Source organism: Stegostoma tigrinum, chromosome 2 (genome assembly GCF_030684315.1).
Source record: "Stegostoma tigrinum isolate sSteTig4 chromosome 2, sSteTig4.hap1, whole genome shotgun sequence".
NCBI lineage: Eukaryota > Metazoa > Chordata > Chondrichthyes > Orectolobiformes > Stegostomatidae > Stegostoma > Stegostoma tigrinum.
The window spans coordinates 28,568,248-28,629,195 of record NC_081355.1 but is presented as its reverse complement, the minus strand read 5'-3'; the positions used below and the strand labels follow the sequence as shown (position 1 = coordinate 28,629,195).

Below are 60,948 nucleotides of genomic sequence, written 5' to 3'. Positions count from 1 at the left end.
TCAGAACATCAGTTCTGAGGAACGGTGACCAGACCCGAAATGTTAACTCTGTTCTCTCCTCCACAGATGCTGCCAGACCTGCTGAGCTTTTCCAGCAACTTTGGTTTTGTTCCATCCTATACACTACTGTGCTTTGCTTTTCTATCACTTTGTATCATTGCACTATTTCAAAACAGAAAACTTGCATTTACTCATGAAAATTTTCTTGAGAAAATAAAACGCATTCTGATTTTCTTTTATAAGATTTCTTTATTCTCAACATTAGTATTAGGAACATATTTAAAAGCAAGGATTGTGTTTTATCAATTACACATTGACATTTAAGAGGACGGTGAGTTCTGCCGTCTTCATAATTTAAGATTACATTTTACATATTGCATCTTGAAGCCTTCTGCACTCTACAAGTGCACAAATGTCAAATTTCTAAGCTCTCTGAACATAGCTATAATGATAAAGAAACAAGACAGCGACCTTAAAAAGCATTCTGTCACAACGTTTTAAAAAGAAACTGCAGGGTAATTAAGTTATACTCAGCAAGGCAAGAGATGTGCTAACGAACGAAACAATTACCACTGAAAGAACTCTGCCTCAGCATTAAGCATACATAGCCTATTAGAATCTCTGCTCCAATAACACAACCTAATGCCTATGTCACCGCAGCTGAAACTTTCCTGTTTCACTAAATCGACTCCTCTGGTTCTTCAGAAGGGGATTGGAAACACAAGCGTGAACTGGCATGATCACTTTAATCAGGAAAACATGATAAGACAGCTGATCACTCAAAGTACTCTGAATAACCAAGTTATTACAGATCACCTTAGTAGAAATTTCATGTGTATTATATTCTGAGTGTTGCCTTCTACTCTACCTACCATAGCTAAGACTCACAATATGACATCAAAGTCACACAGGAGCCCCCAGTGATCACTGCAAAAACGCCCACAATCCAACTTGTCTTGTCCAACAAGGGTCATTTGTTGTGGAACTATCTGACCTTCACTGGCTGCCCTGTAAAACATACGATCAAAGCGGAGTCTGCAAGTGTACTGTGCTTTCAGGTTACTGTTAGTTTTAGTGTCCCAGGTATATCGACAATGTTCAGGTTTGTTTAAGAACTCCCAGACATCCAACACACCTTCTGGCAAACCTCCAACCTTTGTAACCTGTAAATAAAACACATGTTGAGGAAAGATGATAGGTCTCTGCAGTGCTTTAACACAAGTCACACACTGAAATGCACAAACTTTCTCCTTCAACTTCAACATCTTAGAATGAAATTGGATGCAAGCCAAGGGATTTCTAGCATGTAGTGAGGTAACAACTGACAAATTACTTTCAGCAACTCCAGCACAAAGATGCTTGGTATTTCAAAATACTCCCAAGCTAATAATTGCTCATTTTATTTACTTGTGAGTAGACATCAGAATAAAGTTTTTAAAACGTGTGCTTTGGATAGTAGCTAAGGGCTTATGGAAGCAGAGATTGTAAGTGCACTCTGTTACAAAAATTCTGAAGGACTTTTACAAAGAAAACCTAAAGATCATTCCTTGCACTCCAGTATAAAATTAAACCATATTGGTAAAACTGTTCAAAAGAAAACAGCATTATAGAAATCACAAACCGTTTAGATGTAACCGATTATAAAAGGAAAACAAAACAGAATTACACATCCACAATCACCATAGGCAATGTTTGAATTCCTGTGACACGTTTCCCCCCCGCCACCCCAAAAGGCACATTCAGGTCTTGAATTCAGAAGCAAGGAGCACTGGAAGACAGATTAGAAATGAAGATAAAACAAAAGAATGAGGCACCATACTTTGCCAGTATCTGTTAAGTCTGTTAAAAGATCAAATATTTTCATTGAACATCGGCTTTTTGGAGTTGCGATCAGCATTTTCATGATGATCTTAATTAAATGAGATTGTGCACATTGCGTATACCGACGTAATATCACTAACTACTGTCAAAATGGAAATAAATTTTAATCAAAAGGGGAAATGCACACAAATGAATACTCAGCGGATATATCACTGTGTAATGTCATAACAAGACACACACTAGGGCTGTCAGTTAACTCTTCACGTAGTAAAGTATTAAGGAATGTGGAATCTTGGCAAGTTGTTGTAATATGTCTTGTAAATGCAAATTTCTACAATTGGGCACCACTGAGGTAGAAAGTTAACGTTTAAGGTGACAGATGATGTGTAAATCAAATAGATTCTTTTGGTTTGGGTGGTTTCTAATTTAGTTTGCTACCGAAGCTCAACTCCTTCACCTAAGTGCATCATATACTTGTGTCTTGTGGATACCAGGCAAATCAAGTGATGAGACCTTGTTAAGAACTCATAGCCTCAGACCTGCTCTAGCAGAGTGAGGGCAGACAAAGGAGATGCGGAGAGTGACAGCGACAGCTCACGTGAGAGACAGACCAATCTGAATAATCAATGCTAAGCCCTTGGATGTTGATAGTGGAACTCTGAGATGATGATGCTCTGCAGCCATCAGGAGGAGCCGGTAGGCATTCACATTGGAGACCATCATTCCTTGGCACTTGTAAGACCCAAATGTTAGTTAAATTCAAGCCTTGATGCTCTCCAGATCCTGCTGCATTGGAACAGACTATTCCATTATTTGGGGAATTGCAAATTGAACTGGATCTACAATCAAACAGTGCAGAAGAGTGCCCTCAGCCCATCAAGTTTGTACCACCAAAAATATACCACCACCTACCCTGGTCCAACTTTCCCACACTAGGCCCATGGCCACGAATGCACATCAAGCACTTATTCAAGTACTTTTTAAAGGTTGTGAAGTTTCCCACCTCAACTACCCTCCAAACGAGTGCATTCCAGATCCCACCGCTCTCTTAGTTAAAGTTTTTCTTTAAATTCCCCCCCCAAACCTCTTGCATTTCACTTTAAAATGATGCCACCTTGTTACTGACCCTCTGACTAAGGAGTACCACTGCTTTCTATTCATGCTGTCCATGCCCCTCAATCTCATACACTTCTATCAGGTTCTCCCCTCAACCTTCTGTGGGGTCCAAAGAAAACAATCCAAGCTTAATCAGCCGATCTTCATAACTGAAGTGCTCCAACCCAGGCAACATTTCGGTGAACCCCTTCTGCATCACTTCTGATGTGAATAACTTCCTAAAATGTGGTGACTAGCCTCCATACAATACTCTGGCTGTGGTCTAACCAAAGTTTTGTACAGTTTCAACATGACTTCCCTGCGCTTATAATTTATGCCACAACTGATAAAAGCTAGCGTCCTGTATGTGTTATTTTTTAAAAGTCAACCCTAATAATCTGTCCTGTCAACTTCAGGGATCTGTGGACACGCACCCCTCTGAAATCTAGTGGCCTTTCATTCATCCAACACTCCCTTTACATGCTCCTTCTTCCAGCTAGGAGGGTTAAATTCCACTTGCTACTGATCTGCCCATTTTATTATACGGATACTGCAATTATCAGTGAACATGTACATTTTTGACCCCATGAAGGGCAAATGTACATGGAATTGGTTGGCTGTAGGACAACCAGAGGAATACCTTCAGTGATGTTCAAGGGCTGAGATGATCAGCCTTCAATAACCATTAGTATCTTTTTTGTGCACATGTACATCTGCAGCAAATGGAGAGGTTTAGCCAATTCCTGGTGGCATCAATTTTCTGAAGGCTCCTTGATGCAATGTTTGATCAAATGTTGCCCTAATGACAAGGACAGTTACCTCATATCTAGAATTCAGCTCTTTTATCCATTTTTGGAACAAGACTGTAATAGGGCTTGGGGCCAGGTAGCCTTGGCAAAATCCATGCTAAGTGCCAGTGAACAAGTTATCTCTCTTGAAGAGCCATTTAAGAGCACTGCTGAGGATATCTTCCATCATTTTGCTGATAATTAAGAGTGGGCTGTCAAAGTGGTAAATGACTGGATTGGACAACGGTTCTGCTTTTTGTGGACAGGATATACCTGATCATTTTTGACTTTGTCAGATAAATGCCAGTATTATAGCTGTAATGGAAAAGCCCTGCCAACAGCATGGTTAGTTATACAGCAAATATCTTCAGCACCAGAGCTAGGATATCATCAAGTACCATCTTCTCATATCATGTGGAATGAATCAAATTGGCTGAAAACTGGTATTAGGAGGTGGAAGACTTGGAACATCTCTGTGCTGTTGGCTGAAAATGACAGCAAATTCTTAGCCTATTCTTCTTCAGTAAGGTTTTGGAGTAGATTCGTACCTCGGGTTATGGGTGTCGTGGTTGGTCAGAAGATGCCTACACAAAAGCCAGGAAGATACTTCACGCCCCGACACACTCATCACGCTACCTGACATCAGGAACACATTGGAACTAATCATAAGATTCCTACAACTGCTGGGCATCAGAGTGGCACACAAACCCTCATTATTCCTACAAGAACTACTCATCCGAACCAAAGACACAGTACCAACTATGGACTGGGCCAATGTCATATATATGATTCCCTGCAGAGACTGTGACAAACAGTACATCGGACAAACAGGAAGGAAATTAACTACAAGGGCACACGAACACCAACTGGCTACAAAAAGACACGACCAATACTCACTCATCTCTATCCACATGAATAAGGAGAACCACCAATTCAACTGGGATAATGCCCAGATCCTTGGACAAGCAAAGCAGAAACAGGCACGCGAGGTTGTACAAACCTGGTACTACATGAAGAAAGCCATCAAACACATAGAACTCAAATCCATATACACTCCACTGCGAAGGAAAACCAGAAGCAAGGTAATCCAGCTCAGTGGACTTCAGAGTTTAAAAACCAGGCAGAAAAACACAGAGTTTCATCGGAGGCGGTACTGATGATGTTACCCAGCACAGTAGTGAAACAGCTGCAGAATAACAATGAACCAGCTTGGCGAGCCAACCAACCACAACACTATGCTTCTTCATTCAGATGATGGAGTCCCACATCATTGACAGAGGAGTTTCTAAAGCCACTTCCTCTCCCTTTTCATTGTTTACTGTCCACCATTGTTTATGGAATGAGGCAGAACTGCAGAGTCCTCTGATCCGAATGGTTACAGAATTGCTTAACTTTATCTATTAACCTGGCACTTTGACACCAGACATTAGTGAGGACTTTGCTAAGATGATGGAGGTGGGTGAGCCTTTATTCCTTTTAGGTCATTAAAACTTGACAGGCATGGTTAATAGATAAAGTTAAGCAATTCTGTAACCATTCGGATCAGAGGACTCTGCAGTTCTGCCTCATTCCATAAACAATGGTGGACAGTAAACAATGAAAAGGGAGAGGAAGTGGCTTTAGAAACTCCTCTGTCAATGATGTGGGACTCCATCATTAATATTACCAATTCTTATTAATATTACCAATCTTCATAGCAATTTTGATAAAGCTGCTTTGTAGTCGACAAGTCAGTTAAGGATGTAGTAACATTGTTGGCAACAATAGCAGTTATTCCCTCCGACCCCACAATTAAAACTAGTTTTATGACAATCCATATGTTCAATTACTGACATGAGTAAGTTATGATTCCAAGTTTAATTAATCACATTTAAATTCCCTCATTACAATGAAGGGATTTAACACTTGCTTCTGGATCAATAGTTTAGGTCTGTGAATAAATGGTCCAATAACATGTGATTAAGTCTGTTTACTCAGGACAAATGGCAGATGTGATGCCAAAGGCAAAAGAAGTATATAGAGAGAGCCTGAAAAAAATTCAAGACGATGAAGAATTCATAAACAAGAAAACTCAACCTTGATACAAGGAAAAAATGCATAAAGTACAACTTTGTATCAACTTCCTACATCTCTTAGAAACATGAACAATTTTTAAAAGAACCTGCTAAAGAAAATAGAGGATTTTAAATGTGGGTTCTTGGACACCTGCGAAAAAAACAACTAGGGCTTCAGAGAGGTCAACCAAGATTGGATAATGGACGTCACACCATGATTGCAAATGAACTACAATGGAGTGTTGGGATGACGCAAGGCAGACAGTGTGATATAGTATAACAGGAAATGTCTTTGTAGAAGTCATTATGAGCAACAGCAATATAATCACAAAACTACTGTATTGATATTTGTATTGTTCATCAACATGCAGCTATGAAACCATGAGAGAAAGTGATAATCAGTTGTTTATTATATTATTAAATGCAAGCGTTTCGTTCGGAAGGAATTTTACAATTTAAACTAAGTACTTCATTCTGTTTTGAATTGAGAGGGTGGCTTCCAATACGTAAGGAGATAAGAACAAGGCGTCCAAGATACAAGACCACATGTCAGATATTTTGAACAAAGGGCAGTAGGATCTTTCACGAATTGTAAGTTGTCGAATTTCACTTCTAGGATTGGTGATTGAGACAAAATCTGACAAGATGAGATTGGAGAAGTGGATGAAGGAAAAAGAACTGAAGGAAGATTGGAAGAAGCTGAGCAAAAAAGTGTTTAGATACATTTGGCTGCGTGGAAAATATCTATGGACATGGATCAGTCAGACCAATTCATCTGTTTTCATTTTGTAACTCCTTTACATCAGTCCTTCACCTGTCATGCAAATTTAAAATACACATGACGGAAGGATGGTAGGGCAGAGGCAGCAGAATTTTGCTCATGACGACTTCAAAAAGGCAATTTCATTCCACGATTCAGCTCATGGTCAAAGCAATAATGCCAGTATTTTTCTTTTGAATCAAAGTATGGACATTTCTTTTTGGTAACAAACTGAAAAGGTGCGATCCTTTTCCAAGTAGAAAAAATAAAATTCCTTTCTGGATCTTAAACTCCAGGGGAAATAGAGAAGGTTCCTTGAAAGTGGCTACAAAAATAGTGAACACTCAAGAGGCGACAAGGTAAGAGAGAGAGATGAATGAACTCAAGTTGCAGTAAGACAGTTAAGTAACAGAAGAAACCACCTCTTGGGACAAGAGCAGAATCTTTTGTGAACAGAGGTGCATTACTGAAAGGACACTTTATGCTCAGGCAATAGGGGATTAGAAGGTCACATGCTTGCATGGCTACCACGCATCTTTATGGTTTTCCCCTCCCTTTACTGCATTTCCACTCTAGTAAGTGTGGATATGGAATCTTGATTAATAGCAAAAGAGAAGGAAAAAAAAGTCAAACCTGACACAAAATAAATCAATCCAGATATCTGAATCATACAAGGGAGTAGGGAATTTCAGTGATAATGATAGATTTAGATAAACGATGATGGGAAGAGGCTCAAATGAAGCATAAACACAGTACAGGCTGGCTGGCCCCAGTGGCATGTTTCTGTACTACACATCCTATGAAAGCTGGGTATAAACTCACAAAATCCTAATGTACTTTAAGTGACACACTCACCTCTTGATCTCTCAAATTGGTGTCACCACCAAATATTACTGTGATATTTTCTGGTGCTTCTTTGATTTTCTTTAGTACAATCTCCAACTGTTTGACTCGTTCCTGTGAATGTGCTTTAGTACTCTCCAGGTGGGATGTCATTAAACAGAGTTCATTTCCTGCAATATTTACCTGTGATAAGGGGAGGTACAGAAGATATTTGTTTGACATTATCTTTCTCATTATTTCTATGAAATTGCCAGTGCAATGCTGCAATATCTCAATCTGCAATTCTGTCTCTGTCTCTTTCAGATGAAATGCACTTTAAAAGGTATTCAAAAATTATACTCCAGTATGTCGTGTAAAAGGTTCTATTCCCTTGTAACTTAATCAAATTTTTCTTCAGAAGTGGGAGTTAAGAAAGAAGATCAAACCCTCTTCAGCTACAAGGGATAGGAATCATCCATTAGCATCCAACATTATATTTTACTTGAACAACGGATAGGAGTCAGCTATTAAAATTTGCCTGGTATTGGAGTTAAGATGATGCTAGCAAGATTTAGGGAAAACTGAACTTTATCCTTTTCCTTCAAATTTGAGCAGCTGTATCATATCCCAGTGGGCACATGAGGAGTAGAGAGGAGAGGGATACCAACAAAAAAAAACTACATAGCTTTAGGAATTTCCTTTTGTTTTGTTGAAAATGCATTTCAAATTCCTTAGTTAATTGCACTCCCTAAAAAAGGTAGAGAGCGGGTAAGAGCACCCATGAAAATTTGTTCATCCTACTGCCCAGACAGGACGACTCTAAACCTTACAGAATTGTTTCAGAAAAAAAAGTGTTTTGTTTTATTCATTCACTGTATGTGGGTGTCACCAGGCCAGTATGTTGACCATTTCTAAGTAACCTCTGAAGGTGATAATGTGTTGCCTTCTTGAATCACTGAAGCCCATGTCATGTGGGTACACCCAAAATGCCATGACAGACAGATTCAAGATTTTGACCTAAGGACAGTGAAGAATGGTGATACTGCTCTAAGCCAGGATGCTGTGTGGCGTGGAGGCAAAATTGCAGGTGATGGTATACACATACATCGGCTGGCTTGGTCCTTCTAACTTCTGGTGGATTTAGGTTTTGAATGAGCTATCAAAAGGAGGCAACAGAGGGGTAGCAAGGCAGGATTTATGGTAGGGCTCACAGCAGAATCTCTACGAATTTTAGCATAGAGAACTCCTGTTTCAAACTACAGCAGCGTCCTAATAAAACAATTTTTTCTTAGCTATAATGCCATTAATGGAGGATACAAATTTGTTCATGACTGAATCCATGAACACAATGGAACAGACATGGAAATGACCAAACTAGCATCATCCTAATCTGGACTTGTGGCCAAAGGTTGCCTCTCTTAAAAACACCATGCTGTACCAATTCCCATTGACAGATTTAATTTCCCACAATGCAGCCATAGTGCAGTAACTACTTTTGCTGCCATACAGCTTTAAACAAAATCACAGAAGTTACCAAAGGTGGCGGTGAGCTGTATATAACTAGAAAGGTTCTTTTTTTTTTACTTGCCTCAGTACTTCAAAAAGAATTCACATATGCTCCCAACACCAAAGGAAAATACACATAACACAGAAGGTGATAAAGAGGCAGGTGAGCTCAGGGTCAAGAACTGCAGAGTCAAAAATGACAGTAAGTAGATGGAAATCAAAACCAGAAAAACAAAGTTTCTGGCAAACTACAAAAGAATGCCTTCAATTTTACAATAATTAGGCTGAAGGATGGAATACAATTGTAAAGAATAGAAGCTGCACCAGCTCTGTTGAACAACAATCCAGTTAGCTTCTCATCGCCAATCTTTCCGAAGACACCTACAGTTTAGCCAATACTCTTTTGAACATTACCACTGAATTTTTATCTACCACATTCTCAGGCAATGTATTCTAACTCCTAAGCATGTTTTAGGGTATTAGAGACTTTCTCCTTCATAGATTTCAACTGGCTGTCAGCAGTATACATATGAGAACTCATCTTTCATCCTACTGGATGAACGTAACAAAAGATAACACATCTGTGACTCTATAACCAGAGAAGAGATGGGACCAAAAAAAAATTCATGTTGTACAATTAAGATTACTGTACAGGCTCTGAAGTTAATGAGGTTGCTTTCTACTTTAATCCTCGGTCAGTTAAAACAATTATTGATGTAACTTTTTATTCTGCTGCGTAAATTTTGCTCAAAACATATCCTTTATATAAAAGGAACAGCAACATTCAGCCACACACATTATGCTCACCTGCCAAGAAGCTTGACCTTTAGAAGTTTTACAACATCAAAACTTAAATAGATTTCTAAAAATGTTTGTACTTCAACGTTTTGCACCCCCCAACCCCATTCCCCACACCCTCCCCAAAACAATGTGGAGTTCACATAATTTAACAATCGGTAACTTACTCTTCTGATGAAGAAGCTTTGTATCCTTCCTACCTGAACAGCAAGAAGGTTTCTCTTCATGGAAGTGGTTGGGAAAGGTGTTATTTCTTGTTTCAATAATTTCACTCGAGATTTTTTCAGCATAATGGCTGTGAAGTAGTCATCTTTATCTCCTAGACAGATAAAAATTAATTTCCAAAATTTATTTTAAAAAAAAAACTTTTCCTTCCTCTTTCCCATCCAATGAAAAGTTAATTTCACCCAAGCAATCTCCTTAATTTCAAAGCTTATAGTGATGGACTAATATTGCATCTTTAACCCAGCAAAATATCCCAGCTTCACAGCAGCGTGAAGCAAATGCTGACAATAAGCCACAGAAAAACAGAGAGAGAGATAAAGTACATTTTAAGGATTGGCATATTCAGCAAGAGGAAAATCAGCATAACATTTTAAAAAGGCAATTCCACAGCTTGTGTCATAGATAGCTGAAGGCATGACCAAGAATGGGACAATGGGAGCAGGACACATAAAACTTCAGATTTGCTTTGCTCTAAGAAAACACAAGAAATATTCAATAGTTTAGAAAGCATCTGTGGAGAGAGAAACAGATAATGTTTCAAGTTGATGAACTATGGTCAGAACTCATGGCAAAATTTGGGAACATCAGGTAGAACTTGACCAAAGGTCACATGCCTCAAACAATTTGTTTCTCATTCAACAGATACTAAATGCCCTGAGGAACATTTCCACTTATTTTTTATTAGTTTGTTCATGGAGCTATGGGCATTGCTGGCTGGGCCATCACTTTTTTCCCATCCCAGGCCTGAACAAGGTCATGTTGAGTTGCATTTTTAAACTACTGCAGTCCATGAGGCGCGGGGACATCCAAGTGCTATGAGGAATAGAGCTCCAGGGCCTTGAATGGCAGCAAAACGAGAAGGATATAGCTCCACTTGCAGAGGAACTTGCAAGTGATGTTCCAATGTATCAACTGTCCTGATCCTTCTAGATAGTAGAGGTTGTGTGTTTTGGAAGATGCTGTCAAAGGAGCCTTAATGATTTGCTGTTGAGCATTTTGTAGATGGTACACACTGCTACCTGTTTGCTAGTGATGGAGGGAGATATTTCAGATGGTGGATGGGATGCCAATCAAATTAACTGTTTTATCCTGGATGGTTTATCTTGAGGGTTGTTGGCGAAACACGGACCAAACCAAGTTGACAACATTCCATCACATTCCAACTTGTGCTCTGTAAATGATGGCCCGATTTTGGGAATCAGGAAGTGGGTTACTTACTACAGCATTCTGTCTCAAGCCCAATCCTGCTGCCCCAGCATTTTTGTGGCTAATCCAGTTCAGCATCTGACTGATAACAACCACAGGATTTCGATAGTGGGGGATTCAGTAATAGCAACGAACGCTAAGGAAAAATGATTAGATTCTCTCAGCTGGCATGATCATTGCCTGGCACTTGTTTGCTGCAAACGAGAGTTGCACTTTTCAGTCCAAACCTGAATGTTGTCCAGGTCTTGCTGCGTACCGACAAAAACTGTTTCAGTATCTCAGTCATTGTTAGTGGTGCTAAGTGTTTGCAATCAACAGTGAATGTTCCCTTACCTCTGACATAATGGCAGTGTAAAAGCCATTTATGAAGCAGCTGAAAATGACTGGGTCCAGGATACTAACAGACACTAGGACACCAAGGAGCTTCTGGGTCTGACATGACTGACCTCCAGCCAACATTTTCCTTCGTGCTAGGTATGACTTCAAACGGCGGAAAGTTCGCCTTGCCCGATTCCACTGGATGCAGTTTTGCTCAGGCTGCTTAAGACCACAACTGGTCACATGCAACCTTAAAGTCAAGGATAGTCACTCACCTCCCCTCTTGAATTCAGTTGTTTGCCCATATTTAGTTCAAGACTGTAACAATGTCACGAGTTGAGTTTCTCCGGCAATACTTAATTAAGCATCAGTGAGCAGGCTATTGCTGGGTTACTGCTGCTTAATAGCTGTTTGTTATCACTTCAGATTTCCAGGATCTGCACTTTTATTATTGTCATCCTGCACTTGTGCAGAATGAATCTCAATGGATGGTTCACAAAAACCATATACTGTACCAAGCACATTTTCATGCAATAAAAAGCTACTCAGTATTGAAATGCAGGCAAATGGGACAGTGGCTCAGTGGTTAGCACTGCTGCCTCAAAATGCCAGGGACCTAGGGTCGATTCCACCCTACAGCAACTATCTGCATGGAGTTTGCACATTCTCCCGTGTCTGCATGGGTTTCCTCCGGATGCTCCAGTTTCTTCCCGCAGTCCAAAGATGTGCAGGTTAAGTGAATTCGCCATGCTAAATTGCCCATAGCATTCAGGGATGTGTAGATTATGGGAGATGGGTTTGGGTAGGATCCTGCAAGGGTTGGTGTGGACTTGTTGGGCCAAAGGGCCTGTTTCCACACTGTAGGGATTCTACGATCTATTCTATAACCTATGAAATGTACAGCGCAGGAATAAATATGTTTTTCACTGTCAAATTCAGAGGTCTGAACAAGTATCAAAAAACCAGATTGGAGGACAAATAAAGTCCGCCATAGTCACTTGTGGATTACATTTAATTTGACTGATAAAATAATTAAGAAACGATTTAACAAAATTATCAGTTTTTCCAATGAACCTCAACATTTGTATCACTTGGTGTTGTTGGATCGACATAAAATAATGGCACTCATTCAGATGAAGACATACAAATCAGGGAGTAACCTATCAAGCCCCTCAAGCCTCTTCCACCATTTGATGAGATCATAGCTGATCTAATTATTCTTTATTCCTGCCCACTCTTGATAAGGTTTCACCCCTTGCTCATCAAGAATCCACTTCTGCCTTAAAAATATTCAAAAACTCTGTTTCTAACACCTTTTGAAGAAGAGTTCCAAAAATCCATTAACCTTGAGGGAAAACATTTCTCATGTCTCTTAAATGGGTGACCCTTATTTTTAAATAGTAGCCTCTAGCCCTAGATACTTCCGGAAGAGGAAGCATCCCCTCTGCATGCACCCTGTCAAGATCCCTCATGATCTTAGATATTTCAATGAATTTCAATTTTATTTTATTTCAATCTTACTTTTCCAAATGCCAGTAGACACAAGCCTAGACTGTCCACCACTCCCCATTCCAACTTGTAGTCTAATAAACCTTGTACAAACTACTTCAAATGCATTTCATCACATCTTACACAAGGAGATCAATACCTTACACCATGCTACAGATGCAGTCTCACTAGTGCCCCGTGCAAACAAAACATTAGCTCCGTACTTTTATAATCAATTTCCCTTGCAATAAGTAACAGTGCAATAGCTTTTCTGAAGTATTTGCTATACCTGCATACTAACCATTCACAATTAGTTTACTAAAACACACAAGTCTCTGTGCATTTCAGCTCTGCAATCTCTCATTATTTAGATAACAGGCTTTGTTTTTTCGTTCTCCCTGCCAGCAGTTTATACATATTACAGTAGTAACATGTAAGCTTCTACACCTTTGATTCAGCATAATAATATCATGCTAAAGTTCATCATCAGCAAATGCTGCACCACCAAAGACTTCTGCAGTGAAGCTATAATTTCACACTACTTTCATGCCAATCACTACATAGATTGAGAGACCAAACAGTAACCAAGGCAACAACCATTATCCTCTAATCATTTTGGGGAATAAGTGCATTCTGAAAGCTGAGATGTTTCAAATGATTTTCTATATCCTCAGGGGCACAAATAACAGGACACAACTAGAGGCAAAATGACAGGTGCCACATGAAAATTGATCCAAAAAGGTAATTTCTGAGCGCAGAAACAGCAAGTGGAAAAACGTAATTGCAGCACCTACAGAGAATAGCTCTCCTGTAAATCAACATACGCTCCAGGAAATAGTTCAGCAAGCAGTGGGAAAGTAAGGAATGTGGCTGTCAGGTCCTCAAACCCTTTCTATTATTCAGTTAGATTGTGGCTAATCCATAAGTCAGACCTGGAGAAGCAGGAACTCAGTGACAAAGTTCATAAGATTGTTGAGCTGCAAATGAATGGTTCATTTACAAAAAAATTAAAATGTTGCATTACAGGAAAGCGGATATATAATTACTATGCAAGTATTTCTCTCCTTTCTAAATTAGGTCATGGGTTCTAAACAGAAAACAAGGAATTAAAAAATTCAAATGGGCAAAATCAAATCAACAAGCAGGTTAATAGTTAGGTAAAGCTTATTTGCGCTAAGACTAAGTGCAGATTGCATATGAATGAAAGGGAGTTTGACAAACCCAAAATTGAGTGAGAGGAAGAGTAAGATATCTGATGCAAAATATAAACCAATAGTATTAAACTCTGGCTATGAGCTAAGATACAGTAGAAGCTAAATTATTCACTAAATTAAATAAATTAAACAAAGTTATTAATTAGATTAAAAACTGCATGAAGTCAACTCAGATAAAAATTGAAAACCTAATTAACTAAAGGACATAATGATGGTTACAGAAGTGAGCAAAGATGTGACAAACAAAGTATAATGTGGGGAAGTGTGCAATTGCCCATTTGACAGGATTAATCAAAAGAAGCACATCATCTAAATGGCGAAAGACAGCAGAACTCTGGAATACAGAAAGATCTGATGGCCTTGGGCATGAATCACAAAAAGTTAGAATGCAGGTTCAGCAAGCGTTATCATTTATCACCAAGGGGAACTGAATATAAAAGAAGAGGTTAGACTTCTGTTATACAGGCCAGTGGCGTAAGACCATAAGGTGTACAAGCAGAATTAAGCCCTTTGGCCCAGAGTCAGCTCCATGATAGCCAATATGTTTCTCAACCCCATTCTGCTACCTTTTCCCTGTAATTCTTAATCACCTTACTATTCAAGAACCTATCTCTGTCTTTAAAACACTCAATGACTTGGCCTCCACAGCCTACTGTGGTAATAGTTCCATACATTCACCACCCTCTGTTAAAACATTCCCCCTTCATCTCTCTTCTCACTGAGCCTGTGCCCTCAGGCCCTAGACTGTCCTACAAGCGGCAATATCTTCTCCACAGCCACTACATCCAGGCCTCTCAGTATTCCGTAAGTTTCAATCAGATCATCCCTCAATCATCTAAACTCCACTGAATCCAAATCCAGAATCCTCAACCCCTTTTCCTTTGACAAGTCTTTCAATCCCAGGATCATTCTTGTCAACCTCCTAGGGCTCCCCACCAACATCAGCACATCCTTCCCTAGGAATGGGCCCAAAACTGCTCATAATATTCCAAGTGTGAACTGTCCAGAGTCTTATGCTGTTGAGATAATGTATCTCTGCTCTTGCATTTTAGCCCCTTGAAATGATGGTCAACACTGCATTTTCCTTCCTAGCTGGCATCTGACCCTGCATGTTAACCTTAAGAAAATCCTGACCTGGAACTCCCAATCCCTTCGTGGTCTCACTTTCTCAAGACTATTTTCTAAATGGGGAAAGGCTATATTTTTATTCTTCCTACCTCAAAGTGCATAACCTCAAACTTTCCCACATGGTATTCTATCATGCAACTTTTTTGTCCACTGTCCTAACCTGTTGGAGTCCTTCTGTAGCCTCCTGCTTCCTCAACACTATCTATCCCTCCATCTATCTTTGTGTCATCTGTGAATGTAGCAACAGTCCCCTCAGTTCCTTTATACATTAATGATCTCAACTATGTAAATAGTTAATAGCCCAACTCCTACCAGCAGCACTGCCATCCTGAAAAAGATTCTTTTATCCCCACACACTGCCCACTCCCTGTCAGGAATCTCTGCATTTATTAAATACAAAAGGTGAGTATATTACAAGAAACAAAAGGCACCTGTAATAAACAAGGAAATAAACAGGGAAATTGATAGATCAACTATTCAGAAGACAGGCTTGAATATGTTATTAGCTTAGCACAGGTTAAATACGATGAGACGCCAAACAGCAGTTTTAATCACAAACTTTAATAAGACTTCATGACCCTGCTCTGTCACTATCCACCTTCCCCTCCCTGCTGGCTAAGTTGGATACTTTGGGATCTCGACAACATAAAGCTCATCACTGGGGATAAGTGCGATTTTGAAGTATAGCTGGCCATTCCCACTTGCTGTAGCTAGTGCTACAATGACGACTTTGGACAGTGTAGGCCTTCAGACTGGGTTGAGTAGTTTTTGGAGGCCATCAGTTATCAAGTCTGCTAGTTGTGGTTGGTCACTGGTACAGAACAGGCCTGTGTTGTTAAGTTTCAGGGAGATAGCTGTGCAGATAGTTCTCAGGAGAGTAGATGGCTTGGATCCCTCTTCTGGGTACGGGTCTCTGGGTGCTCTTTGGAATCCTCGTGGTTCTAGTTTCCAAAGCTGCTTGTTGGAGCTGCAGCCAAAGCCTCTGGGGCAGCTGTTTCTGCAGGGGCTTGATATTGAAGAGGCTCTCCCTCTGTCCCAGATCAGGGCTAGCAGTTATACAGACTGGGTGCTCCATTATCTCCTCTCAAATCTATATTTATCCATCATGTTTCTGCCATCCCCTTTTGAGGCAATTAGCTTCCTGATAATTTAGAGTAGATGTAAATGTTGGTGCGTTTGCCGAGCTGGGAGGTTTGATAGCAGACATTTCATCCCCTTACAAGGTGACATCCTCACGCTGTCGAGCCTGTAAAGCGCTGTTGTCTTGGGCCAGTTGGAATTTATATGGGATGGAAATATCTATCAAACCTCCCAGCTCAGCGAACACCCCCAACATCCACAACCAGCACCCGAGGTGTAAATGTATTTTGATTAAGTGGAAAGTCAGGTATTTCTGCAAAAGAATATTAATTGAAATTGAATGTCTTGGTATCTATAAAAGCACCATAATGTCTGAATTAAATTGGCTTCTCAGGTCTGGTTAATTGTCCTTTCAGAGGAGAAGGGTTAATTGGATTTTCAGGCTGAACAACGGTTCCAAGAGGTTACCTCTGTCCACGTAATTTTCCCACAGCATAGGCCAGCTGCCTTTTTTTTTTGAAAAGTTTATTTTCGAAGTCCAGGATTTTGGTCCAGTATTTTAGAATGTGGGGATTTTTGCTCAATCCTACACTCCTCAAAAGAATTCTAACAGATTTGTCAGGCATGACCTGCCCTTGATGAAGTCATGCTAACTCAGCCCTATTTTACCATGCAGTTCCAAGTGCTCCACAGTCTGATCCTTAATAATGGACTCTAAATCTAACCAATGATTGAGGTCAGGATAACTGGCCCATATCTTTGATTTCTGCCTCCCACCACTCCCTTTCATAAATGGGGGTGTTACATTAGCCACGTTCCAGTCCTCTGGGACCCTCCCTGAATCCAGTGATTCCTGAAAAGTCACCCATCCTTCCACAATCTCTTTAGCTATTTCCTTCAAAACAATGGGGAGTAGTCCATCTAGTCCAGATGATTTAGCCACCTTCAGGCCTTTCAGATTCTGCAGCAGTTTCTCCTTAGTGATGGCTGCTACATCACCACTGTCCTCTGACTCACAAAGTTCTGGTATGCTAATGTCTCACCCCATGAAGAGAGATGTAAAGTTACCTTTTCAAACCTCTGCCATTTCTTTGTTCCCCATTACTACTTCCTCAGCTCCATTTCCCAGTAGTTCAAAATACACTCTTGCCTCTCTACTTTTATAGATCTACAAAATTCTTGAAAATGTTATATTACCAGCTAGCTTACCCTCATATTTCATCTTCTTGTCCATTCTTTTTTTAAAATTATTCTCTGCTGGTTTTTAAAAGGCATCACTATCCTCTGTCCTCCCACTAATCTTCACCATATTGCGTGCTGTTTCTTACGCTTTATGCAGTCACTGAATTGCACGGTCAGCTGTAGTTGCCTTGTCCTCCCCTTAGTATGTTTCTTCCTTGGGATGAATTTCTGCTGTGCCTCCTGAGTTACCCACCACTAACTCCTGCCATTGCTACTCCACAATCTTCCCTGCTAAATTCCCCTTCCAGTTGATTCTGGCCAGCCTCTTCCTCACGTCTTTGTACTTACCTTTATTCAATTGTAATATTATTATATCTGATTCCACCTTCTCCCTCTCAAACTGCAGGGTGAATTCTATCATATTATAGTCACTTGTCCTTAAGGTGAAGGAACCCCTAAGCGCCCCCATCAAGAGTAAACAGTGCAGTAATAGCACAAGTGTAAACAGCTCTCCAAGCATATATCTCATTGTGGTATGTAGGACCTTATAGTGTTGCTCCTTATTCTATGATGGAACAGTGATTACACTTCAAAATTGTGACTTACAGATGTTCATTAAGGGTGGCTATTTTATAAATGCAAGGTTATTTTTCTTTCCTAAACTTAAGAGATCTAGCTGGTGGAACATTCGGCGGTATTCTTCCAAAAGATATTGACCAGAGGAACAGCTCAGCCAAATGTTTAACGATGCATTAAACAGAGCTGAGAAATGCAACAGACATCATAAACCTTCAAGTCCAGTGATCCGGGAAAAGTCAAAAAAGTAATTTCTGTAACCTAGAAGTCCAAGAGTAAAAGCGGGGCTATGGAAAGAATAGGTCCTCTAAAAAAATCAGTATGACCATCAATGTGTGGAGCCACAAGACATGGGGGAAGATTTTAAATAAATAATTCTCCTCAGCATTTACTGAGGATGCTAAAGAAAGAAGGGAAACACGTGGGGATGTTTTGGACCATACACATATTACCAGAGAGGTGCTTGCAGCCTTAGATCACATTAAGGTTGGTAAATCCCCTTGGCCCGATCAAGTCCAGCCTTGGATGTTGTGGGAAGCTAGGGAAGAAATTGCAGAGGCCCTAGCAGAGATTTTTGCTTCATCTTTAGCCACTGGTGAAGTTCTGGAAGACTGGAAGTGGAGGCTAACGTTCCATTGTTTAAGAAAGGTAACAAAGACAAGCCAGGGAATAACAGGCCTGTGAGCCTGACATCAGCAGTAGGGAAGTTATTGGACAGGATACAGAGGGACAAGTTCAACACGAATTTGGAAAGTCAAGTTCTGATTGGGGTTAGTCAGCATGGATTCTTTATCATAGATGAGGGTAAGGCAGTGAATGTTGTCTATATAGACTTGAGTAAGGCCTTTGACAAGGTCCCACATGGCTGGCTAGTCATGAAAGTTAGGTCACAGAGGATCCAGGGACAGCTAGGTAATTGGATTCAAAATTGGCTCAGGTGGTAGGAAACAGAGGGTGATGGTTGAAGGCTGTTTCTCAGACTGGAGGCCCATGACTGGGGGATTGGTGCTGGGACCTTTGTTATTTACATAAACGATCTGGATGTGAATGTAGAAGGCATGATTAGTAAGTTTGCAGATGATACCTCTTAATTTTGTATCATTGATAGCAAGGAAGATTATCAAATATTACAGAGGGATGTTGTTCATATGGGGAAGTGGGCTGAGGATTGGCAAATGCAATTCAATACAGATAAGTATGAGGTGTTGCACTTTGGAAAGTCAAACCAAGGTAGAACTTATACAGTAAAATGCTAAGAGGAATCTAAGAATACAAACACAGTTTGTTGAAGTGGCGTCACAGGTAGACAGGGTGGTGAAGGCAGTATTTAGCATGCTGGCCTTCATAAGTCGAGGCATTGAGTATAAGAGTTGTGAACGTTACATTACAGTTGTATATGTCGTTGGTGAAGCCACATATGGAGTACTGTATACCGTTTTGGTCACACTTCATAGGAAAGGTATAGTTAAATCTTCTTTACACACTTACCAGTTTGCGAGGATATTGCCAGAACTAGTAAGCCTGAGTTATAGGGAGGGGTCGGCCAGGATACAATTTTATTCCTTGGAACATAGCAGAATGAGGTGTATAAAATCACAAGGGACACAAATAGGACAAATGTGTATTTTTCCTCAGGGATGGGGAATTGAAAACTAGAATACATAAAAGTTTAGGGTGAGAGAGGAAAGATTTAAGAAGGACCTGAGGAGCAACTTCTTCATGCGGAGTGTGGTCTGTATCTGGGGTGGGTTACCAGAGAAAGTGGTTGAGGCAGGTACAATAGCAACAACTAAAAAAAAAAATTGGAAAAGGTACAAGGATGGAAGGGTTTAAGAGGGATATGGACCAAACATGTGCAATCGGAACTGAGTGGGCACCACGGTCAGCTAACTGATTACAACTTAGCATTTACTGGCAAGCCTACAGTTTAAAGCGGACTTCTTTCCTCTGGTGGATAATTGTTTGGACTCAGGATTACAGCACTGAGGCGCATCAACATAATGCCCAAAGCTGCCACAAGGATGTGTGCTTTTTACTATCTCCAATGATTTGTATGATGGGATCCAGTATAAATTATTCAAAATACTGCAGATACAAAGCTGATGGAATATCAGATCCTTTCCTCAACTCACTGTGGTCGTGTCAAGCCACTGAATACTGTTAAATGTGGAGGATTTCAACCCTTTGTGTGAGGCAATCACAGAAGAATGTTGATCATGATTTTTTTTTAAGCACATCTGTTTCCAAACAGTATTATAAGTACAGGCCTTGTTCATCATGACAGGTGAAAGTGTTTCAGAATTTACTTCTGTCATGATAACTCTAAATTTAAAGGTTAAATATAAAGAGTACTCATTGTACTTCACATCAAAAGCAGGGGAATTGCAGTGATATACTGAAATTTCTTTATAAGGTGCAACACCTTGTAATTTTTCAACTGTTTTGTTACTGAAGAAGAGTATAACCAAATATCACTTCTTTACCTCTCAAAATATAATGCTCTGATTTGGGGAGATACTCCACCTCGTCATAGTTGCCACGTTAAAGTTCACTTTGCTATCTGCCAGCTGTTAAAATTTGAGGGTTACAACATTATGATATTTTGGCATGGTGTCTTTAATCAAAAGGTAAAATGAAAAAGGGATCAGAGACCAGTTCTGAAATCTGGCCCAGAGTGAGGTTCAATTGTTGGAGAGTGAAGGGAAAAAACTGTTTTACTGAGAGGACGTTTAAGTGTTGATACTTGGAGACAGTGGCAAAATGCTATTTAAGACTCAGTCTCAAAAGGTTCAGAAAAATAGTGTTGAGGATATTGGATTATAAACAGGTGTTTTAATCTGACCATTTACTTCAAAGATAAAACAGTTGGGGTTTCTATAGCATTTATGCTAATTTTGGTATTGCCTGGGTACTTTGGATTTCCAAGCATGGCAGCTACTTCCAGAACCTGAAGTCAATACTAAAAATGGCATGGGCATGTCAATCATCACGGCTGGATCTATGCAGCAGACATATAGCAATGCAATTTAGAGATTCCATTGGTTTCAAAGTTGTTTATCAGCCTTTCTACCAGGATACAAGATCCAAGTGATTCACGTTGCCATTGCTGATGGGCTTTGAGAGGGGGAACGGCGCAGAGGTTTTCATGAAGTATCACTGAATAGCACAGACAAGTGCTTTAGTCTAGCAGGATGTAAGACAGTGAGGGAACGAACAGAAAGAAAGCAGCAAGAGACCCAGAGTCTTTACAGTCCATCATGCAGGACTGCAGGTAGAAACACACATTCAGATTGAAAAAAAATCAAACTTATGGAGAGTTAAACAAAGCTGAAGAGTCACCTAGTTTGTGGCAATGACAGAATCTCCAGTAATGCTCTCACCATCAAAAAGGTCAGTTCTGGGTTTAGTAAATACCAGGCTGGGAAAAGAAAAGTAAACCCTCGGGAGGCAAGAATTATTTTGAACTGATTCTGGGAATACAGGTGTTTATTTAGAGGGCAGCATAAAGTAAACATGTTACTTTTCCACCCAATGGAAAAATTGAGATGGTCTTAGGGGCTGCTTTTTGATTTTTTCCATTCTGATTAATTCATTTATTAGGTAATTTTATCACATTAACAACACCTTCTGTATTTGTAGTAAACAAGAACAGAAATTGCTGGAGAAACTCAGCATATCTGGCAGCATCTGTGAAAGAGAAAACAGAATTAATGTTTCAAGTTCACATTAACTCTTTTCTCTTCGCATGCTGCCAGACCCAGAGTTTCTCCACCAATTTCTGTTGATGTTTGTTGCAGACCTCCAGCACTCGCAGTTCTTTGTTTTATCCTTCTGTATTTTTGTTGTTAGATGTGGTATTTCGACAATCTCAGCAGAATTGGAAGAATTAATCAATATCCCACAATTATCAGCCATGCTTCACTGAACTTAAAGCAACAAAACAAGAAAACCATTAATTTCCTAGATATCACTACTCAAATTTGTACAAGTCAACAAGCATAAATTAAAAAAAAATTCGAAATAATTGATACAGTTTTACATTCAAAACACAACCACAAGCATACTTTCCAAAAACATGTAAAGTCACAGATAGTGGGTTTTCACCACAATTGTGCAAAGCTGGAATATTTTAACTGTGTAGACTTGAATCTCAAGACTCTCAGACATTTTATTTCCTGCAAAATAGCTTCTGAACTTAGCCTGCCTTAAGTTGGACGTCACATATTCATTTGCAAAGAATTCATTATCCAAGTGATTTCAAGGTTTTCCTCACTCTCAGTTAGTTGATTTCCTTTGAGATAAAATGGCTCCTTGTACTTTAGGGTCTTTTCTCTTCACAACTTGCTTTTGTGCATTCCCCCACCCCTAGTTAAAGCATCCTTCAACTCCTTAAGCACAACGCCCAACCTCCATATTTTGAATCTTCCTTTATCGTGCAACCCACTTTGGAGCCTTTTTCTTCCCTTCGCCTCTCTTCCATCCATCTCCTGTCACGCAGCAAATGCCAAACTCCACTTCAAACGCAACAGTTAGAACTCCCAGCCTCAGTAAAAGGCCCCAACCCTTACAGCTCCATAAACACTGCCCTGGCAAAAGGTTTGACTCCTCAGCAGTCTGACTCTTTTCCCAGTTATGGCAAACTACACGTAGCCACGGATCCAACTCCCAAAAAAAAACAAAAAAAGCCCAAACCCCCAGTGATTTTCTCACTGCCAACGTTTTACTTTCTTAACTACCTGTTGCTCCAATCTGATTGCTGTCCAATCATCAACTTGTTCTCACCTATGAGCGGCAAACTTAAAAGAGAACCATCCTGTGACTGGAGAAGGTCCTCAGCAATTCTACATATGGATAAACTTTCTGCAATTACTAGTCTCCCCAGTAGTGGAATTTTCCGATGTTTTTGATGGCTTTCAGAATTCATCTGCTGTCCCAAATATTTTGTGCATCAGTTCTAGAAATAAGAAAAGTGTATTCCATTCTGCAAAATAAAGAAAAACCAATCGAATTTTTTGAAGAATGCTGCAAAGCTACCAATTGCAAACGTTGTTAATTCTCAAATGTGCATCAGGAGAGTTGACTTGCCTGCTGTAAATCTTCATTTGTAGGATATTTAATAGAGAAGAAAACTGTCAAAATTAAATTTGGAGGCTGCTTCTATATCTCAACGTTTACATATAGCGGTCATACTGGTCAGCTGATCAGCCACAGGTCTAAGGAAATTTCATCTATCAAAAACATCTCCTGCAGCTGCCGAGTGCATTATTAAAATGATTCTCTTTCTTGCCCAAACTAAAGTTGGTGAATGAGAGTCGATAATCACAAACAGAAATGAACAAAACATCTTTAACAAATATAAAGCCTACAACAAGGCAATAGAGCTGAAAACATGCCATTGGAACTGGCAAGTCGTTACTGAGGCAGAATAATCTATATTCACTCTAAATGACGTTTATCAATACTTTACTTGCTGACATGAAACAGCATGTGAATTAGCAGGTGTATCTCAAATATTTACAAATATCAATTTATGATATTGTTGGAATGAAGTAGTATATTGGGTCAGAAGTAAACTGTTAAACAAATAAAACATTATAAGTTTCAAAAATCAATTCAATATTGTGTACATCTTGCATGCATTCAGCAATAATCAGTGGTGCATTAGTTACAAAAGTCTTCAGATTTTAAAGCAGTATATTGTATTTCTATAACCACTAAGTTAATAAACTTGTTACAACTTGTACAAACTTGTCCTTTAGTGTTCATCTTAATTTAGTAGTCACCTAACATTATGTGTATGCACGTGTTCAATATCAGCAGTTGATTGGTGTCAGCAGACAGATGCTCATCAAAAACTTGTCAAATGCAAAGCAGAAATTAGCTGTACTTCAATGTAGTTTGTATAACAGACCAGTAGAAGGCTTGCTGAACAGACTTTTCATTCCCTCATTAACCCATTTATCACTGAACAATTTTTGATTTATATCACAATTGTTACAGTATAAGAGAAGATCATTAGGCCTACTGCATCAGCAATAGCTCTCCAAACAATCATTTCACAATGCCACTCCCTGCCTTTTCCTTGCAACCCTGCACATTGTTCTTTTTCAGGCAACAGTATTTCTAATGCTTCAATTGAACCTGCCTCCACCACACCCGATAGCAACATTAACATGAGACATCCCAAGGTGCTTAACAGATGACTAAAAGCTAGGTCAAAATATAGATTTTAAAGGAATGTTTTAAGAGAATGTTTTGAATGCAAAGAGATTTGAAGAAGGAATTCTAAAGCTTACAGTTAAGTAGATGAACGCAAGACTATTACCTGTAAACTTGTATTGTAACTTTTAAATTCCCCATTACAATAGCAATTACTGCCCAGGGTGAAATCTCAGAACTAGTGATTAATTAAAAATTTCCAATACTTTCAAAAATTTAAACAAGTCATTTTCCCCTCATTCAGTCACAAAAATGATACCCAAGATTTAGATCATAGTTCATTCCATACCTGGAATAATTGTATAGCTGACTGCTCGTTTCTTTAAGTAAAGGTAATAGGGTTCAATAACTTCCTGAAGAAACACTATATCAGGGCTATATCTAAAGCAAAGAAAAAAGGTCCAGTTAGACATTCCTCAAAACCTAAAAAGCATTTAGATATTTTAAATACAAATCAAAGAATTCAAATCCTACGATCCTAAATACACCATAATAGCAACTCAAATTATGCCACAGCATAATAGACTCAGACAAGAGCAAACTACAGCCTAATGCATAAGTAAAAGGCTAGGTAATCAATACCATTAAAGGTACTAAAAGGTAAATACTCCAGGTACAGGGAAACAACACAAAGTAGCAAAACTGAAAAGAAGCAAGGACCATAAATTAAAATATATCTTGCCCACACAGGAAAGGACAGCACTTAAGGCCTACTTAAAACTATGATGCAAAATTTCATGGAGCCCAAATAACAAGAGTGCGATTAAAAAATTATTTCAGTTTAAAGACTATGATATTGATCCAAAGAGACAAAGCTTAGAGCCAAGCACAAACGGGGAGTTTTTTTTTCCCCCCAGTTTATTCTTTGGACAAGAGAGTCACTGGCTGGGCCAACATTTATTGTCCATCCCTAATTGTTCAGACATCTGGAATCATATGTAGACCAGACTAGGTAAGGATGGCAGTTTCCTTCCCTAAAAGAATATTAGTGAACCATTTGGGTTTTTCCAACAATTAATGGTCAACATGAGACTCTTAATTCCAAATTTTTATTGAATTCAAAATTCTACCATCTGCTGTAGCAGGATTCGAATCTGGGTCCCCAAAACATTACCTAGGTCTCTGAATTAACAGTCCTATGATAGTACCACTAGGCCATCACCTTCCCTCTACTCCTAGTATTCCAAGTTACAAGCTCTTTAGAATGTACAGGAAAATTAACAAAGGAAAAACAGTAATATTGGTAAGCATTGCTACCAGATTAGCAAGGAAAGATATCTGTGAGCGGGCAGTACAAACAGTAAAGTTGAGGTCAAATAAAGGATTTTTTTTAAAAAAACAGAAACCCATGTCTCACTCACACACACACAGACGGAAAGTTTGCTGCTCAAGTTTTTGCAGGAATCTATTGAGACAACAATTTAGACACAGATTAGGCTAAGCACAAAGGTAGCAAATTTATGCTGACTGGGACAAGTTTCCCAACAATATGCTCTTGAACTAATGATGAAACAGATCGAACAGAATGCTGGAGAAACTCGGTCTGGCAGAATCTATGGAGGAAAAATAGAGATAACAAGGCGTAGAGCTGGATAAACACAGCAGGCCAAGTAGCATCAGGAGCAGGAATGCTGACGTTTTGGGTCTAGACCCTTCTTCAAAAATGAAGAAGGGTGTAGACCCGAAACATCAGCTTTCTTGCTCCTCTGTTGCTGCTCGGCCTGCTGTGTTCATCCAGCTCTGCACCTCGTTATCTCAGATTCTCCAGCATCAGAGGGAAAATAAAGAGTTAGCATTAAGTCTGTTATGACTCTCCTAATCTCAAAAATGGAAAGGGATTCTGAATTAAGAACTTTTGAAATGGAAAGGGAGGAAAAAGATAAAAGGAAATTGGGTCAAGAAATGGCATTAGAGTAGCTTGAATTTCAAAGAGATAAAAAGAAAAAAACTTAGAGAACATGGATTGACTATGGAATATCTGGGAGCAAAGGGGGAAAAAAAAGAGAAGGTAATAACACAGAACATGATTCTAATTCCAAATGAGAGACTTAATTTAACTAAGAATCATCCTCCTTATAGCCTAAATTTTATGAGGGTGAATATAATGGTATTTTAACTCATTTAAGAAGATAGCTGGATCAACAAATATGCCAAAATATATTTGAACTTTAAACGGTATAGTATTTTGACAAGTCCAAAATGACTCACAGTTTGACAGAAGTACAAATGGCAGGATATGAAACTGTAAAAACTGTGATATTCAATGCTGATGAACTGGTGTTTGAAGTTTGTTAAACAACATTTAGGACTATAAAAAGAAATTCCATTAGAGCAGTTGTAGAATTTACAAGGGAGAAAGGTGGCTATGGGATCAGCAGTTTAGATCACTCAAACAAGACGTTTTTTTCAGAATGTAAAGGTATTTTAGGAATTTGCACAAATTCATGAACAGCATTCCTGCAATTTCTAAAACTAAAGGAGCATCAAGCATTACATATTTGAGAAACAACAGTTTTGGCAGCCTGGACATCAGACAGATAATCATAGGTGGGAACATCTGTGTGGTCCTCTGGAAATTTATCCCAGTAGCCAGCTACAGCCCTTCACTTTTCGCTGCAAGTTATCTTTACAAAATCACCTGTTGAAAGGAAAAGAGGAGGGAAAAAAAACTCCTTCAGAGGCACGAATAGAGCAAAACCTCAACTAGTGAATGAAATACTGAGAACAGTGTATCTACAATTTTGCTTCATTAGCAAAGTATTAGAATGAGTTGAAAGACAGCCAAAAGAAAACAGCCCAACCTGTGATGGGAATTGAAGCCAGAATTGTTTCTGACATTCTTTCTCTTCCCTACCTAAAGTATTTGTGAATTGTTTCATCCGCGTCTTTTAAGTATATGAATGTTAAGAAAGAGAAAGGAAGAGTTTACATTATAGATTTTTGAATCATAATTCAGCTTTTATTCTTTTGCCATTGGTGTAAGAAGTTACATTTCAATTAATAATTATTTTCCTACTTCATGGAAGGAAAGCCTTACACAGAAACGGTGCTGAAAGCATGCAAAATGCACATTTTTATGAATTCTTTTACCATTTAACTACCTTGTTCATTCTGCTGGAACGTTTATACTCACAGTGCTAGGCAAGCACAAACTCCCCGTGCTCTTTCCTGCAAGTTTGCCAGATCAAGTCCATCTATGTTCCACGTTAACAACGAGATCTGACTTTCATCTACTCGTGGCTGTTCAGTATTTCCCTTGCTGGTCTGCTCATTATCAGTGTTTGTCAAGTCAATGCTACATTAAAAAAAATGAATAGTCAAAGCAAGTTCATCTGTACTACATAGTCATCTTAACTGCTCTGCACTAGCCACATTGCCAATTGCATTCAAAAATACTTGTGCATGATCAAATACATGGATGCACCCTCTTCCTCTTACACATAAACCACACAAACGTGTACACAACAGCTATGTATTTACACAACACCTTTAACATTGCCAAATGTCTCAAAATGCTTTTTAGGAGTGTGATGAAACCATATTTATCCCAACTAAAGGGGATAAATGTTAGAACCGATGTTCATCAAGTTTGGTCAGTGGTCAATTTCAATTTTTTTTTGATTAAACGGTTTAGACACATTATGCCTTGAAGCTTGTTCTTCTGGCCCAAAGGTAGGGACACCACCACTGTGTTTTTAAAAGAACCATCTTACAGGAAGAAACAAGTAGACAGGTGGAAAGGTTTCACCCAAGTATTTGGTGCCACTATCGCTGCTACACAACAATGAGATATTGACATTAAATAGCAAATAAGAGCAATAAATTAACAACAGGAGGCTTCTCAAATAGGCAAATGAGGTATACACTAAGGGTATAAAATAAAACAAGAGGGTGACAGTGGTAACACGGCTAACTAGTAACTCAGAAGCTCAAACTAATGCTCTGGGAAAGTGAGTTTAAATATAACTGCCACAGAATCAGGTGGAATTCAAAATCAATTTAAATATTAGAGCTATGGAATGTTGACAATGAAAACTATCATCCACTTTCATAAAAAACCCCATCTGGCTCACTAATGAATTTGAGGGAAGGATATCTGCCATCCTTACCCAGTCCAGGCTCAGCAATGTAGCTGGCTCTTAACTACCCTTTGAAACAGCCTAGCAAGCCATTCTATTCATGAGCAAGTAAGAATGAGGAATAAATAGTGATCTTACCTAGCTACACCCACACACCAGGAAAGAACAAGAAATACAGATTTCCAAACTTTCCAATTTCTGTCTATTTATGCTCATTTTGAATATTATCTTTTCATTTGGGTGTTTACTTTTCTCTAGTCACTTGTACAAAAACTAAAATCACTTTTACAGTAATTCTTCTAACATTAATTAGAAAACAGAAGGTAATGTAACCCTCGAAAGTAGAAAAGCCAAAAGGTATTTTAAGTTTTATAATGAGATACAGAAAATTGCAGAATATGTACAAGGTCATCGAACACATCATTAATATCCTAAAAGCAGGCTGCAAAATAAGTTACATTCAGAGGTATGAGGGATTGTAACTTGCATGTCGTCCTCATCATGTAATCAATTTATAGCATTCTAATTTTAATCAAACAAACAGCAAAGGTGATGATGTCAGGCTCTAGTATTTTCTTCTTCCCCTTATGTTGCTATTTAATTCTTGGTTCCTTTTAACACTGCCTACTCTAGCTTTCATGGCTTCCATATCTTTAGCTATTCAGATAAGATGCAAATGCTTGAAGTCTTAACAAATACCTCAGCCCACTTCTGGTTGTGCATCTAGGTCAGTACACAGACACTTCAGTAAATTATTTTTGGTAATGGAATGTTCCTGTAAATTTCTATAACTTTACTGCTTTCAAAAAGCATCACTCCAACATCACTAGTTTTAGGATAAAACCATTAATTAATTTAATTTACCATAAGATTAGTAACAGTGTATTCATATAAACAAAAATGACACTTCACAACACTACCTTTAAGTGAAAAAGTTTGCAATCTGAATGCACTACTGATGGGAGCACATGAGTTAACACACAGTGCTTCTTTCTCTTCATTTCAGTCAATTGTGCTCATCTATATTGCTTGAGAAATTCAAACTCGTCTTTCAGTTTCAACAAACACTAATCCTGAAAATACTCTCAAGAACTATGTGACTTCCCTGATTTCTGCAGATGCCAAACATATTTGAAAAGTGGCTGTTGCAACAACTGACTTACAGTTTCAGCTTGAAAGTAACCTGTCTTCCCAGTCAAACTTGCATACTTGAAAATTAAGCCTTTCTTTCAAAAAAAACTATAATCTTACTAAGTTTCTTACTGTGGCAAATTATTTACAAATTTGCCAAAATGAGTCTGCATGTATATAAAGTTGCAATAGTTACAATAAATGGGGTCCATGCATTACCATCCCTGGAAATCAGTCCTCTCAATCAACTGTGAGGTAGACTCCATTGCAGAGGAAGATGGCTGAACATCCGTTTCAAAATAGGAGTTGAGGGCTCTCTGTGAATAATCAGAAAATAAAAATCAATCCAACATAATCTACCGTCAAATTTTTTAAAGTTAATCTGAATGTAGTTTAGCTATGAGAATGCAGAATCTGCAATTGCAGTTTGATGAGTAAAAATTCTTTGATATTAGCTGATGTTTTTTGTGCCCTTCTCCATCCTCAAACAATTCACTGGTATTGCACAAGGGTTAATCAAATGTAACCCTTGCTCTGATAAGACTTGACTGTGGGTGGGAACTTTAAGCAGCAATGTCCCCAGTCAAATCTGGTATTGGGAGAGTTAACTGGAAACGAGCTCAGAACTTGAGAGAAAAGGAAATCCTCTCCTTTCTTCAAATTTGCTATTAAAATGTACTTAAGTTTTTCTTTTTGTGCTTCCATGTCAAAGTCCTACTAAAGGATAATGCTGTAATTAAAAGAGATGGAGATACTGAAAAGAATAGCCAGAGATCATGTTGAGGTATTGCCAACAACTCTGAAAATCTCTTTTGCAGGAAGATTGAATCAGTAAGACAACATGACAAAAGGCAAAGGTAAAGATAGGCCTCATGTGTATGGCTCTTTTTATGACTTTAGGACATTGCGTAGTACTTTATCATCAAAAAAAAGTACTTTAAGAGTCAGCACTGTAATATAGTCAACACTGCACAAAACCTGCTTCCACTAACCTTGCACTTCATACCAAACCAATTCACTTTAAATTGTAGTACAGATTTCCTTCAAATGGCCAAGTTCACCGTCCCCAAGATAGCATGTTGAAGTACAGCAAAATGTTGTGTTATTTTAATGCAAGGAGTCTTGCAAGTAAGGCAATTGAATTGAGATCATCAATTAATGCACAGGGATGTGACATCATTACCATCATGGAGGCATGATTGGGAAAGGTGTAGGACTGGTAGCTCAATATTCCACGGTAGAGAATCTTGAAGTGAAATGTTGGGCAGGGATGGTGTAAAAGAGAAGGTAATGTCTCAATGTTGAACGCAGTCAATTACAACAGTAAGGAAGGATGGTATCTAAGAAGGCTCCTCAAATGAGGGTAGCACTTAAAAACAAAAATGGGGGCAATTGCTTTGCTGGAGGCGTACTATAGGGTGCCAAGCAGAATGGGAGATGGAAAGAGATATGGCAGCAAATTATACAGCAATATAAATAATACAGTATTCACAATACAGGATTTCAATTTCCTGAATATTAACTGGTATAGACAGATTTGAAAGGCTTAGAGGGAGCAGAATTCATAAAATCTGTCCAGGAGAGATTTATAAAGCATCACGTAGAAAGTCCTACAGAAAAGGGAGCAGTGATTGTCCTAATTTTCAGGAACAAAGCCAGGCAAGTGTTTGATATGCAGTGGGCAAGCATTTCAGTGACAGCAACCATAGTTCAGTAAGGTTAAAGGTAAATATGGATAAGGACAAAGATGTATCAGAAATAAAGGTTCTGAATGTCGGGGGGGGGGGGTGGGGAAGAGACAATTTTAATAAGAATAAAAGGAAGTCTGGCCTAAGTACAAGAGCAGCTTGTAGGAAAATCCATACCTTTTTGAATGTTTCCTACTGTAATGGTCACCCATAAAGGTGAAGGGTGGGATAAAGCATGCATAGAGAACGCTGGATGTCAAGGAATCTACAGGGCTGGATTTAAAAGAAGCTTATGGTAGAAACCAAATAATTTCCCTACCATTGATTTCAGGTTAACAGGTCCGTAATTACCTGGCCTATCCCTGATACCCTTCTTGAACAAAGGAATCACACTGCCATCCTATGGGTTCAGGAGGACAGCTAATGTGGTATATTTATTCAAGAAGGATGGTCATGATAAACTAAAATACTACAGGCCCTCTGTGGTAGGGAAACTATTGGAAAATATTGAGGGACAGAATTAATCAAAGACAGCACAGCTTTGCAAGGGGGAAAGATTACATCTAACAAATTTGATTAGATTTTGAGAAGGTTGCTACGTGTGACGAGATGAGGTTTGTGTTGATGCAGTCTGTGTGGATTTCAGGAAAGATTTTGGTAAGGTTATATATGGCAGGCTAGTTAGGAAGCTAACTGTCCACGGAATCCATGGCAGTTTGTCAAATTAAATCCAAAATAGCCTAATGGCAGAAAGCAGAGGGTTACAGCTGAAGTATGTCTGAGACAAAAGCATATGTTCAGTGGGATAACACAGGGTCCAGTGCTGGATCCCTTGCTGTTCATGATACACATTTATGACCTAGGACATAAGAAGTTTGCAGATGACAAAAATTGGTGGTGTGGTAAATAACAAGGAGGAAAGACAGATAGGCTAGTCAGATGGGTAAAACATTGGTAAACAGAATTTAATCCTGAAGTGAGACGTAATCATTTTGGGAGGACTAACGAGGCAACAGACTATACAATGAATGTCAGAACCAGAGGAAGTATACAGCAACCTTGGCGTTGGTGTCCAGAGATCCTTGAAGGCTGCAGAACTGGGAGATAAGACGGTTAAGCTATATAGGATACTTGCCTTTATCAGTCAAGGCACGCAATACAAAGAGCAAAGAGGTTATGTTGGAGCTGTATATAACATGAGTCAGGCCACAGCTCCAATACTTCGCGCAGTTTCGATAGCCACGCAACAGGAAGGATGTGATGATTATACAGAGGGTGCAGAGGAGATTCACCAGGACGATGCCTGGGCTGGAGTGATTTAGCTATGATGCGAGACCAGATAGGCCAAGGTTATTTTCCATCCAGCAGAGAAGGCTGATGGGGAGGGGGGGGGGGTCTACGATGGACGTTTACAAAGTTCTGGAGGGGCATACGTAGAAATGTTTCTGTAATAGAAGGGTCCATAACAAGGGGACACAGTTTCAAAACAAGGCGGAGAGGGTTTAGGCGGGATTTGAGATTTTAAAAGAGACAAGATTATGGGGTATCTTGAATTCTCAGCCTAAAAGCGTGAGAGGTAGGAACATTCAAGATATTTAAAACCTATTTAGACGAACACTTGACGCGCCAAGATTAAGGGGCAAATGCTAGTAAATGGAATTCGAACAGCCGGATGTTTGATGACCAGCGACATGTAGGCCGAAAGGCATCTTTTCACGCTGTAAGAATTTTATGTCTCTATGACACAGAGTAGAAATAATCGCCTATCCTCACTGTCTAAGAGGCCTAATCAGATAATCGGTGTCAACGATGCTGATGAAAGAATAAACATTGTCCAAGTTCCAGGGAAAACTCTCCTGCTCTTCATAACGGCACCGTGGGATTGTTAGCGCCATCCCCCGACGAAGCAGTCAGGCTGAAATCATCTTAAAAGTTGAAGAACTGATGACGACCAATAGATACAACTCTGCCTGATCACAAACAGAAACATAACACCGTATTCCCCACGACAGCTAAACAAATGCAACACTTCCAAAAGCCCTCTTTCTTGTCCCGGCTGCGGCATTTTGAAAACGAGCACCACGAAAAGATCGCCGACAATTCCTACTCAGCCAACCTACTTCTAAAAGCCAGTCATTTTCCGCCAGGTAACACTGAGCTACGGCATCATCCGTACCGGTCACAATGGCAAACTCGTCGCAGAGGCCCCCGCGGTATCGTCGCCTCGCTTCTTCAAGTTCCTCCTCCGGCTGGACTGTAGGAACAGCTCCGCCGATCGGCTCTTCATGCTGGAGATCCGGCCCTCCCTGTTGCTCTGGATCATCCAGCCGAGCTCTCTTCCTCTCAGGCTCAACCATAGCAACAGCTCTGCGCACGCGCCACCGCCACTCGGCGTCTTGCTGCTGGGTCTAGAAATTCTCATTCTACTCTCAGCCCCGCCCCTTCACCAGCCCTGTCGCTCCATCGCTTTGATCATATCCCTCCTGTTTCCGCACTCCACCCCGGAGACACATGTCCATCACATAGGGACCGCCCATTTCTGGTCACCTCAGACCCGCCCCCTTCTTGACACGGCCTGACCATCCCCTCAGCCCCGCCCCCTCCACGGCTCCACCTGTCAATCAATGATAATAAAGTGTGAAGCTGAATGAACACAGCAGTCCAAGCAGCATCTCAGGAGCACAAAAGCTGACGTTTCGGGCCTAGGCCCTTCATCAGAGAGCTTTAGTGCATAGCTCCCTCAAAGTTGCCACCCAAGTGAATAAGGTTGTAAAGAAAGCATGTGGTGTTTTGGCTTTCATTAACAGGGGGATCGAGTTTAAGAGCCGCAAGGTTATGCTGCAGCTCTACAAAACCCTGGTGCGGCCACACTTGGAATATTGTCAGCTTTTGTGCTCCTGAGATGCTGCTTGGCCTGCTGTGTTCATCCAGCTTCACATTTTATTATCTTGGATTCTCCAGCATCTGCAGTTCCCATTATCTCTATCTCCACCTGTCAATCACCTCTGTTTCCCCTCCCTCTGCATCATAAACCAATTTCCATCCCCCTCGCCCCCCTCCGGGACACAATCTCAGCCCCAACCCCTTCTCTCAGCGTCCCCCAAGCTCTTTGACCCCATTTCTTGGCCACAGCTCAAGGTCAAGGAACGCACGCGCTCAAAGATAGCAAGCGACTGGGGAGGAAGGTTAGCTCGAAGAAATTTTGGGTTTTTGATCGCTGTCTAGTGACTTCAGTACAGACTGCAGCACAGCTCAGTTTGTCACTTCAGATGTTACAATGATCCTTGACATGCTCAATGCTAACGCAGTTGATAAGCTACAAAGTTTTAGTAAGCCGTAAACTAAAATGAAGAGAGCGCTGGACGAACATCAGCAGGTCTAGAGGTCTACGAGGTCTTTCTGCTGAAGGGGGCCAATTCATTTATCAAATGCATGTATATAAAGGTGGGGAGAGAAGAGTCACTATGTCGACTCCAGTATAGCACTTTCATGCCAAGACAACACCGTTTCAGGTTTCCAGCATGACCGCAATATTTTGCAAATAACTATATAACCTTTAAAACAAACACAAAGTCTAACGCAGCGAAGGGTCAATGCACCCGAAACGTTAACTTCTGATTTTTCCTCCACGGATGCAGCCAGGCCTGCTGAGCTTTTCTAGCAATTTCTGTTTTGTTTTCTGATTTCCACCGCCTGCAGTTCTTTTGGTTTTTAAACAAACATTGGAGTTTGGCCTAATTATAGGAAGGATATTATTAAGCTGAAGAGAGTTCAAAAGAAGGAAGTTCTGCGGTAGGGTCACCGAAATGTTAATTCCGTTTTTTCCTTCACAGATGCTGCCAGACCTGCAGAGCTTTTCCAGCAACTTTGTTTTTGATCCAGAGTTCAGAAGAGATTTACCAGGATGTTGCCAGGTGCAGAAGACTGAGTTATAAGGGAAGGCTGGGACCCTTTCACTGGAGCGTAAAAGGTTGAGAGGTGACCTGAAAGAAGACCTAAAACAGTGAGAGGTATAGATAGAGTTAATGGTAGTTGTCCTTTCCCTAGGATGGAGGAATTCAAGACTACGGACCACATTTTTAAGGTGAGAGGTGAGTGATTTAAAAAAGACTTGAGGAGCAAATTTTTTACACAGAGGGTGGTTTGCATGTGGAATGAACCTCATGAGGAACTGGTGGATGTGGGTAAAATTATGATGCTTAAAAGACATTTGGAAAAGTATATGAATAGGAAATGTTTAGAGAGATATAGGCCAGGACAGGCAAGTGGTGTTAGTTAGTTTGGGATTATGTTCAGCATGAACTGGTTGGACCAAAAGTTCTGTTTCCATGCTGTATGACTCTATGACTCTATTGGAACAAACCAAAGGCATCTCTTACTTGAACCAGACTACATTAACATGCATTTGAGAGACCAGGAAGTTCTGATAATTGAACAGACCCCCTTCAGCAGTAAGACCTCTGTCAGTGGTCTCCCCCATTGCGCCTTGGTGGCAGGTGCCCCAGGCTTTAGTCTGCCCCTCAGCACATAGTCCTGGACTTTATAATGTGCCAGTCTGCAACATTTGGTTGAGGTCAACTCCTTGATCTGGAGGACCTGCAAGTTTTGGACAGACCAAAGAGGGTCATTCACCAAGTACTCCAGACAGAGTCGACGTTTGCCTCCGTGAGTATCTCAGGGAACAAACCGTAAAGCACAGAGTCCTGCATGACAGAGCTGCTCAGGACATACCTTGACAAAAACCATTACATCATTCTCTTGACTTTCTTTGCCAAAGCACATTCCAGAAGGAGATGTGTCACAATCTCAACATCCCTACAGCCACTTTGAGGGCAGCACATGATGGCACAGACCGATTGGACATACATAAAGGACCTCACAGGAAGTGCCTTTTCACTAACAGCCAAGTGATGTCATGATGCTTGTTGGCAGGGTGATGAGGCATACTGGCAAATGACTTTGACAGTCTGCCCAGAGAACTACGTGACAGGATCCACCCTCTGCTTTTCCTGCAGGCTCCCAAGGATTCTACATGCTGACCACTTCCTGATGGACTTGTGATCAAAGATGTTTTTCTTTGCAAATTTCTCCATGAAGATGATATGGAATGGTCCAATTATTTGGAGCATTCCCTGGCAGCAAGGTCAATCCCATCCTTCCCAACACCTAGGGAGAGGTAGAACCTCAGTACATAGTGAAGCTTAGTGTTTGAGTACTGCAGCTGCACACAAAGATGACCACTGGGATGAGGGCGGTGTTGGGTACATTCTTCCCCATTTTATCGAGAGTTTTGTACATGGGGTCCCTGCAGACACGTCCATCTTAGACCTCTAGATGAAGTGGAAGATGACTCAGGTGACTGAAACAGCACATTTTTGGGGAATGGGCCAGGCCCTCGCCACATACAACAACAGAGAGAGTTCCTCAGACCTGATGACCAGGTTTTTATCTGAAATGGAGAGGGAGCAGTATTCCCAAAAGACCAATTTCTGCCTAACCTTGGCAATACACTCCTCCCAAAATTTTGCACATGCCCCGGTGAACCATATTCCCAGCATCTTCGGGTAATCTGTCCTGACAGTGAAGGGGATAAAGAATCGGTCAGCCCAGTTCCCATTGGCCAGTTACACCTTCCAATAAACTTCCTGATTTCCCACATCTGGCAGGAGGAGCAAACCACTGCTCTATCTCTGACCCTTCACAGTAATACAAAGAACAGAATCTTACCTTGCACTTACCTTATCGCTGATTGCCGTCCTCACTAATGCCCACAACTTAAACCTTCAGCAACACTTCGACCACAAAGCAGACCTTCTCAAAATGGTCATTCAACTAGAGCTTGCTTCCTTATTATTCATTTCTGGGCGGTCGCTGGTGACTGAGCCAACTTCTTCCAACACCTCAGTCGCTTCTCAGCAGCGTCCTCTGTTGGATGCTCTTGCGCCATTCTCTGAATTTAGAACTTCTGAATTTTGACCAATAGAGTTGCCAACTCTGGTTTAATTTTAAAATTCCTCCATCTCTCAGATTCCACTTGACAGCCCCCATGCAGTAGTTTAACTTTTAAAATACTGGAAAGAAACTGCAGGACAAACCAGGAGGGTGACAACACTGCTGCTGACCACTTGATTGGTGTGAAGGGGTAGCATGCACAGCAGTCAGATTGGCTGATTTTCTTAGGAATTTACTGCAGTGCACAGCCAAAAATACTATTCGCAGATCCAAGATGAAGAGGGAGGGTCAGTCTGACTGCCTACCTTTGTTTTAATGAGGGATAAATTTTACCAGATATCAGGTAAATGTCAATTTTAGTGAGTGTTGTGGAGGATTTCTCAGAAGTATTTTTCACAGTATCCTCCCAAACTCCCCTATTACCTATGCATCAGACCCCTATGACACTCTGCACATTCCATTCTCTCCATCAGTGCAGGCGTAAGAACTCTCCACTGCCAAGACCTCCTGGCACGAGTGCTTTATTTAAAACACAGTTGTGCATTAGATCAAGTGTTGTCAATCCAAAGAGGCCTGTCTAATTTCTGTTGTTTACAACAGACATGTCCGACAAAGGAAAAGTGGCACCTAGTGAGAGGGACGTAGAGGCCCTTACGAAGGAAATGGGGCAGAGGAGGACCATCCTCTTCCCCAGGGCAACAGAAAAGACCACAAGAACAGACATTACCATGCTATTGCCACAGGTCACTGTGGATCCACAGCTTAGAGGAACACACAGCAATACCACTAAATGCTCAATGACTTTCACTGTTCCACAAGTATAGATGCCACTATCTTTTCTCTAGTACCTCAGAGTTACTTATTTCTGCTACTACACACATCCCATACAAAGGCTCATGAGCTACCACCTTCACAATCACACACAGTTTCCTTCAATTGCTCTCACTCAACCCATATCACCAGACTACTAATCTCACAAATCTTTCTCCTGGACACCACCCCAAGGCCTCCTACCCTCCCTCGACCTCTTCATCTCTGACTGCCATCGAGAAATCAATCATCTCAACCTCTCCCGTGCAGAACGCGCAGCCCTCCACTCCCTCCGCTTCAATCCCAACCTCACCATAAAACCCGAGGACAAGGGAGGCGCAGTTGTAGTATGGCACACTGACCTCTACATCGCTGAGGCCAGATGCCAAATCTCTGACACCTCCTCCTACTGCTCCCTGGATCATGACACCACCCCCGAGCACCAAACTATCATCTCCCAAGCCATTCACAGCCTCATCATCTCAGGTCACCTCCCACCCACAGCCCCCTCCGACACTTCCGCCACCTGCAATCTGACCCCACCACCCAAGACATTTTTCCATCCCCACCCATGTCTGCTTTCCGGAGGGACCACTCTCTCCAGGACTCCCTTGTCTGCTCCACACTGCCCTCCAACCCCACCATACCCGGCACTTTCCCCTGCAACCACAGTAAGTGCTACACTTGCCCCCACACCACCTCCCTCAACCCCATCCCAGGTGCCAAGAAGACTTTCCACATCAACCAGATGTTCACCTGCACATCTGCCAATGTGGTATACTGCATCCACTGTACCCGGTGTGGCCTCCTCTACATTGGGGAAACCACGCGTAGGCTTGGGGACTGATTTGCAGAACACCTACGCTTGGTTTGCAACAAACAGCTGCACCTCCCAGTCGCGAACCATTTCAACTCCACCTCCCATTCCTTAGACGACATGTCCATCATTGGCCTCCTGCAGTGCCACAACGATGCCACCCGAAGGTTGCGGGAACAGCAAGTCATTTTCCACTTGGGAACCCTGCAGCCCAATGGTATCAATGTGGATTTCATAAGCTTCAAAATCTCCCCAACTCCTGCCACAAGCCAAAACCAGCCCAGCTCGTCCCCGCATCACTAACCTGTTCTTCCTCTCACCTATCCCCTCCTCCAACCTCAAGCCACACCCCCATTTCCTACCTACTAACGTCATCCCATCCCCTTGACCTGTCCGTCCTCCCCAGACTGATGAATCCCCTCCCTACCTCCCCACCTACACTCACCTCTACAGGCTCCATCCCTGCCTCTTTAACTCGTTTGTCTCCTCTCCACCTATCTTTTCCTCTATCCATCTTCAATCTGCCTTCCCCTCTCTCCCTATTTATTTCAGAACCCTCTCCCACCCCCCCTCCCCCCCACTTTCTGATGAAGGGTCTAGGCCCAAAATGTCAGCTTTTGTGCTCCTAAGGTGCTGCTTGGCCTGCTGTGTTCATCCAGCTCCACACTTTGTTATCTCGGATTCTCCAGCATCTGTAGTTCCCATTATCTCTGATACCAATTTCACATGGCACCTGCTTTGCTGACTCATTCTCTATGACACCTCACCACTTCTTCCACCCCCCTGCACCAGCACTAACAGCTGTGACAGCCACTTTCATCCAATTCAATCCCTTCCTTCATCTCATGCCAGGAATAAATGGCCCACAATAGAGCATACAGAATCAGGACAGGCCATCGGTGCCCAACATTAAACTCCTCACTGCTATGAGGAGAAGATCCTGGTTCTGGCCAATGAGGAATCACGATCACTCACATGATGATGCCAAAACAACCAGTAAGAATTGTTGACCATTGCTGTGCTGCTCTCCCATTGCCTCCACAATGAATACTCTTAACGTGATTGATGCTCAACTCCTTGTTCATGACACATTTTTATTTGTCTTCTAAAGCTACAAGAGGCGTCTGAATGGTTTTAACATCCAGGAGGCTGGCCCTGCAACACCTCCTCCTCTATCTCAGAGGAAGTAGCCACTGATCCGTGAGGGAATGCTCTGGCAGGGCTGCCTCCTGAAGTCTCCACCAGCTCAGATTTTGACACATCAGTGCGTATTTCAACTAGATTGGAGTCAGGAGCACCTCCTGGCGAGTACAACACTATCTCAGTGCTGCATATGGTCAAGGAAAGAACATCCAGGTCTCTGGCACTCAGACAGTTACCAGACACAAAGCACCTGGTCATTCCCAGTCTGGGGAGGACCAAAAGTTGTCGGCAGTTGAGAATTTCATTCAGATACACAAGCAGACACAGGGGCAAAAGGAAGTTTGACAAAATATGCCATTTGCCTCTCACATGCATGCATGTGGCTGCCTTCGTGGACAGATTGGTGTCTGCCTTGGAGAGCCAGGTACTGCACACAGAGTATTTGCTGGATAAATACACAGACCTTCACTCCCTTGTTCTATGCAACAATGGCAGGGTGGCAGGATAAAGAGGGACCACTCTAGATGCCCTTGCTTACAAGGAGTAGAATCAGCACAGCACTCAGTTGGAGGTACATACAGGCCACTCTGAAGTCTCTTGTCAGGACCCTGCAGAGGTGGCTGGGCTTTCCAGTTCCACTCTACCTATACCCCGCCTCAGCCCTCTGGGAAGTGAAGCTGAGCAGGGTATACCTGTCTCTGTGCAGGATATACTCAGCACGTTTGGGACCTTTAACCACAAATGCCCCTGAGGTCCCCTGACCAAATCTCCAAGGCCATCAGGCTCCAGAGTATGGTAGGCTCTTTCACCTCAACTGCAGAACCTGGGATTACACCAAGATGTAGTGGGAAGAAAAGGAAGGAAAAGACCTTATCACAGAATCCCTACACTGCGGAAAGGGCCATTTGGCCCATCAAGTCTGCAACGAACCTTGGAAGAGCATCCCACCTAGACCCAGTCACTCAACCCCTATAACCTCACATTTATCATGTCTAATTCACGTAGGCTATACATCGCTAAACACTACTGGGTAATTTAGCATGGCCAACCCTCCTAACCTGCACATCTTTCATCTGCAGAAGGAAGCCGGAGCACCTAGCAGAAATCCTGCAGACTCAGGGAAAATGTGCAAACTCCACATAATCACTGAAAGCTGATATTAAACCTGGTACTGTGAGGCAGCTAACCACTGAGACACGGTGCTGCCCACTCCTGAGGACATATGGGTGGCAAAAGAGAAACGTAATTTAAATTACATTCTCACACTTGTGAATATATGTTCACTTTTCTCCATTAGCTTTGTCTACCTGCAGCCACAAGAATTAAAGTACAGAACCTAGTCATCTGTGGTGTTACACAATGTTTTACGGTCCAAAGTGAACAAAAATGGCAGACATCAGCCTAGAGTAATTTTTAAAATTGATTTTATTGTCATGTGTACCAAAATACAGTGAAAAGCTTTGTTTACGAGCAATACAGGCAGATCACAGCAAGCAAAGGATGTACAGATCAGAAAGACTTAGAGGCACATATGTTACATTGCAGGTTACATTATTTGAGGCTAGAGTCCGTTCAACAGTCTGATAACGGTCAGAGTGAAGCTGTTCCTGAACCTGCTGGTGCACGTGTTCAGGCTTTTGAATCTTCTGCCTGATGGAAGTGGTTGTAGGAGGGCATTACTGGGGTGTGATGGGTCTTCGATGATGTTGGCCACCCATCCGCAGCAGCGAGCCATGTAAATAGATGGAAGGTTGGCTTCCATGATAGTGTGGGCTGTGCACACCACCTTCTGTAGTATCTTATGGCCCTGGGCAGAGCAGTTGCCTTACCAGGCCGTTATGCACCCAGACAGTATGCCTTCAATGGTGCATTGTAGAAGTTGGTGAGGGACCTTATGGACATGCCAAATTTCCTGAGCTGCCTGAGGAAGAAGAGGCGTTCTTGTGCCTTCATGACTGTCACATTCATGTGGGAAGTCCAGGACAGATCATCAGTTACTGTCACTCTGAGGAACTTGATGCTCTTCACTCTCTCAACCTCCATTGGTGTAATGGGGGTGCGTTCTCCTTCTTGCTTTCTGAAGTCAATGATCAGTTCTTTAGTTTTGCCAACGTGGAGAAACAGGTTGTTTTCATTGGACCATGTCATCAAGCCCTCTAATTCCCTTCTGTATTTTGACTCATCGTTGTTACATATCTGTCCTACGACAGTGGTGTTGTCAGCGCACATCGCAGGTCATTCACATCAGAGAGGCTACTGTGCAGTGTATTACTCAAACATACCAGTAACTCAAGTATCTTCAACTATGCAACCATTAATGCTGATGAACAGAAGCTGCCAGTACACTGGATGACCTAACACCAGCAAAAAAGATCCAGCAGCAGACAGGCACATCCGAAGGTTGCTTCTAAGGAGTGTATGTTTCTTTTAAATGATGAAGAGAGCAGGTCTTGCTACTCGTGCAGACAATGGGACCTTGGAATGTGCTTGAAACTTTGGCAACTAGGGTGCATCTTTCCCGGCTGCAATACATAGAAACGCGCTGGAATGAAAACAGAAATGGTTGGAAATGCTCAGCAGATCTAGCAGCACCTGTGAAGAAAAAATCAGAGTTAACGTTTCGGGTGCGGTGACCCTTCCTCAGAACCTGCTGAACTTTTCTAGCTACTTCTGTTTTTGTTCCTGATTTAAAGCATCTGCAGTTCTTTCGGTTTTTATCTGGAAACTCTCTGATCAGGCGGCAGTTGTCAAGAAAGAGTTAAACATTTCAGGTTGATCACTTTTTATCAGAACAGTAAGAAGTTAAGACATGTAAGAGGTATTAAGGCAGTAAAATGGGGTAATGGACAGGAAGAAGAAACATATCCACCCTCTTGACTGAAGACTGCTGACAACCAATGATAAGCTGTCTGACTTTGCACCTGCACTAAAAGGCAAGTCCAGACATTCTCTGTAAAAATGCTTGTAGGATTGTGGACATGTTTGGAAGAGAAAAGACCGCTGAAAAGGTTCACTCCAAGGTGAAATCTCGGTTGTCTCAAGCGAGCCTCCAGTTCGCAATGCGCCGTATCCCTAGAGTCCTGAGAAAGGGCAATTATGCTGGCCAAGTGGGCACTGCAGCACAGTCCATTGGGCTCTAGTACTTGAGCATCTGACAGCTGAAATCCTCAAACTGGCTGGAAGTGCAGCCCAAGACAACAAGAAGGCCAACATCATTCCCAGATACCTGCAGCTAGCCATGCGCAACAACAAGGAGCTCAACAAGCTGCTGGAAAAGGCGACCACTCCTTAGGACAGGGTGTTGTCTAATATCTAGGCTATGCTACTGCCCAAGGAAACTGTTGCTAGGAGTGGCACTAAAGAGTGAAGACATAAGTGCTGTGAGTCTGTATGCCTAGTTGAGGAGGCAAAACACGAAAAGGCAAAGCAGTCAAGACAAAGAAGCAGTGACATCCAAGCAGGCACAAAGTAAGTGAGTGCTAAGAGAGCAAAATATGATCTCTGAGATGCGGCCTCGACCAAGACCTGAGGTGCACACCTGTCCCTGTGTGCAAAGTGTCTTAATGGCAGCATTCCAATGAAAGTTGCCAGTGTACTACACAGTGCAGCATTGATTTGCCGAAGTGTACAATAAACATATTGGAGATGTGAGTTGGTATGCCCCATACTGCTAATGTCTGCATATGTGGTAGCTGCCCATGAATGTCCCCTCTCATGTTTGTGACTGGTGTCCAGATGAAGGGCTGGAAGACCAACCTCAAGCTGAAGTCACCAGCTAACTGACCTTACTTTTGTGTCATAAATTGTCACCATCTAGTTTATATTGGCAGCTGGAAGTATGAGAAACCAGATATCAATTAGGCAAGATTATCTAATAATGAGATGTTAATGCATACAAACAGCTCATTGACGAGCATCTTTTCTTGCCATTCAATACTTTTGTTGGAAAATGGAACTTTTGATTCCCAGTGTCAAGAATCTCCTCACCCACCCATCTCATGCATTATTTCCAACTTTCTGACCATTGCCCATATCATTCAATGCCTAGGAAAACTGCACCTCTTGTCTACTTCTAGCAGTGTTCGATTTCAATTATTCACGAAACTGTTTACTTGCTTTTCTCTCCTGTCTCATTAATTTTTAATGTATGCTGTCTTCTTGAATTTAGTGCCTGTTAATGTTACCCACTGAAATACTGTTTGATACCTGGTCAAAATTTTTTTCTAAACTTCATATATAGTACAGCCACATTCTCCATTTACAGTTACCTCCTCAAAAAATCCTATGAAATTATTAATCATGGGAATATTTTTTGAAATCCATGTTGGAACTTCTGGTTTTGTCTCCTTTATTTAACAGACATCATCATCAGTTGAATCACAGGAGTCTGCCCACAAATTTATATTAAGTGGAGCCTGAAGATAGTTGAGAAGCCCCTGTGTAACTAGATTTACCTACAAATACATTGAGTCAAAAAAGCCTAATGAGTACGCAATGCAGCTACGTATATATAATACACACACATACATATGAAAAATTTATTCCCAACTTGTTCATACCTTATAATTATCTGATTTTGTCTGGTAAAAGACATTAAAGCATATTGGGTATGAAGAAGACTGTGGAAGGCAATAAGAGGAACAACAACTGGATACAAACAAGATGCTGCTTATCCACTCTGTCCAGATCCCTTATGATTTTGAAAATGTCTATCAAATCTCCTCTTGGCCTTCTCCTTTCCAAAGAAAATGTTCTCAATTTCCACAATCTTTCTTCAAAACTGAAATATCTCATCCCTGGAACCATTCTTGTAAACAACAGTGATCCCTCGTTTCAGATTGCCCCATGAAAGGAAACATGCTCTCCACATCCACTCTGCCAAGATCCTTCACCATCTTATGTGTTATTCTTCAAAACATTCGCAGATGTAATCATAAGCTGTCCAACACCTCCTCATAAAAAAAAAATTCACTCCATGTGTTAAACTGGTAAACCTCCTTTGAATTGCTTCCAATGCATTTACAATACCTTACATTTTATGTGATCTCACCAATGCATTACATAACTGAAGCACAACTTCCAACTTTTGTAGTTAATTGTCTCTCGATATGACACAGCAACCTTATGGTCCAGTAGAGCTAAAGTGATTTTACCCTTTTACCTCCAATCTGAGGTCATTTCTCATTAATGAGCCTATTAGTAGAAAATGCAGGAGAGAAACAGTGACTGATTGGTGGAGCGGGTTTGAAATCAGTGTCTTGGCTATGGCTGTCGTACAATTTGTATTTGGCAGAAATTATTCTCAAAATGCATTGTGGAGGAGGGAGTGAATGTTTGAAGCAGTGGATGGAGTGTCAGTCAGGTGTCAAACTTCATGAATGTTGTTTGGGTTGCAGCAATTAAGGCAAATTGGGGGTATTCCATCACCTTCCTGCTCTGTGCTTGGTGCACAGACTTCGGGGAAGTAGGAGATAAATTACTCACCACCAAATTCCCAACCTTCTATCTATCCTCTTATAATTACAGTAAGTTTCAGGTCAATGGTAATACCCAGAATGTTGATGGTGGGGAATTCAGCAAGGTAATGTTGTTGGATATAAAGGAGAGATGGTTAAGAGTCCCTTCTGTATATCGATATATACATATATATCTGACGAGTTCTGACTGGCACTGATAATTATGCAATCATCAACAAGCATTCCTACTTCTGATTTGACATTTGAGAGTGGGTCACCAATAAAGCAATTGAAGGTAGTTAAGCCTCAGATATTACCATGAGAAACTCCTGCAGTGATATCCTTAGGCTGTAGCGATCAGCCTCCAACAAACACAACCATTTATACTTCTGCTAAAAATGACTCCAAACATTGAGTGATTTCCCCTGATTTTCATTTACTTCAATTTTGCTAGGGTTCCTTGTTGCCGCCCTCAATAAACTGCTGCCTTGTGGGCAATCACTTGGAGTACAAGTTAGTCTTGAGTGGGTAGAGTTGAAGGTCAAATTGTCAGTACCACTGCTGAAATAAAGTCAGAATCCATAGCTTTTTCAACATCCAGTGCCTTCAAACATTTCTTGAGATCACATTGAGTGAATCATAGCTGGGGTCTGGTATCTACAACGTTGCAATACCTCAGGACAAGGTTGAGATGGATTATCCACTTGGAATGTCTGGCTGAAGACAATAAATGTGGAGCTGGAAAAGCACAGTAGTTCAGACAGCATCCGAGGAGCAGGGAAGTCTATGTGTCAGGCCTAAACTCTTTGTCAGGACTGGAGAGGGAGAGGGGAGCCAAAAAATAAATAGAGGGTGGGGCTGGGGGGGAAGGGTAGGTGGGATGGAGATAGTTGGGTGCAGATAGGGGGTTATTGTGGTTGGTCAGTGGAAAGGGTGGAGTGGATAGTGAGTCAGAAGATGGACAAGTTGGGGGTGTAGATAATTTGAAGCTGGTGAAGTCAATATTCAGGCCATTGGGCTGTAAACTCCCAAGGCAAAATATCAGGTTTTGTTCCTTCAGTTTATGTTTGGCCTCATTCTGACAGTACAGGAGGCCAAAGATGGACTTGCCACCAGGGGAGTAGGAGCGGGTGTTAAGGTGGATGGGAACTGGAAGTTCGGGTTTGTTGGTGTGTGCAGAGTGCACATGCTCTGATAACCAGGCCCCGAGTCTGTGTTTGGTCTCCACAATATAGAGGATACCATTTCAAGAGGAACAGATATAGTAGATGAGGTGAGATGAAGTGCAGGTGAATCTCTGCTGGATTTGGTAGGATTGTTTGGGGCCTTGGATGGAGGTGAGAGGGGAGGTGTAGGAGCAGATATAGCACCTCCTGCAATTGCAGGAAAAGGTATCGGGTGTGGTGGAGACGCTGGTGGGCATGTGGAGCTGATGAGGGAGTCGCGGAGTGAATGGTCTCTGCAGAAAGCAGACAGGGATGGGGAGGGAAATATCTTTTTGGTGATGGGATCTGAGTGTAAGTGGTGAAGATATCAGAGGATTATACATTGTATTCGGAGGTTGTGGGACGGTATGTGAGGATTTAAGGGGACTCTACCATTGTTGTTGGGGGAGAGGGTTTGAGGGCAGAAGCACAGGAAATGGGAAAGATGTGGTTGATGGCATCCTTAACAACAGAGGAGAAGAAACTACAGTCCCTAAAGCCGGAGGATATCTGGGAAGTCCCAGAGTAGAATGCCTCATTCTGGGACCAGATGCAGCAGAGGAATTGTGAGTATGGGATAGCATTTTTGCAGAACAGTGGGTGAGAGGTGGTATAGGCAAGGTAATTGTGGGAGTCAGTGGGTTTGAAATGGATATCAGTGATAAGATGGCTGCAAATGCTTCAACTTTATCTTTTACACTGACACATCATTGAGGACGGGTATGTTTGGAATCTCTGTGCCAGGTTAGTTGTTTAACAACAATTGACATGCATGTGGAAAGACTGCAGTTTTGTTTTAATTCATTTGTTGTGGGATTACTTACCTCTGTCTATCATATGTCATTTCTTTGCTTGGGACAGGAGTAGTCTGTCTGTATACTCGCCAGGTTAACAATTCATTTTTAGGTATGTGGGCAACTCTCCTGCACTCTTTATTGAACTACACTTGATCATTTAGCTCAATGGTAATAGTAGAGTGGGGGATATGCTAGATCATAAAGGACCAGATTGTTGTTGATAATAGTTCTCCTGCTTTTAGTGGGCCAAAGTGCCTCAGGATATTCAGTTTGGAACTGCTGGTTCTGTCCTGAATCAATCCCATTTAATATAGTGGTAGGAACACAAATAAATATGGAATATCTCAGTTTGTAGATGGGATTGTTTCTCCACAGAACTGTGTGGTGGTCATTCTTACTGCTATTGTCATGGATAAATGCATCTTCAATAGGTAGGTTAACAATGGAGATAAATATATTACTTGGAGCTCAAGTGATCACAGAATATAAAGAGAAAGCAGAACAGGGTATTGAGTTGAATGATCAACCACAATCAAATTGAACAACAGAACAGGCTCAAGGGCCCAATTTGACCTACTCCTGCTGCTATATTCTATGCTTCTATGTTCCTAAGTTGTTGGTTGGTTCCCTCACTACCTGCCACAGATCCAGACTAGGAAATAAATCCTCAGGACCTGACCAGCTCAGTCAGTAGCACTGCTACTAAGGCATGCTTGATGATGGACATTTAAGTTTCACATCTAGAATATATTCTATGCCCTTGCCATCTTCAATAGTTCTTCCACATGATGTTCAATATGAAGGAATGCCGATTCATCAGCTGAGGACAGTAGTGATACTTAGCAGGAGATTTCTTTGCTCACCTGATGCAGGTACAATAAACAGTTGGAAAGACAAATTATATGTTGGCCTTTATCACAGTAAGCTTTGAATACAGGTGTCAAGACATGTTGTTTCCACTGGATAGAACATTGTTAAGACTGCTGCTGAAGTATTTTGTGCTATATTAATTTCCTTATCTAAGGAGAGATATACTTGTCACAGAGGGAGTGCAACAGAAGTTCACCTGACTAATTCCTGGGATGGCAGTCCTCTCCTATGAAGAAAGAATGAGAGACTGGGCCTGTATATTTCAGAGATTGGAAAAATGACAAGTAATTACATTGAAACTTACAAAATTCTTAGAATGATCTAAAGGTGAATGCAGAAGGGATATTTTGTCTGGCTGGGCAGTTGGCCAAGCAGGGTACTGAGCTGAATGATCAACCATGATCTAGAATGGCAGAGCAGGTTCAAGGGTACTGATAGACTAGTCCTGCTCCCGTGCTTCTATGTTTCTACTTCATAGGATCTGGAGGCCATGTTGTGGACTCCCAAGGAAACCCATGCCTGTTGGTCTGTTTTGCTAATGGGATCAACCCAGAGATGTTGATGAAGATGCCTGCAATTTGGCTGTAACTTATGTTTGGTAAGGATGTCTTTGTTAGTATGCTGCCAGAGCTAGCCTGCGGGATAGGACTCCTAACTTTGGCACAAACCCTCAATATTGATGAGGAGGATTTTGCGGTGGCTACTAGGTTGTCCATTCCTGTCACTTCCAGTGCTTAGGTCAATGTCTGGTGTTTCTTTCCAGTTGAATCCACTGAACCTCTTCAGCAATTTTTGTTTTTTGTCTCAGATTTCTGGCACCTGCAGTTCTTTATTTTATATTATGTTTCTTTCATTTTATTCCTTTTTTAAACTTTTCTGTAGTGACTTAGGTGCGGGTCTTTCTAATTAAGTCAACCAGATTCTCTCTTTGACCAAAATGCACAGGAAAATTGTGCACAATCCATGGACTGTCAGGGAATTGATAGAGGCTGGACTACGGATGTTGAGCTGCGTTCACTGTCTACAATTTCTATACACAATAAAGCCATTTGGTGAGCCTGTCCTTCTACAAGTTGAAAGCAGAAGTTTAATACACTGTTCACCAGTTGGAACACACCCCGCCCTGTTTATTAAATCATCACAGGGCAGCTGAGGGTCACATATCTCCTGACTTGAACCCAGATCAGTTAGGTCAGTACTCCCCAATGTAGAGAATGGGACCCCAAAATGAGAATGGGCAAACCTTTCTCTGCCTGCTGTCACATGTCTTCTCATTCCCCTTTCACCCACCTGCCCCTCCCAAGTCATGACAATTTTCAAGCCTTGAAATGGGGCGACGATGGTGAAATGTTTAGGAAGCGCTGGATTAGGGTATTCGTTGGTGATGAGGTGTGTGAAAGGCTGTGTCTCATCTGGGGACTGTCTTTGGGAAATGACGACAATTGGCCTGAGGGTAACGCTTTTGCTTTTCTGTTTAAGCTTCTGTGGTGAGTGACGAAATTGTAGGTAGCAATGCAAAACAGATCATTTTAATAACAAAATGTGGAGCTGGATGAACACAGCAGACCGACCAGCTCCTAAGATACTGCTTGGCCTGCTGTGTTCATCCAACTCCACACTTTGTTATCTCAGATAATTTTAAGAAGTTTTATAGGACAAGAAAAACTCTGTCACTCTCTTGTAAAAAGAAACCAATATATTTCAATTAACATGCAAGAAAAATATCGCCTTGGAATCTGTGGACAGGGAGATACTGAAACTCTGTTCCAAAATGAAAATGCAGCAAGCTACCAAGGGTGAGCAGAGTGAGTACTCATGCCCGGTGTTGGCGCTGTACGTGGATCTGGTGGAGGGGAGGAGCTGCTCAATCAGCTGCTGTTAAGGCCTCGCAGCGACTCTTCCTTTGCTCCGTGAAGCTGCCACCTTCAACCGGGAGGAGATTTCAAACCATGACGACTTCGTCCTTGAACGCTCTAAGGCAGGTCGTCCAGGGTTTGACCGGAGGAACCGGCTTCGATCGGGTTCTGAATAAGGTAGGTACCTACCTGACAGCTTTAAAGTCTTTAGTGTATCAAAGCAAGAGTCTTGGCAAAGATATTTAAGAAATTAACAAAAACCACCACACGCCAAACCCCTGTCTCTTAAGAGGGGGCCTGGGTTTAGCTTTTTTTATGCCGTACTTTCACCCAGTTCGCTCAATAATTGGAGTTGCAAGCAGCCTGCATTGATATGATTTAGGGAGAAGTGATCTGCGATCATTTACTGCATCATGCCTGAAACATTTGCACGGATACAGTTTCTTCACGATCACGGGCTGCGTTTTATGTGGTGGCATATTTAACAACACCTTTTACCCAGCACTGAACCCTGGTGTAAACGTCACCTTTTTAAAAAAATAAGTCGTGACTTTTATGTATTAGGGAACACCATGCCCTTTTACCTTTTGAGACAGGATGCGATTGAAAATCTCCCCCTGGCGGCTGCAAAGTCACTGGGTTTGAACAGCAATGAAAACAACAAAAAAAATGAAAATACTTATCCGATCCAGCAGCGGTCGATTCAGAGAGAAAGCCACGACTGGCCTTTTGGGTCTGTAACCGTTCATCAGAATCGATTTTGAATAGCCATAGGCTAGGGACACAATTATGAAAGTGTGTGTAATGGAACCTCCAGTTGCAGGTGGCGATGGCTAAGGAGGGTAGTTTAAATTGACCCTTTCTGGAACAGAAAGGGAGATATTTGAGGGAAGGAGTCGTCAAAGAATTCCTCAACCCAGTGTAAACCAAAAAGGTCTGATCCATGTAAATACTTTCCTATTTACTCACAATTCTTTTGTGTTTGCAATAGTATGATGTCAGTGGAATAAAGAACTGAAGCTTTTGGGGCCTTCTAGGAGTTCGAATCTCATATTACATTTCTGGCATAGCCAGCATATTTCCACAGCACAAGCATCAAGTCCTAGTATAAGAGGTTGAAAGGTGCCTGGCTGAGATGGAGCAGATGGCCAAGGAATTGAAACTGGCACTATCCATGAGGAAAGCTGAAGCCACGCTGGGATGATTGGAGACTTGTGCATTGGCAGAGGGTATCAGACATTTAGGCCAAATCCAGGCACATCTTTCCAGAATCTGATTACCCATGACTTCCTTTATCTCCCACTGACAGCTGAGAGGTCTGTAGTATAATCCCAGCATGGTGATTGCACTTCTCCTATTGCTGAGCTTTACCTATGATGCTTTGCTGCAAGATTCCTCCAGGGTGTCCTCCATCAACACATCTGTGATATGCTTCCGGACCAATAATGCAACTCCCCCACCTCTTTAATTTTCTCCTCTGTCTTGTCTAAAACATGAATATCCTGGAACGTCAAGCTGCCAATCCTGTCCCTCTTTCAACCATGTCTCTATGATAGCAACAACATTGTAATTGCAGGCATTAATCCAGGCCGAAGTTCATCTGTCTTAACTGTCATACTTTTTGTATTGAAACAAATATAGCCCCAGCCTCCAGTTCCAATGAGTTTAGCAATCTCTCCCAGACTGCTCTTACTCTTAGCTATATTTGCCTTAGTCTCAAGCTCTTCCTCAATCTCTATCCCTGCTGCTCCAATTCCCACCCCTCTGCCACACTAGTTGAAACTCTCCTGAGTGGCAATATCAAACCTCCCTGCCAGGATATTGGTGCCTTTCCAGTTTAGGTGTAACCAGAAACACATATCAGATTGGCTGAAAAATCATGTTACATCAGGGACATATGGCAATATTTATGTGAAAATTGGATTTGTAGCAGGAAGAGGTGCTTCATGAGTTATGAATAAGTTGCTGGATAATTTGTGCCAAACCACCATTAGATTTTTGAAAAAGGCATCTTTTTTTATTTTCCCATGGGTTTCATGGAATTGCTGCATTTGTACATTTGATAGGTATCTTTCCATCTGCAAAAGGTAATGGGATTACAACCTTAGAACTTTAAATCAGTTGGATGAGCACATTTTTTTGGATTATTGAGCAAAATGATTCTGGAAGGACAACGTTGTCCCTTGTTGATGCTGCGGGATGATCTCTGTTCATGTCTTGTTTGCTGTGATGGCCAATGCATTGTGGAGATTCTGAGACCAGATACTGTCTTAATGGCAAAATTTTGCCCACATCTGGTCACACCATTTACTGAGTAATGCATCTTGTCTAAAAGGTGACACTGTTGGCAGTCATCAGCATTGAAATAACTGAGGTCCTAAAAGTAAATGCGTAAACAAGCTAAGGAAACCTATACATAAAACTGAAACCATAAAATTGTAAAAAGGCTATAAGTTAAACTGCAAATCACTGTCAAGCTTTTAAAGTTGTACCCATCTGGTCCCTTTTGATTTATAACTTCATCTAAAACTCAGGATCACTTGTGGTTGCTTCAGGGTTTTACCATCTATTGACAAAGCTCATTCCAAAACATTGCCATCCTAACTTGCACCAGGACCTTATCAGCCATCACCCCACACGTGTATGTTGGCTCCCAGTTAAGCAATGCCTTGATTTCACTATTCTCATCCTTGTTTTCAAATTCTTCCATGGCCTCACCACTCGCAATGTCTGTAGTCTCCTCCAACCTCACAACCTTCCAAGTTGCCAGTGCTCCTCTAATTCTTCAGCATTTCTGATCTTAAACACTTCATCAGTGCTGGTTCTGGTTTCAGCTACCAATGTCCTAAGCTTTAGAATACTTTTAAAAGCAAACTAATTTTCATGGAACTACAATTGTGTTTTCTAGATGACTGTTGTTTCAGCTTGTCCTGGGAAAATAGTCTGTGAACTGAAAGTGGAACAGGAACATGTGAACCGAGCAGGCACTCTGCATGGAGGACTAATCGCAACTCTTGTTGATGTTGTATCAACGACAGCCTTACTTAATACAGAGCGAGCGCTACCAGGAGTTAGTGTAGACATGAATGTAACGTGAGTGCAGTTTTCAGAACTTGGTAAATGTAACTAAGCTGTGTAGGTAATATAGTAGTAATATTGAAGCCTTGTTGCAAAGCAAGTAAATTCAGTGCCAATACTTTACATAAGCAGCAGGTAGGCATAGTTCATGAAGGATTGTAGCGATCACTTTCTGCTAGAGATAGGGAGACAGTTGAGTATATAGCCTGAAGGATTATCACTTCATATGGTGCAAAACAGTCAGGCAGACCTCTATGAAAAACTACGTACTATGTTATGGATATCACTCTGCATCACACTCTAGCCATGTGAGTTAACCAACCGCCAACTTGTATACAGGATTTTTATCAAACGTAAAATGCAGTAGTGATGCAAGGATATTTCAAAATGTATGTTTGTTCATTACTAGAGATTAGAGTTTAAACTGCAGAGCCTAGATTCACATTACACAGAAGGAGATCAATTGACACTTTTTTCAGAAGTCTTGAAAGTCCCCTCTAACCCCAATAGTAATTTAATGATATGAACCCCGCAGCCAATTTGCACATACCAATTTCCCAAAAACAGCAATGAGACAGGTATTTAAATATTTTGTTGACTGAGTGATAGCATTTGTTTGGCCAAATATTATCCAATGACTTGCCTGCCTGCCTTTGAATAGCACCTAGGGATCTATCACGTACATTTGAAAGGGCACATGGGGCCTTGGTTCAGTGTTTCATTCAAAAACAGACAGAGTAGTATTCCTGAGTATTGTATTGAGCATGTCAGCGTAAATAATGTCCTGAAGTCTGGAGCTGGACTTGAACCTACCTTCTTAAGTTTTAATAATAAAGCGAATAAGTACAATGTTTAGGTCATAGAATCGTTACAGTACGGAAACAGCCCTTTGGCCCAGCAAGTCCACACTGACCCTCAAAGCACCCACCAGAACCCATCCCCCTATAACCCACCTAATGTACAAATCCCTAAACACTGTGGGCAATTTAGTATGACCAATCCACCTAGCCTGCACATCTTCAGACTGTGGGAGGAAACTGGAGCACCCAGAGGAAACCCACGCAGACGTGGGGAGAATGTGCAAACTCCACACAGACAGTCGCCCGAGGGTGGAATTGAACCCGGGTCCCTGGTGCTGTGAGGCTGCAGTGCTAACCACTGTGCTGCCAATGGATGAGAATCATGGATATAACCAGTAATAGAGATGTACAGCATGGAAACAGACTGTTCGGTCCAACTGATCCATGCCAACTAGACATCCTAAATTAATCTAGCCCCGTTTGCCAGCATTTGGCCCACATCCTACTAAACTCTTTCTATGCGTATACTCACCTAGTTGCCTTTTAAATGTTATAATTGTACCAGCCTCCACCACCACCTCTGACAGCTCATTGCATATATGCACCACCGTCTATATTTAAAATTCGCCCCTTAGATCCCTTTTAAGTCTTTAACCTCTCACCTTAAACCTATTCCCTCTAGTTTTGGACACCCTACCTTGGGGAAAAAAGACCTTGGCTATTCATCCTAACTGTGCCTTTCATATAAGGCCACCCCTCAGCCTCCGATGCTCCAGGGAAAAATCGCCCTAACCTATTCAGCCTCTCTCTCTCTGAAGCTCAAACCCTCCAGTGCAGGCAAAAATCCTTGTAAATGTTTTCTGAACCCACCCAAGTTTCACAACATTGTTTTTTCGCAGGGAGACCAGAATTGAATACATATGTCAAAGTGGCCTAACCAATGTCATGTCGACCCTTAACATGATGTCAGTGCACTGACCAATAAAGGCCAGTGTACCAAATGCCTTCTTCACTACCCTGTCTACCTGCAACTCCACCTTCAAAGAGCTATGCACCTGCACCCATAGGTCTCTTTGTTAGGCAACACTCCCAGGACCTTAAGATTACATGTATAAGTTTATATTTTTAAATCATTCATGGGATGAGGGCATCGCTGGCTAGGCAGCATTTATTGACCATCCCTAATCGCCCAGAAGTTAGTTATGAGTCAACAGTGTTGCTGTGGGTCTGAGGTCAAATGTAGGCCAAATGAGGTAAGGATGGAAGTTTCCTTCCCTAAAGTGAACCAGATGGGTTTTTTTCTGACAATTGACAATTCATTCACCGTCATCATTAGGTTGTTAATTCCAGATGTTTATTGAATTCAAATTCCACCATCTGCCTTGGCAGGATTCAAACCAGGGTTCCCAGAACGTTATCTGGATCTCTGGATATTACCAGGTCATCATCACCCCCTCGGAGTCCTGCCCTGATTTGCCTTGCTGAAACGCAGCACCTCACGTTTATCTAAATTAAACTCCATGTGCAACTCCTCAGCCCATTTGACCATCTGACCAAAATCCCATTGTATTGAGGTAACCTTCTTTCCAGTCCACTACACCACCAATTTTGATGTCATCTGCTGACTTACTAACCATATCTCCTATATTCACGTCCAAATCATTTATATAAATGACAAAAAGCACTGGACCCAGCAGGGTGCTTGCGGCCCACTGTTGGTCACAGGTCTCTACTCCGAAAAGCAACCCTTTTAAAAGCAAACGTTTTAATCCACCTAATATTCTGTGTAGATTTCACTTTTATGTTGATGAGGTACAACCGGTAGATCAAGTAAAAGAAACATGTAGCACGTCCTTGCTTAAGATATTTACTTGTCAAAGTACCGTGACTTACTATCTAGAAAATTACATGAATGGGGATTAATGTTGGAGGAAATTGTACAGTAGGATTTATTTTTATCTTTTTAAAAGTTAACATTAATATCCAATAATGATGTTAGTTTTCTTAATGGCTGTATTATTGTGTGACTTGTTATTACTCCTTAGATACATGAATGCAGCTAAACTGGGAGAGGATATTATCATAACTGCTAAGGTGCTAAAGGAAGGTAAATCTCTCGCATTTACAACTGTGGATTTGACAAGCAAAGTCACTGGAAAACTCCTAGCTCAAGGGCGACACACAAAGCATTTAGGCAGCTGAACAAATTTTTGAATTTCTAAATGTGTTTTTGTTTTATTTGTACGGAATTATTCTGTTGAATAAAATGTAATAGAAATTAAAAGTTTAACTTTACATTTTGTAGACTCTGCTTTCAATTTGGTTACCAGATGTCCCTGTTGCTGAAAAGTTTAAAAGAAACAAAGTTATATTGGACGCAAAATGCTTTATAATTTAAAACTGCCAGATAACACTCCATCTTAATATCACAGGTTGCTTAGATTTCAATACACTACAGTAACTAAATGTGATACACCAGTCTCCTGATGTCTCCATCAGGATCTCATGCAAGATTAAATGGCTGTACACCCAAAGGCCATGTGACATCATCAGGTTGGGTGGACCAAATGCAACTTTAACATTATCTCTGAGAAGTATTATCTGTGCAACAGGAGGTTTGAGCTCAGTTGACTGGAACAGCTGGTTTGCAATATAGAGTGATGCCCACAGCATAGGGTCAACTTCCACACTGGCTGAGGTTACCATAAAGGACTCGGCTTCCCAATCTCTCCCCTCACCTGATAACGTGGTGACCCTTGGGTTAAACCACCACCAGTTATCACTGTCTAATGAGACAGCAGGCCTATGGTCATCTGGAACTATGCTGATTTTTATCTATATAACAACTTCAAAGTGGGTACTTCAAAGTGATTTGAGTAAACCAATGGTTTGTTAACCAGCTTTTGGGATGCTTCATATTTTCTGAGTAAAAATGGAAATGGTTGAGATGCCTGTGCTGAAATCTTCCTTCTAAAAGGTTTGGTTCCAAGACTTACAGTTATGGATTTGGGTCAGTTTTCCAACAATTTATCTTTAGCATTATTCCCTGACAGAATTTGAGGGGGGAAAAAACCCTCTTCTAGGCATCATTTTTGCTGTTTTTTCACTCTAATTATGTCTCTCCTTCCATGTATGTCATTTCTCATTCACTCACTCGGAGTTCATATTCAGGCTCTTGCCTTTTTGTACGCTACACAATACTACTGCAAGATTGTGTGTGAGGATAACAGAAAATGTAAAGCAGAAAGGAGAATTTAACAATTAGGTGCACATTGTTTATTGAAACAGATAGCCATAATGCTGTGATGTTCAGTAAGATCATGGATTATTATCTACCTTTTAACCTCAGCTGTATCTTCCTTCATTTGCCCTATATGCCTGGATTCCATTTGTGTCCAAAAATCTGTCAAATTTCTGATTTTGAATATACTTGATCAATAATCCATAGTTCCCTGTAATAAAGAATTCCAAAAGTTCACAAACTTTTGTGTGGAGAAAATTCAGCTTCTCACAGCCCTAAATAGCTGATCCCATATTTTCCTAGTTCTAGATCCTCCAGAGGAAGAAACATCTTTCCTGTATGATCCTAACAAGTCCTTTTAAGAATGATGTTTCAATAAGGTCATGTCATATTTTTGGAAATCTAAAAAGCTAAAGGTATAAAGACAACCCCCTCATCCCTGAAATCATCTGGTGACCTTTGTTGCACTTCTGTAGGGGAATTACGTTCTTTCCTGTTTGAGAAGACAGATATGTGCAGTACTCCAAATGGTGTTGTATAAACCCTTTGCAATTACCACTTCTTTTTTACTTGTATGCTAATCCCTTTGTAATAAAGACCAACACATTGAGAGAGAAACAAATAATTTGTTTTATTTGCACAATCATTTTATTCATGTACAAAGATACCCAGGTCCCTCTGAATGATAATGCTTTCCATTTGCTTACAATTTTAAAGAAAAGTTTTTCTATTTTTCCCCAGGCAGCTTCACATTTATCCTGCAATTATTCTACTGCTGCTGCATTCAATTGCCTTAAACCGTTTTTGTGTTCTCCTCAATCTAATTTATGCAGCTAACCTTTTATAGTTATCAGAGATAATGGGGACTGCAGATGCTGGAGAATCCAAGATGACAAAGTATGGGGCTGGATGAACACAGCAGGCCAAGCAGCATCTTAGGAGCACGTTAGCTGACGTTTTGGGTCTAGACCTGAAACATCAGCTTTTATGCTCAAGATGTTGCTTGGCCTGCTGTGTTCATCCAGCCCCACACTTTATCTTTTATAATTATTACATATTTTTGAAGCAAGTGAACGTGAATTTTAAGTCTTCTGGCCCAGAGATAGGGACATTAACACTGCAGCACAAGAACCTGCTGTCTCACAAGTAAACTTGGAGTATACTACATTTAATAGCCTGGGTTAAGTATTTGAAATGGAGCGTTAACAGCTGGGATCCAAGCATTGATGTTTATGGAATCTAAAATGTTATGGGGTAGGAGACAGCTATTTGGCCAATTGTGTCTGTACCAGTCTCTGGATAAGTGACACCCAGATGCCACTCCCCTGACTTCTCACCATAGCCTTGCACATTCTTCCTTTCTATATAATAATTCAATTCCCTTGAATGTGTTATTTGGCCTTTCTTCTGCCACACTCAAGCAGTTTACTCAAAATCATAACCACGTGGCACATGAAAGTTGTTCCTCATGTAGCTTTTACTTATTTCGCCAATTACCTTAAATTTGGGCTGTCTTGATCTTAATTCTTCTACCAATGGGAATAGTTTTTTCTTATCTACTTCATCTAGAGTGATCATGATTTAGAATACAGGCATCAACTCTCCTCTGAACTTGCCTTTGGTCTCAAAATTTTTAGTCCATTTACAGAACTTAAATTCTTCATCCCAGAACCATTTCTGTACATGTTTTGTACACTTGTCTAATATTTGATATCTTTCCTAAATTTTAGTGCTCAAAACTGGACATCATACTTCCACTGAGGCTTGCAATTAGCATAATTTCCCTACTTTTGTACCCCATGCTTCTTTTCGTAAAGCCTAGGATGTCATGCTTTATCAACCTGTTTTGTCACCTTTCCTACTAGGTGTCTCCACTCTTCCACTCACTTGAGAATTGTACCACTAATTTTATACACTCTGTCCACATTCTTCCAATCAAAACCAATTAATTCACAATTCTCTGCAACAAACTTCATTTGCTACTTGCCAACCAATTCCACCGTCATATCTGTGTTCTTTAAAGTTCAATACTGTCTTCACGGTTCACAGTGCATTCAAATAGCACCAGGTTTTGAAGTTGTACCCTATATAGTAAGGTTCAGATCATGTATATGTGGGAGATTAGGTATCCAGGCACTGGCTGCAAGGGAACTCCACCATAAACCTCCTCCAATTTGAAAACAACAGGTCAGCACTTACCGTTTCCCATCGGTGAATTTTGGATCCAAGTTGCAAGGAACATAGGAATAGAAGTAGACCATTCAGTCTGTCAAGCCTGTATCACCATTCAATATGATCAAGGCTGATCAAACACTTCAATTTATTTAACTCCCCCATTCCCATAACGTTGTGCACCACAGTTAAATCTATCAATCTCTGCCTGAAACATATCATGCCCGAGGAGCCTCCCCAGCTCCTTTTGTGGTGGAGAATTCCAAAGGTTCACAACCCTCTAAGTAGAATCATTCATCCTCATCGCTGACCAATGTGACATCCCCCTTTAATTTTAAACTGTGCCCCCTGGGGACTCCCAGACTCGCCACACAGTGGAAATGTCTTACCAGATTTCTTCCTGTGAATACACAAAATGAAATCATTCAACTTATCATTTCTCTCTATCCCGTTATAAATTCTCCCGACTCTCCTTTTTACATACCTATAGAAGTTTTTACCGTACTTTAGTATAATTTTTGCTGATCGCATTCGGACTGTTCTCCTTTTTCTTCATTGTTTTGGTCCTCCTTTGTATTTTGTATGCCTTTCAATCCCTAATTATTGTTATTTCTAGCAACTTTATAGGCCTTTCACTTTAATTTTATGCAATCCTGAATATCCTTTGTTAGCCACAGGTAACTGACTTTACATCTTGAAGGAATGTATAATTGCACGACTTGTCTTCAAAGTACTGTTGCTCTATCTATTAAAAACTAAACACATATTTCAAGATGGCAGCAGAGGAGGGCTTCAGAGCCAGAGCTCATCCACTTTGACCATTTTTCTTTCCTCTTTCCTTCTGTCTAAGTTTTTCTTTTCTCTACTTATCTTCTGGATGGAGCATGAGGTAGCTGGTGCACCCAGGCAAAACTCTGGCAGATTGCAACGCAGCTTTTTCAAGGTCCAGATCTTGGCAGCAGGAGCAGGCAGCCCAGGGTAACAATAGTGACAAGGTCCAGTCCTTGCGAGGAGTGTGAGCCCAGCAGTGGGCAAGCCCTTATGGACTGTGGCGTTGAACTGTTAACGGTTTGTTTTTCCATTTTTAAAAAAAGTTAAACATTACAGTCCTCCTTACTAACTTTGTTTTCCTTATTTTTCTGCTTTGTATCCAAGATTGGTGCCTTAAGTAGCAACTTGTTAAAACTTTTCACTGTACTCATGTGAATGTGACAATAAACCCAATTCAATTTAAAAGTCATACTTTTAATATATTTTCCTTATCTACTTCAGCTTTATGCATTGTCTTCACAATTCCCCTTACTTAAATCTAACCCTTGTTTCCAAATGAAGTATTTCACTTTCAAATATGGTGTTTTATCATATTATGGGATATATCCCTAAAAAAGGTTATGATTGCTAATTAGCCTTTTTCATAACACATCTAAAATAGCATGTTCTCTAGGTGACTCACCATAGCACTCTAGAAAACCATCCCTAGTCAACTGGATTACTTACCTTTAAGCAAACTGAAATTTCCCAGGATAAATGTTGCCTATGCTACATGTGTATCTCCTTATTAATAACATGGCCC

The 60,948-nt window shown here is 41.1% G+C and overlaps 2 protein-coding genes across 2 annotated transcripts; one reads left to right on the top strand and one right to left on the bottom strand.

Annotated features, from left to right (window-relative positions):
• Positions 1-260: 260 nt before the first annotated feature.
• Positions 261-33,585, bottom strand: tdp2b (tyrosyl-DNA phosphodiesterase 2b). The gene is made up of 7 exons (XM_048524468.1): positions 33,299-33,585; positions 29,710-29,807; positions 27,414-27,575; positions 24,570-24,661; positions 9,845-9,963; positions 7,374-7,544; positions 261-1,163 (listed from the first exon to the last, which is right to left on the bottom strand). Exons 1-7 carry the CDS (start codon positions 33,533-33,535, stop codon positions 885-887), a joined length of 1,158 nt encoding a protein of 385 aa, XP_048380425.1. The 5' UTR covers positions 33,536-33,585; the 3' UTR covers positions 261-884.
• A 16,281-nt stretch (positions 33,586-49,866) lies between these two features.
• Positions 49,867-56,257, top strand: acot13 (acyl-CoA thioesterase 13). Its single transcript, XM_048522963.2, has 3 exons — positions 49,867-50,261; positions 52,993-53,177; positions 56,008-56,257. Exons 1-3 carry the CDS (start codon positions 50,178-50,180, stop codon positions 56,162-56,164), a joined length of 426 nt encoding a protein of 141 aa, XP_048378920.1. The 5' UTR covers positions 49,867-50,177; the 3' UTR covers positions 56,165-56,257.
• The last annotated feature ends 4,691 nt before the right edge of the window (positions 56,258-60,948 follow it).

What these genes read in the sequence shown, in the direction of transcription:
- acot13 (XM_048522963.2), top strand. Translation starts at nt 50,178, where the DNA reads ATGACGACTTCGTCCTTGAACGCTCTAAGGCAGGTCGTCCAGGGTTTG. An exon ending in TCGATCGGGTTCTGAATAAG is followed by an intron (nt 50,262 to 52,992) that starts GTAGGTACCTAC and finishes TGTGTTTTCTAG; the next exon opens with ATGACTGTTGTTTCAGCTTG. An exon ending in AGTGTAGACATGAATGTAAC is followed by an intron (nt 53,178 to 56,007) that starts GTGAGTGCAGTT and finishes ATTACTCCTTAG; the next exon opens with ATACATGAATGCAGCTAAAC.
- tdp2b (XM_048524468.1), bottom strand. Translation starts at nt 33,535, where the DNA reads ATGGTTGAGCCTGAGAGGAAGAGAGCTCGGCTGGATGATCCAGAGCAA. An exon ending in AGGACTGATTTCCAGGGATG is followed by an intron (nt 27,576 to 29,709) that starts GTAATGCATGGA and finishes TTTTTAATGTAG; the next exon opens with CATTGACTTGACAAACACTG. An exon ending in GTTTGTGCTTGCCTAGCACT is followed by an intron (nt 24,662 to 27,413) that starts GTGAGTATAAAC and finishes TCTTTGCTTTAG; the next exon opens with ATATAGCCCTGATATAGTGT.